At 45.2% G+C, this 72,089-nt stretch overlaps 2 protein-coding genes across 2 annotated transcripts; one reads left to right on the forward strand and one right to left on the reverse strand.

Annotated features, from left to right (window-relative positions):
* Positions 1 to 24,268: 24,268 nt before the first annotated feature.
* LOC124370807 (histone H3-like) lies at positions 24,269 to 55,046 on the reverse strand. The gene is made up of 3 exons (XM_046829103.1): positions 54,706 to 55,046; positions 43,138 to 43,149; positions 24,269 to 24,509 (listed from the first exon to the last, which is right to left on the reverse strand). Exons 1-3 carry the CDS (start codon positions 55,032 to 55,034, stop codon positions 24,269 to 24,271), a joined length of 582 nt encoding a protein of 193 aa, XP_046685059.1. The 5' UTR covers positions 55,035 to 55,046.
* Positions 55,047 to 70,298: 15,252 nt separating this feature from the next.
* Positions 70,299 to 70,977, forward strand: LOC124370808 (histone H1-like). Its single transcript, XM_046829104.1, has one exon. The coding sequence runs from the start codon at positions 70,299 to 70,301 to the stop codon at positions 70,917 to 70,919; it is 621 nt and encodes a 206-aa protein (XP_046685060.1). The 3' UTR covers positions 70,920 to 70,977.
* Positions 70,978 to 72,089: the final 1,112 nt, after the last annotated feature.

Below are 72,089 nucleotides of genomic sequence, written 5' to 3' on the forward strand. Positions count from 1 at the left end.
GGGTTTCAGCTACGGCTACGACCGGCCCTGGAACGGTCACCATCACTGCCGCTCTGTCAGAGCCTGCACGGACGCGCACCGCCCCTGGACGCCCCGCGCTCTGCCACGGCCACCTGACCGAACACAGGGCTACCACGAGCCTCCCTACCGTGGACTGCCACTGCATTGTTGCGGGATCGACCACGCATTCCTCGACCGATAAGTCTGACACTCTATGAATAATTTTGTTTGGGACAATTCTGTAGCGTTTAATTAAACATTGGCTAACCAATAAAATTATAGACCTTTCAGTGTACTACCCGTGGAACGAGAAGGCACATGCCTACGGACAATTCGCGCCGCGCTTCCATTAGGAGATATCCAATTGGACATCTGGGATGATTAGTACTTAAGTTGTACCGTATTTTCAATGTGTTGTGTGTTCTTGTTAAATATAATATGTTAATATTTCAGCATGGTGGCCACCTGCAATTATTCTTTTGATGTATTTGGGTATTAATCTATCATTCTCTTGTAGTGTAATCTTAAGCAAAATTTCTTGGTAAATTCTAGTTTTGTATTACGATAGTAAATTGCCAAATATTGGTATCACTTTGACAAATTTTGAAATATTTTGTGTCTCAATCAATTGAATAATAGGTTCTTAGAATTTGTCATCATTTTGAAGGTGCTAGTATACCTTGCGATATAATAAAACTGCCTTCACTTAATTACATTGTTTGGCTTTCTGAATTACCTTTTTTTAAATTAATTTCACTGAACCAGTAAAACTGAATTAGCATATTAGAATGCGAATTTCAATTGGATTGCTAAGTATAAAGTATGTATTGATGTAAGTAAGTATTTTAATTGCTATGTTTAAATACACATAACAAGGAAGGTCAGATAACCCTGACTCTTATCATAATTCTGGTATCACATGATCAATACTTACAGTTAACAGTATCATATTGGGTATTATGTATTGAATGGCAATCACTAGGCTTTCAGTCATTAAGTAGGCTATGTGTGTCTATATCTATTAATAATCGGATAAGCATGAATAGTCAATAGTGTACTTTCCTTGGGCTTGATCTGCCTTACTGTTGAGTCACTGTCCACCTGGGCCGTAGGATTGATTCCCCATTGTCGTCCTACAGATTCATCTACATAACTACAAATGGGGTGGCGTCCTTAAAAATATTATTAAATACCCTTGCATTCCACCAGAGTTTAGCTAGTGACATTACAGTAGGAGTAGATCTCAATGAACTTAACCCACACACCCTTCTCCACTGAACAAGTCGGGACCTATAAATTTAGGAGGTGGGGTGTTACAAATGGCGCCCAACGAACGTGGAGCCGTGCTCTGAATAAGTAGTTTATTTTGGAGGTAGTTTACTTTTAGCTGTGAAAATTATTTCTTATGAATATTTCTATGTCTTTGTGGAATTTAGTTTCTTTTGTCAACGTCATCTGCGTAAAGATGAAGTTCAATATGAATTAAAAATAAGAGGTTTACCGTCTGAAGGCACAGCGGGCGAATTGCGGAAACGGTTATCTCAAGGTTTTTATAATAATACGGCCGTGAATGAGAAGGTCATTAACAATTTAAACACTTATGAAGAACTTGATAGTTGTGAACGAAAATTTGGTGATTTATCAGCTTTGGTGGAGGAGTATGTTGGTGATTATATTATAACGATAATGAGTACCAACGTATTGTTGCTAGACTTTGGCATTTATATCTGCGCATTCAACGTATTCCAACACCTGCGTCCTTGGATACCGCGCCGGAAGATAGAAAGACAACACTAGAAGAGAAATCAAAGGCACTTTTACATTCGTTTACAGCTGCACAGAGAATTCCACGTGAACCACAAGCAGAATTGTTATCTGATCGGGGGACAGAAAATAAGCCTACTAGAACAACAGAGGATGTTGATAATGTACCGCTAGCTCAAAACAAAATTTTCTTGACATCTCCGCAAAAAGCAGAGGCTATGTTAAATCCACCTGTGCCGTCTGGCCATGTCATTCCGGATCATGGGCTTCACCAGGGAAATCTCCAAGCTCAGTATTCTACTAATATGAATAATCAACTAAGAATGTATAGTCCTTTAGGAAGTCACCCAAAAAGTAGTACGGCTATACCTGTGTATAAATGGAATGTGAAATTTGATTATGAATCTGGCCAGAGTGTCGGCGCCTTTCTTCAGCGAGTTGAGGAACTCAGAAGAGCACGGGGTATAAGTCAACAAGAGCTTTTTGAGTCGGCCGTTGACCTATTCGAAGGAAAGTATCTTACTTGGTATAGGTCTGCGATTAACAGAGTGCGGTCATGGGAAGAACTCTGCAATGAGATGAGAATAGTTTTTCAGACGCCAGATTATAACTTTCGTCTACAGCAAGAGATATTTAATAGATTTCAAGGAGAACACGAGCCCATCGATTTGTACATCGCGGCGATGGAAGGTCTCTATGGACGCTTATCAGTCGACATACCTGAATCCGCCCGTCTTTCTCAGATATTGAATAATTTGAATCCCCTCTTACAGGATCAGTTGGCCTTATGCGAGATACATTCACTAAACGATCTACGCATTGTAGGGAGGAAAGCTGAAGCAGGTCAGCTTCGGGATACAATACCAAGACCAACACCAAGGAGTAGAAGGGGACTGGAACCTGATTTAGCCTATTCAGAACCTTTAAGAAGGAAGGGATTGTCTTATGTAAAGGTAGCAAGCATTGCAAAAATTTCTACCAAGGGGAGAAAACTGATTCATTAAAGCATTTTATTTTTAAATTAATTCAGTGAAATTGTGTTGTGTCTGTGCTGCCCATTGTGTAACAATGGCGGACACTGCCGTGGACTCACTTCAGCCCCCAACCCCCGACGTCAAGACGCTCCCGTCCAGCCGGAATCTCGCCCAAACAGCGCTGCCTCGGCCCACTCCTCCATCATGGACACACAGACTGCCCCTAGTCCACGCATCCCACCGCAGTACATCGACAGCTTCCAAGAATGGCACGGCCACGCCGCCGAGATCCACAAAATTACTGGCGGAGACTTCCACGCCATCTGTAAACAAAGTGAGTACGTAGTTAAAAAGAGTACTGTGGATAATTTTAGGCTAGTACAAAAATACCTAACTGATAATAATATATCGTTTTTTACACGTTCGCTGCCAGGCACTAGGCCTATTAAAATAGTCATAGCGGGCTTGCCGCTAGATGTAACAGATATACACATTTTTGATGAACTGACAGACCAAAATTTCGCAGTAGGCGAAGTTTTTAAATTAAAACCAAGACGAGGAGAGACTAGACTTTGGGTAGTGTCTCTACTTCCGGACTCAGCAAGTGATGGAGAAACACGACTAATTAGTGAAGTGTACAACATAGACAAACTATTTTATGTTAGTGTACATATAAGACCTTATAAAAACCGGCCCAATTCAGTGCCACAACTGCCAACAGTTTGGCCATGGCTTCGGCAATTGTGGAAGGCCAGTTAAGTGTGTTAGGTGTAGTGGGCCTCACCAGGCCAGAGAGTATGGGAAGCCCCAGGGAGAACGTGGCCATGAAAGTCAGCGCAGACCACCCACCCAGCGGACACCAACGCCCCGCCAGCAGCTAGGCCACAGCGGCCCCGGACTAAAAGTGAAGAGCAGCAAAACGGCCAATTTCAAAGCCACCAAAACCCTTGACCAAGAGGAAATATCCGCACTGCTTAGAGTAATCATCGAGCAACTAACAACTGTAACTCGGAATCTGCAGTCGCTGGCCTCTCTCCTTGGCTCCCGCAATGGCTAGATGCCCGCGGCTGGTATCTGGGAACTGCGACGGACTCAGACACAAGCGTGCCGAGCTCATCCAGTTCCTTATAGAGTACGATGTCGATGTTGCCCTCCTTCAAGAAACTCATCTTTCCCCCAGAATTACCTTCACCGCTCCGAACTTCGCGGTTTACAGAACGGACCGCCCACAGCAGCATCGAGGCCGCCCCTCGGGTGGCACGGCGGTACTAGTGCACCGCTGTGTTCCACACCGAGCTGTAAACTGCGCAGATGCTGCAACGGAGGTCACTACCGTTGCCGTATCATTCGGAGGGCATGAAATTACCATATCCTCAGTGTACTGCAAAAGAGCTGCTACAATTGACCAGGCTGAACTAAACCGACTATTAAGTCCCAACGGTACAGCACTCATAGCCGGCGATTTTAATGCAAAAACACGGCATGGGGCTGCACGGCCACCAACACCGCAGGGAGTCGACTTCAGCAGCAGCTCAGAAGAATGCCACATGTGATGTTGAGCGTGCCAGAAGACCCGACCCGCTACCCCAAGGTGGAGAACCACAGGCCGGACATCCTGGATATCGCCATGCACTGTAGCATACCAGCGCATGAAGTGGTAGAGAGGACTTTATAGTCCTAACTTCGCCTCTAATAAAGTCATTTTTCATTTCATTTTTTTTCAACAGTGACGGTAGGAGTCGTCACGGATCTGAGCTCGGACCACCTGCCAGTCATAATAAACCTAAACCGACCTGGAACTTCGTAAACAGTATGTACGGTCGTGATTAAACGTAAAATCCGTTTTTTTCCGATGGCCGAGACGGCTGAACAACGATGAGCGAGTAGAATGCCGTTTTAAAAACTACTTTTAACGTCACCGGACAGTATTTAGTGGAGGTCGAACCCCGTCTGTACGCGTTACACAGCCGAAAAACTGTCTATAAAAACTATAAACGCGGTCTAATATCGAATTTCACTCGTTTATATTGTACACTGAACGTGTCCGGAGTAAAAACAATTTACACGCAGTGAGTGTTACGAAACGCCTAGTTTTTATAACGCTTAGCTGTGCAAGAGATCACAACATGCCGTAATGATAAACACGTGAGTTACGATTATTGTCTATAAGGTTTCTTTTTCTAGACAGGAGTGAAATTAAATATTATTTGCATTATGGCGTCACGACCGAAGGTTAGCCTAATAATAATAGCTAATTAACTCAGCCAATTACATAAAAATTGTAGGATTTGTTGATATATAAGTATTTCTAGTATTTCGGTAATTAAGTGAAAAGAAACGCGTCAATATTGAAGATATTCGCTGTTAAATACTGTTGAAGCAAAATATCTATGTAAGTGCGAAAATGTGAATTGTATTCAGTTTCAACCAGTACTCGGTATTGAAAAAACTAATATGATAAGTTTCAATGTTGAAAAAAAAATATATATATGTATTAATGAAATTGTTAATGTCACTTTTAAAACTTTATAACATTGAGAACAAACAGCGGTATGCATTGTCTACCGTCAAGAGAAACGATAGAGTTTTTGGTAGCCTTTAAAAAGGCCTTTTGTGGGGCGATGTTGCGCGCGTCCATGTTGCGGGCAGGCGGCAGCTTACCTCCGAAACCGTACAGTGTGCGGCCCTGGCGTTTGAGCGCGTACACGAAGTCCATGGCAGCAAGGGCGTATATAAGGGGGGGGCTCAGGGGGCTCGAGCCCCCCCGAAATTTGAAACACAAAAAAAATATTATAACTTATATACGATAATTTATTTTTATTTTCAATAAGCTGTGCTTCTATACTTTCGACTACATTAGTATTATAGTTTATAGTGGAATTTTAAGAATACATTATGATACCTAACAATATTCAATATTTATTTTTTTCAGAGGTTGAAATTACTAATATTTTGTAAACATGCAAATAAGCGTTGCAACTGTAAAGAGTGCGAGGTAGCCTGACGCTCCTGACTGTCGCGTCGGCCGCTCGTGTAGTGCCAGCGCCAGGCATGCGTATATGACGATGACGTGTCGCCGCGGCCCCGCTGCCTAGCAACCCTCCTCCTCCTACAACCCCCCACCCACTCCCACCACACCTGACCTCATTCCGCACTACCACGCCATTGTCTGCTGTTGTCTAGTGCGTATCACCCGTGGTGACATTTTAAGTGCTGTATGCATATGTGCTGTGATTGTAGTGACTGTTATCAAGTGATATGTTTTGTTGTCGCGTTATTTAAACATGATCTGATTACTTTATAGTTGACAGTTTACGTGTGAAGTACATAGGCTACATTAAACATTTAAAATGAAGAGACAGAGTTCGATTCAAGCTTTTTTCGTGAAGAAAAAACGTGTTTCGTCTGAGATCGACGAGCAGACATCGTTTGAAATAACACCGAGTCCCTCCACTTGTGCTACATCAACTGGCAGCGTTGTTGAGATCAAGGATCACACAGGTGAAATTGAACATAACCTTAACGAGAGTAATCACACTTTGTTAGTTCACAATATCAATGATATTGGTCATTACTGCTCCTCAACTTCCTTTTCACTTCAAAATGAAGAGAAAATTTCAATTATTGAGAACTGTTGGAAGCCTCAACGTAGTTACGAATTTCCTAAAGTTGAAAATAACAGAAGTTTTCAATATAAGTGGTTGGAAGACTTCAAATGGTTAGCTTATTCGGAAGCAAAGGAAGGGGCCCTGTGTAAATATTGTGTTTTTTTCTCACACAACACAGGTGGGAAAGGAAACCATCAGAGTTTAGGAGTATTAGTATCAAAACCACTTACTACAAAGCTTAAGAAAGCTAGGGAGGTTTTCATGCAACATGAAAAATAAACAATATCATAAAACTGCAATGTTAATGGCTGAAGACGTAAAATCCTTAGTACATGGAAAAACAGAAAGTGTGATAAACAGTATCAACATGCAGAGAAAAATGAATGTTCAGGAAAACAAAAATAGAATTATACCGATAATCCAGACAATTAGATTTTGTGGAAGGCAACAAATTGCTCTTAGAGGGCATCGTGATGGAAGAGTGGATCTTGACGAGCCTATACAAAATGATGGTAATTTTCGCTCTTTATTAAGGTACAGGGCTAATTACGGGGACAATAATCTTAAAAACACAGCTAGAAACTGGTGGTGGCAAAACTATGTATACTAGTTCTGTTATCCAAAATGAAATTATAGGTATTTTTGGTTCCCAAATACAGTCAAAAATTGTATCCAACGTGAGAAAATCTGTATTTTATTCAGTATTAGCAGATGAGACAACAGACATTAGCCAAATTGAACAATTTTCCCTCTGTGTCCGATATGTTGACGAGGAATTGTTTAAAATTAGGGAAGATTTTCTGGCTTTTGTACCCGTGTATGATGTAACAGGTCAAGGTTTAGCCAATACATTAATGTCAAGTCTAACCAGTCTTGGACTTGATTTAAACAATTTACGTGGTCAAGGATATGATGGGGCTTCTGTCATGAGTGGCCAGTTCAGAGGGGTACAAGCATACATAAGTGAAAAAGTACCCTCAGCCATATACACACATTGTTCCTCTCACTCTCTTAACTTATGTCTATCTGATGCATCAAAAATCCCTATGATAAGGAATTGTATGGGTGTCATCAGTGAGGTGTGTAGTTTCTTTCACAAGTCAGCTAAGAGAACTGCGATACTTAAGTCAAGTATTTCTGAATGCTGCCCTGAGATGAAAAGAAAAAAACTTATATGTCTGTGTGAGACTCGCTGGGTGCAACGCCACGATTCAGTTATAATGTTTAAAGAAGCTTTGGAGCCTATAATTACCGCTCTATCAACTATTGAAGAAGAATCGACTGCAGAAGCTTCTGTAAAAGCACACACACTAATTGCCTCCGTGACCAGTTTTCAGTTTGTTGCATGTCTTTTTATTTTGAACAACTTGCTTTCTTTGACTATCCGCCTTTCAGAGATGCTCCAAAAGAAAGATATAGATCTTGCTCAAGCCAACAAACAGATTTCCAATGTATTGGAACTAGTAAAGGAAAGGCGAAGCAAAGCAGAAGAGACATTCCAGGCTTTGTTCAGTGAGCTAAAAGTAAGCACTGACAAATTAGGTATCAAAGAGGAAACCCCCCGTACATGTCGCAAGCAAACTAATCGCTGCAATACTCCTTATACAAACGTAGAAGAATACTACCGGCGTGTAGTGTATATACCATACCTTGACGATTTCTGCTGTTCACTTCAGGAGCGTTTTAAAAACCACAGGGAAGTAATCGACTCACTACAGAATGTTTCTTCCTGAGCACTGCATTAAAACGGAATTTTCATCCCTGGAACCTGCCCTGACGTTTTTATGAAAAAGATCTATCTTTCAGAGATGAGGTACGAAGTGAATTTCTACTGTGGAAACAAAAGTGGAATCGTGAAGAAAAAGAAAGTTTGCCAAAAACTGCAATTTCTGCTCTTGAAAAATGTGATAAAGACTATTTCCCAAACATGTTTAATATTTTGAAATTGTTAGCGGTTTTACCCGTTTCAGTGGCTTCTGCAGAAAGGAGCTTTTCATCTCTCCGAAGACTTAAAACGTATCTGAGAAACACAACTTCGGAAAACAGGTTGAATGGTCTTGCACTTTTATCTATTCATAGAGACATTACCATAACTGATGAGGAAGTTTTAAAACAATTTTCACTGAAGTCTAGAAATTTGGATTTTGTTTTGTAAAATGACAATAAACAGTGTTTCATGAATACTTTTAGCTATATTTAATTTTCTTCCCTTGTAACAGTTTCATAAAGTAGGCCTACAATAACTGGTTATTGTAGCTTGGAAGGCTGTTTGAGATTTTAGTTTTTTAACGATATAAATATTTGAATTGTGTGCATACTGAAATTACTATTTCTGATTTCATTAAGGTAAAATTAAAAAAAAACTAAAATAACAATTCAATTGCTAAAATAAATATAGTATATAGTCAACATTTATTAGTTTCAAACTTATAATATTGTGGTGTGTTTGTGTTTTAGATACGTAGGACAATATATTTCTTTGTATAACAACTACTCGCCTTCGGCTCGCTGGGGGCTACGCCCCCAGGCCCCCAAAGTAAACGCTTGCAAATTCGGGGATAAGCGGAATTCGGTGACTGGTTAAGTCCGGACATTAAGTAAATGACAAGGGATTTAAAAATTGACCTTTTTCATAGATTTTTTTCCGGATTCGTAAAAACTTTTGACTTTGAGGGCATTTTGCGGTTAAACCGTTAGAGATACGACAAAAAGTGACTGGACCTTTCTTGTTGGAAATTTAATTTTGTCTTTCGATTGTGCCCTCAGATCTGATCTACGACCTATGGTTTAGCCAGAAATGAGCTCGGGAGAAAAGTCTGCACGGGTCAGCTATCTTGAATTGTTTAGTATAAACATAATAAAAACCGACCTCAAGGCAGTATTTTAAGTCGAACAGGGGGTTTAATATCACCAGGAGACTATCTAGTCAAGGCGAGAAATTCCCTGGGTGGGTGATTAATGTTAAGGAGGTTAAGACAAGAGGGGGTTTAATTTCGTCAGGATATTGTCTGGTCATATGAACAAATTCCCAGGGGGGTTAACGTTACCGGGGGATAAGTCTCCAGGGGGTTATCTGGTCATACCAGGATCTTCCCAGGGGGGGGGGTTAAGAGATTTGGTGACTGGTAAAATTCGGACATGAGGTCATGGCAGGAAATTCCCTGGGGGGGGTATAATGTTACCAGGGGGGTTAACACATCAGGGGGTTGAATGTACAGGAGGTTATCAGGTCATACCAGGAAATCCCCGGGGGGGGGGTTAATATTACCGGGGGTTAATGACACACTTGGGCCTTTTTTAGAGGGTATTGTGTCTGTGAACATAATAAATATTCCTCTGTCCCTATCTACTATTGACGCTTAGCTAACGCTCAGCCAACTCCCGAAGTCACTGAACCTTTTCTGTAGATCACGTGATTTCCTAAATCCCGTTTAAAATTTGTTTTGAGTTACGACCAACCGTTTAGCCGCTATCAAGCCCGGAATGTAAATTTTTAGGCGAAAATGTCCAATATTTTCACTTAATCGCGTTTTGCGGTCAAACTAAGGGAAATATAGTAAAAAGTCACTGGACCTTTTTTGTAGGTCATCTTATTTCCTAAATAAAACGTTAGTCTTATTTTGACCTCCGACCAATGGTTTCGCCGCTATCGACCCCAAAAACAAAAGTTTTCGCGTAAAAGTTACAACAAAATTGTACATAATCACGTTTTTCGGCCAAACCAATCGAGATAGGGCAAAAAAAAGATTACTGGACCTTTTCTGTAGATCGCGCAATTTGCTAATTTGATGGGTCAATCAGATTTGAGCTACGACCAACGGTTCGGCCGCTATCGGGCTTGAAACATTATTTTCATCGAAAAAATCTCTGGAATTTCAAATGTTCGAGCGTTTTGTCGCTTAACCATGGAAGATAGAGCAAAAAGTCATTAGACCTTTTTTGTAGTTCACTTCATTCCTGACCATGAATTTTCCGTCAGATCCGAGCTAGCTCCAACGGTTCGCCCGCTATCGGGCTTACAAAAAATGCCTGCAGGGGTGAAGAATGCGCGATTTTTTGGGAATTTTTTTGAGGGGTTGAAAATGAAAAATTCTCACTTTTCGGGATTTTCCTGGTGGTTACACGTGGAAAGCTATCTGTGTACCAAATTTCAAGTCTCTAACTCATCTGGAAGTAGGTTAGAATTAGTATACGTGAGTGAGTGAGTCAGTCAGTCAGTCAGTTACACATGCGGTTGTATATATATTAGACTCGCCTTCGGCTCGCTGGGGGCTACGCCCCCAGGCCCCCATGATGTACGCTTGCAAATTCGGGGATGAGCGTTTAAATTTACGCTTGCAAAGTCGTGGATAAGAGAGATTTGGTGATTGTAAAAATTCGGACATGAGGTCATGCCAGGAAATTCCCAGGGGGGGGGGGTTAACGTTACCTGGGGATAAGACTTCAGGGGGTTATCTGGTCTTACCAGGAACTTCCCAGGGGGGGTTAAGAGATTTGGTTATTGGTAAAATTCGGACATGAAGTCATGTCAGGAAATTCCGGGGGGGTTAATGTTACCCGGGGGGTTAACAATTCAGGGGGTTTAATGTACTCAGGAGGTTATCTGGTCATACTAGGAAATCCCGGGGGGGGGGTTAATGTTAGCGGGGGTTAATGACACACCCCAGGCCCCCTTTTGGGGTGTTGGTCAAATTCGGGGATAAGCGGAATTCAAAATAGTATTAGACCTATTTTTTTGAATTTTCCAGTTTTTATCAAAGTTTTGAATCTAAGGCCATTTTGTGGCTTAACCGTTAGAGATACGACAAAAAGTGTCTGTACCTTTCTTGTCGGAAATTTAATTTTGTATTTCGATTGTGCCCTCAGATTTGATCTACGACCTATGGTTTAGTCGGTACAACGCTTGGAATAAATGTCTGCACTGGTGGGAAAAAAGAGCGATTTGGTGATTGGTTTAATTCGGACATGAGGTCTTGCCAGGAAATTCCCTGGGGGGGTTTAATGTTACCGGGGGGGGTTAAAATTTCAGGAGGTTTAATGTAATAGCTACTTACAAAAAGTTTTACATTTAAGCTAAGACCAACACTTCGGCCACTATCGAGCACGAAAAGTAAGTTTTTAAGTGAAATTTACAATATAATTACGTTTTACGGCTAAATCATGGAAGATAGAGTAAAAGATCACTAGGCCTTTTATGTAGATCGCATTATTTTGTATTAAAATCAAATTTTTACTCTGGGCTACAACTAAGGTTTTGTCTGAAATAGAGCCCAGAAAACAAAATCTCACGTAAAACTCAAAAAATCAAAACTTTAAAACGCGTTATGCGGCCAAACCGTTGAGGATAGGGCAAAATGTTACTGAACGTTTTTTGTAGATCACGTGATTTTCTAAATCCACATGAAAATCTGATTTGAGCTACGACCAACCGTTTAGCCGCTATCAAGCCCGGAATGTAAATTTGTAGGCGAAAATTTTAAGTGCCTTAAATTCGGGGATAAGGTTGATTTTGTGATAGGTAAAATTCGGACATGAGGTCATGCCAGGAAATTCCCTGTGGGGGGGGTTTAATGCTACCGGGGGTTAAGACATCAGGGGGTTAAATTTACTCAGGATGTTATCTGGTTATGCAAGACAATTCCAGAGGGGGTTGATGTTACCTGGGATTAAGACATCAGGGGGTTTAATTTACTCAGGAGGTTATCTGGTCATACGAGATACTTCCCGGGGGGGTATCATGTTACCGGGGGGGTTAACACATCAGGGGGTTTATGTACTCAGGAGGTTACCTCGTCATACCAGGAAATCCCGGGGGGGGGGGTAATTTTACCGGGGGTTAATGACACACCCCAGGCCCCCTTTTGGGGTGTTGGCCAAGTTCGGGGATAAGCGGAATTCGGAATAGTATTAGACCTATTTTATTGAATTTTTCAGTTTTAATCAAAGTTTTGACTCTAAGGCCATTTTGTGGCTTAACCGTTGGAGATACGAGAAAAAGTGACTGGAGCTTTCTTGTCGGAAATTTAATTTTATCTTTCGATTCCGGTGTCCGATTTTAGCTACGACGTCTGGTTTAGCCAGTACGGAGCTGTGGAGAAAGGACTGCACTGGTGGGCTATTGTGAATTGTTTAGTGTAAATATAACAAAAACCCAACCCTGAGTCATTACTTTTATGTTGTTTAGGGGGTTTAATTTGCTCAGAGGTTTATCTTGTCATGCCAGGAAATTCCCGGGGGGGGGGAGATTAATGTTAAAGGGGGTTAAGAAATCAGGGGGTTTAATTTCGTCAGGATATTATCTGGAAATATGAACAAATTCCGGGGGGGGTTAATGTTACAAGGAGTTAATGACACACGTGGGCCTATTTTAGAGGGTGTTGTGTCTGTGAACATAATTTAAAAACACTCTGTCCCTATCTACTATTGAGGCTTTACTAACGCTCAGCCAACTCCCGACGTGGAGGGGGGTTTTAGTCACTCGTTAACGTAGTAATACAAGGTCAATCTGGAACCAGCATAAATCGCACTAATTATAGTTGCAAGATTTAAAACCCCAAAAATTGACGACAAAGAATTTGCCTTTTAGAGCATTTATCAGGCTTAGGGGAAAGATAAACGACAGAAAGCTGCTGGACTTTTTTTGTAGATCCTATGAATAGGTAGTTACAAAAAATTTTACATTTAAGCTAGGGCTAACGGTTCGGCCAATATCGAGCCCAGAATGTAAGTTTTTAAGTGAAATTTTCTACTAATCACGTTTTACGGCTAAAAAATGGAAGATAGAGTAAAAAGTCACTGAAACTTTTGTGTACATCGCTTTATTTTGTATTAAAATCAAATTTTTATTCTGGCCTAGAACTAAGATTTTGTCTGAAATAGAGCCCAGAAAACAAAATCTCACGTAAAACTTAAAAAATCAAAAACTTTAAAACGCGTAATGCGGCCAAACCGTTGAGGATAGGGCAAAATGTTACTTAACCTTTTTTGTAGATCACGCGATTTGCTAAATTCCATTGAAAATTTGTTTTGAGCTACGACCAACTGTTTAGCCGCTATCGAGCCCGAAATGTAAATTTTTAGGCGAAAATTTCAAAATATTTTAATGTAATCGCGTTTTGCGGCCAAACCGATGAAGTTAGAGCAAAAAGTCACTGGACCTTTTTTGTAGTTCACTTCATTCCTGATTATGAATTTTTCGTCAGATCGAAGCTAGCTCCAACGGTTCGCCCGCTATGGGGCTTCAAAGAAAATCTTGCATAAGTTATGCAAGGGCAAAAAGGGGTCAGTTCGCGAATTTTTTTGAGGGGTTTCAAAAGTAAAAAATTCCGGTTTTCAGACTTTTCCCGGTGGTTTGAAGACTCCAGCTACGTGTATGCAAAATTTGGTGTTTCCAGCACTTCTAGAAGTGGGTTAGAATTTGTATACCCTATCAGTGAGTGAGTCAGTCAGTTACACATGCGGCTGTATATATATAGGACTCGCCTTCGGCTCGCTGGGGGCTACGCCCCCAGGCCCCCATTTGGGTGTTGGCCAATTTCGGGGATAAGAGGGATTTGATGATTGGTAAAATTCGTACATGAGGTAATGCCAGGAAATTCCATGGAGGGGGTTTTAATGTTACCAGGGGTTAAGACATCAGGGGGTTTAATTTACTCAGAAGGTTATCTGGTCATACCAGATACTTCCGGGGAGGGGTTAATGTTACCAGGGGTTAAGACATCAGTTAGTTTAATTTACTCAGGATGTTATCTGGTCATGCAAGAAAATTCCAGGGGGGTTAATGTTACCGGGGGTTAAGACATTAGTTTGTTTAATTTACTCAGGATGTTATCTGGTCATGCAAGAAAATTCCAGGGGGGTTAATGTTACTGGGGGTTAAAACATCAGGGGGTTTAATTTACTCAGGATGTTATCTGGTCATACCAGATACTTCCCGGGGGGGGGTTAATGTTACCAGGGGTTAAGACATCAGGGGGTTTAATTCACTCAGGCTGTTATCTGGGCACGCAAGAAAATTCCAGGGGGGGTTAATGTTACCGGGGGTTAAGACATCAGGGGGTTTAATGTACTTAGGAGGTTATCTGGTCATACTAGGAAATCCAGGGGGGGTTAATGTTAGCGGGGTTAATGACACACCCCAGGCCCCCTTTTGGGGTGTTGGTCAAATTCGGGGATAAGCGGAATTCGGAATAGTATTAGACCTATTTTTTTGAATTTTCCAGTTGTTATCAAAGTTTTGAATCTAAGGCCATTTTGTGGCTTAACCGTTAGAGATACGAGAAAAAGTGACTGAATCTTTCTTGTCGGAAATTTAATTTTGTCTCTCGATTGTGCCGTCAGATTTGATCTACGACCTATGGTTTAGTCGGTACAACGCTTGGCATAAAAGTCTGCACTGGTCAGCTATGGTGTAAACAGATTTAGTGTAAATAAATTAATAACTACCTTTATCAGATTATTAAGTTAAACAGGGGGTTTAATTTAATCAGGAGTTCATCAACCAGGAAATTCCCGGGAGGGGGATTAATGTTCTCGGGGGTTATAAGAACGCGTGGTACTTTTCTTGGAAATGTGTGTCTAGGCCACGAGGATATGTGTACAGTAATTTTGATCAAAATAAAACGTTGATCAGGGGGTTTAAATTACTTTAGAAATCATAATTCCATACCTGAATGTTGATAAGGAATCACTATTTCATTAAATTAATTAAAAAGCACTCTGTCCCTATCTACTATTGAAGCTTCACTAACGCTCAGCTAACTCCAGATGTGGAGGGAGGGGATATAGTCACTCGTTAACGTAGTAATACAAGGTCAATCTGGAACCAGCATGAATCGCACTAATTATAGTTGCAAAATTTAAAACACCTAAAATTGACGACAAAGAATTAGCCATTTATAGCATTTATGAGGCTTACGGAAAGATAAACGACAGAAAGCTGCTGAACCTTTTCTTTAGATCCTATGAATAGCTAATTATAAAACATTATACATTTAAGCTAGGGCCAACGGTTCGCCCAATATCGAGCCCGAAATGTAAGTTTTTAAGAGAAATTTTTAACATAATCACGTTTTACGGCTACACCATGGAAGATAGAGTAAAAAAGTCACTGGACCTTTTTTGTAGACCGCATTATTTAGTATTAAAATAAAATTTTTAATTTGGCCTACAACATAGGTTTTGTCTGTAATGTAGCCCAGAAAACAAAATCTCACGGAAAACTTAAAAAATCAATACTTTAAAACACGTGTTGCGGCCAAACCATTGGGTATAGGGCAAAATGTCACTGGAATTTTTTGGAGACCGCGCTGTTTTCTAAATCCAATTGAAAATTTGTTTTGAGCTACGACCAACCGTTTAGCCGCTATTGAGCCCGAAAGGTAAATTTTTAGGCGAAAATTTCCAAATATTTTAACTTAGTCGCATTTTGCGGCCAAACTAATGGATATAGAGTAAAAAGTTACTACAGGTTTTTTGTAGATCACTTCATTTCCTATATCTACCTTTTGATTTATTTTGCCCTCCGACCAATGGTTTCGCCGCTATCGATCTCAAAAACAAACTTTTCACGTAAATATTACAAAAAAATTGCACATAATCACGTTTTTCTGCCAAACCAATGGAGATAGGGCAAAAAGTCACTGGACCTTTTCTGTAGATCGCGCGATTTGATAATTTGATGGGTCACTCAGATTTGAGCTTCGACCAACGGTTCGGCCGCTATCAGGCTCGAAACATTATTTTTATCGAAAAAATCTCTGGAATGTCAAATATTCGAGCGTTTTGGCGCTTAACCATGGAAGATACAGCAAAAAGTCATTGGACCTTTTTTGTAGTTCATTTCATTCCTGACCATGAATTTTTCGTCAGATCCGAGCTAGCTTCAACGGTTCGCCCGCTATCGGGCCTACAAAAAAAACCTGCAAGGGTAAAAAATGCGTGTTTTTTTGGGAATTTTTTTGAGGGGCTTAAAACTAAAAATTCCCGGTTTTCAGACTTTTCCTGTTGGTTACACGGCAAAAGGTACCTGCGTCCAAAATTTCAAGTTTCCAGCCCTTCTAGAAGTAGGTTAGAATTTGTATACATATATCAGTCAGTCAGTCAGTTTCACATGCGGCTGTATAGTATATTAGATAACCGTTAGAGATACAAGAAAAAGTGAATGGACCTTTCTTGTCGAAATTTTGATTTTTTCTTTCGATTATGCCATCAGATTTAAGCTACGACCTATAATTTAGGCAGTACAGAGCTTAGGACAAAAGGCTGCACTGGGCAGTTTAAAAATATCACGTAAAACTTAAAAAATCAATACTTTAAAACGCGTTATGCAGCCAAACCGTTGAGGATAGGGCAAAATGTTACTGAACATTTTTTGTAGATCACGCAATTTCTTAAATCCTTTTAAAAATTTGTTTTGACCTACGACCAACCGTTTAGCCGCTATCGAGCCCGAAAGGTAAATTTTTAGGTGAAAATTTCCAAATATTTTCACTTAATCACGTTTTGCGGCCAAACCAATGGAGATAGAGTAAAGAGTTACTGGCACATTTTTGTAGATTACCTCATTTCCTAACTCCAACGTCTGTCTTATTTCGACCTCAGTCCAATGGTTTCGCCGCTATCGAGCCCGAAAACAAAAGTTTCACGTAAAAATTACAAAACAATTGCACATAATCACGTTTTTCGGCCGAACCACTGGAGATACAGCAAAAAGTTACTGGACCTTTTCTGTAGATCGCGCAATTTGCTAATTTGATGGGTCAATCAGATTTGAGCTACGACCTACCGTTCGGCCACTATCAGGCTCGAAACTTTATTTTAAGCAAAAAAATCTCTGGAATGTCAAACATTCCCGCGTTTTGTCGCTTAAGGGGAGCACTTCGCCCTATCTTCGTAATGTTAACATAGGTACACTTATCTCAAGAACTACTTGAGGTATCTTCATAATTCTTTTTTTCATTTAAAGAGGGCTTCTAGGGGAACACGTGGAACCAAAAAAAAAATTTTTTTTGGCATATACCCTAAAAGTTATATATTTTTGTTTTAACGCTTGTCAAAAACCTATATAAATATGTGTATATGTATGTATATAAATATTGAACTCAGTGAAATGTGATGTTTTTAGTGGTTTCCACATATGTAAAACAGTGCTACAAACATACAAAAAAAATTTCATATTCCTACCATTTGTAGTTTTTGAGAAAAATGTACTTTTGTATTGAAAAACCGCAACTTTCGGAAAAACACAAAAAACGGAAAAAAATACTGCTTTATTACCTTTTTCAGTACATTCCAGGTGCATAGGCTGGCTGATCTCCTTCCTGCTCCTCATATTCATCCTCCAGACTTCTTTTTAGTAAGTTTTTCTTCTGTCTAATTTTTTTCTCTATATCTTCTTGAGCTTTCTCTGCCTTCCAAATTCGCCGCCGGTCAAGCTTTTTCATTGCTGTAATAAAATGCTGCCCTGGTGACACTCCTATTTCTTGAAATACTTTGCATTTGCCAATGTAGCCATCATTAAAAGCTGTAACAGCTTCATATATGCCAAATTTCAAAGTTTTAATCTCCACAAATGTTCTTTTAGGTATGTAGGTCCAAATGACATTGTTGAGGGACTCATTGGGATTTTGAGTTTTTCCCTTAGTACATTTGCCCAGTAGAGTTGGATTGGCTAGATCTTGAAAAATAGGTTTAATAAATGTCATTAGGTTTTCAGGCAAGTGAAAATGGCTGCCATGATCATAGTTTTCATTGGATTTTACGGCTTTGCGGTACTTACACCTACATCCTGAGAAACTAGGCCTAGGACTAGTTGGAGGGTTATGTTGATTTCCTTTGAAAACGCGTTTCTTGAAAGCAGGCTTTGAACGTGGCATTATAAAATTCACTACACTTATAACAAAAAATACTCAGAACTCTCCACTAAACTCACAAAAAACCATAATCATTTACGTAATTTTCACTCTCTAAAACAGAAATGTCAGTAACCAAAACATGTATGCTACCTAGGTTATAAGCAATGGTTATAAAACAGATGTTTTGTTGGTTAGTGTAAGTTGTTGACATAACAAACTGTCACTGCCAACCAAATCATGAACATGACTGCAACGAAGTAGTACTATAACAGCACCATTCAAAGTGTGACTGCTACAGGCCCGAAACTGCCTGCAGGCCTATTTAAAAAAAAATATTTCGGACACTTCTAGTCATCATAAAAAAAATTTAATACCACCATTGTTATCGGGAAATTCCAAACTTTAATAAAAAAAAAAAAAAAAAAATTTGTAATTTTTGAGATTTTTTACGAAGTGCTCCCCTTAACCACACGAGATAGCACAAAAAGTCACTGGACCTTTTTTGTAGTTCACTTCATTCCTGACTAACGATTTTTCGTCAGATTGAAGCTAGCTCCAACGGTTCACCCGCTATCAGGGTTACAAGAAATGCCTGCAGGGGTAAAGAATGCGCGATTTTTGAGGAATTTTTTTGAGGGGTTTAAAAATAAAAAAAGTCCGGTTTTCAGACTTTTCCTCCGGGTCATATTGTGAAAGGTACCTGCGTGCCAAATTTCAAGTTTCCAGCACTTCTAGAACTATGTTAGAATTTGTATCTATATATCAGTCAGTCAGTTACACATGCGGCTGTATAAGTATTTAGACTCGCCTTCGGCTCGCTGGGGGCTACGCCCCCAGGCCCCCAAAGTAAACGCTTGCAAATTCGGGGATAAGCGGAATTCGGTGACTGGTTAAGTCCGGACATAAAGTAAATGACAAGGGATTTAAAAATTGACCTTTTTCATAGATTTTTTTCCGGATTCGTAAAAACTTTTGACTTTGAGGGCATTTTGCGGTTAAACCGTTAGAGATACGACAAAAAGTGACTGGACCTTTCTTGTTGGAAATTTAATTTTGTCTTTCGATTGTGCCCTCAGATCTGATCTACGACCTATGGTTTAGCCAGAAATGAGCTCGGGAGAAAAGTCTGCACGGGTCAGCTATCTTGAATTGTTTAGTATAAACATAATAAAAACCGACCTCAAGGCAGTATTTTAAGTCGAACAGGGGGTTTAATATCACCAGGAGACTATCTAGTCAAGGCGAGAAATTCCCGGGGGGGGGGTGATTAATGTTAAGGGGGTTAGACATCAGGGGGTTTAAATTCGTCAGGATATTGTCTGGTCATATGAACAAATTCCCAGGGGGGGTTAACGTTACCGGGGGATAAGACTCCGGGGGGTTATCTGGTCATACCAGGATCTTCCCAGGGGGGGGTTAAGAGATTTGGTGACTGGTAAAATTCGGACATGAGGTCATGGCAGGAAATTCCCTGGGGGGGTTTAATGTTACCAGGGGGGTTAACACATCAGGGGGTTGAATGTACAGGAGGTTATCAGGTCATACCAGGAAATCCCCGGGGGGGGGTTAATATTACCGGGGGTTAATGACACACTTGGGCCTTTTTTAGAGGGTATTGTGTCTGTGAACATAATAAATATTCCTCTGTCCCTATCTACTATTGACGCTTAGCTAACGCTCAGCCAACTCCCGAAGTCACTGAACCTTTTCTGTAGATCACGTGATTTCCTAAATCCCGTTTAAAATTTGTTTTGAGTTACGACCAACCGTTTAGCCGCTATCAAGCCCGGAATGTAAATTTTTAGGCGAAAATGTCCAATATTTTCACTTAATCGCGTTTTGCGGTCAAACTAAGGGAAATATAGTAAAAAGTCACTGGACCTTTTTTGTAGGTCATCTTATTTCCTAAATAAAACGTTAGTCTTATTTTGACCTCCGACCAATGGTTTCGCCGCTATCGACCCCAAAAACAAAAGTTTCGCGTAAAAGTTACAACAAAATTGTACATAATCACGTTTTTCGGCCAAACCAATCGAGATAGGGCAAAAGATTACTGGACCTTTTCTGTAGATCGCGCAATTTGCTAATTTGATGGGTCAATCAGATTTGAGCTACGACCAACGGTTCGGCCGCTATCGGGCTTGAAACATTATTTTTATCGAAAAAATCTCTGGAATTTCAAATGTTCGAGCGTTTTGTCGCTTAACCATGGAAGATAGAGCAAAAAGTCATTAGACCTTTTTTGTAGTTCACTTCATTCCTGACCATGAATTTTCCGTCAGATCCGAGCTAGCTCCAACGGTTCGCCCGCTATCGGGCTTACAAAAAATGCCTGCAGGGGTGAAGAATGCGCGATTTTTTGGGAATTTTTTTGAGGGGTTGAAAATGAAAAATTCTCACTTTTTCGGGATTTTCCTGGTGGTTACACGTGGAAAGCTATCTGTGTACCAAATTTCAAGTCTCTAACTCATCTGGAAGTAGGTTAGAATTAGTATACGTGAGTCAGTCAGTCAGTCAGTTACACATGCGGTTGTATATATATTAGACTCGCCTTCGGCTCGCTGGGGGCTACGCCCCCAGGCCCCCATGATGTACGCTTGCAAATTCGGGGATGAGCGTTTAAATTTACGCTTGCAAAGTCGTGGATAAGAGAGATTTGATGATTGTAAAAATTCGGACATGAGGTCATGCCAGGAAATTCCCAGGGGGGGGGGGTTAACGTTACCTGGGGATAAGACTTCAGGGGGTTATCTGGTCTTACCAGGAACTTCCCAGGGGGGGTTAAGAGATTTGGTTATTGGTAAAATTCGGACATGAAGTCATGTCAGGAAATTCCGGGGGGGTTAATGTTACCCGGGGGTTAACAATTCAGGGGGTTTAATGTACTCAGGAGGTTATCTGGTCATACTAGGAAATCCCGGGGGGGGGGTTAATGTTAGCGGGGGTTAATGACACACCCCAGGCCCCCTTTTGGGGTGTTGGTCAAATTCGGGGATAAGCGGAATTCAAAATAGTATTAGACCTATTTTTTTGAATTTTCCAGTTTTTATCAAAGTTTTGAATCTAAGGCCATTTTGTGGCTTAACCGTTAGAGATACGACAAAAAGTGTCTGTACCTTTCTTGTCGGAAATTTAATTTTGTATTTCGATTGTGCCCTCAGATTTGATCTACGACCTATGGTTTAGTCGGTACAACGCTTGGAATAAATGTCTGCACTGGTGGGAAAAAGAGCGATTTGGTGATTGGTTTAATTCGGACATGAGGTCTTGCCAGGAAATTCCCTGGGGGGGTTTAATGTTACCGGGGGGGGTTAAAATTTCAGGAGGTTTAATGTAATAGCTACTTACAAAAAGTTTTACATTTAAGCTAAGACCAACACTTCGGCCACTATCGAGCACGAAAAGTAAGTTTTTAAGTGAAATTTACAATATAATTACGTTTTACGGCTAAATCATGGAAGATAGAGTAAAAGATCACTAGGCCTTTTATGTAGATCGCATTATTTTGTATTAAAATCAAATTTTTACTCTGGGCTACAACTAAGGTTTTGTCTGAAATAGAGCCCAGAAAACAAAATCTCACGTAAAACTCAAAAAATCAAAACTTTAAAACGCGTTATGCGGCCAAACCGTTGAGGATAGGGCAAAATGTTACTGAAACGTTTTTTGTAGATCACGTGATTTTCTAAATCCACATGAAAATCTGATTTGAGCTACGACCAACCGTTTAGCCGCTATCAAGCCCGGAATGTAAATTTGTAGGCGAAAATTTTAAGTGCCTTAAATTCGGGGATAAGGTTGATTTTGTGATAGGTAAAATTCGGACATGAGGTCATGCCAGGAAATTCCCTGTGGGGGGGGTTTAATGCTACCGGGGGTTAAGACATCAGGGGGTTAAATTTACTCAGGATGTTATCTGGTTATGCAAGACAATTCCAGAGGGGGTTGATGTTACCTGGGATTAAGACATCAGGGGGTTTAATTTACTCAGGAGGTTATCTGGTCATACGAGATACTTCCCGGGGGGGGTATCATGTTACCGGGGGGGTTAACACATCAGGGGGTTTATGTACTCAGGAGGTTACCTCGTCATACCAGGAAATCCCGGGGGGGGGGTAATTTTACCGGGGGTTAATGACACACCCCAGGCCCCCTTTTGGGGTGTTGGCCAAGTTCGGGGATAAGCGGAATTCGGAATAGTATTAGACCTATTTTATTGAATTTTTCAGTTTTAATCAAAGTTTTGACTCTAAGGCCATTTTGTGGCTTAACCGTTGGAGATACGAGAAAAAGTGACTGGAGCTTTCTTGTCGGAAATTTAATTTTATCTTTCGATTCCGGTGTCCGATTTTAGCTACGACGTCTGGTTTAGCCAGTACGGAGCTGTGGAGAAAGGACTGCACTGGTGGGCTATTGTGAATTGTTTAGTGTAAATATAACAAAAACCCAACCCTGAGTCATTACTTTTATGTTGTTTAGGGGGTTTAATTTGCTCAGAGGTTTATCTTGTCATGCCAGGAAATTCCCGGGGGGGGGGAGATTAATGTTAAAGGGGGTTAAGAAATCAGGGGGTTTAATTTCGTCAGGATATTATCTGGAAATATGAACAAATTCCGGGGGGGGTTAATGTTACAAGGAGTTAATGACACACGTGGGCCTATTTTAGAGGGTGTTGTGTCTGTGAACATAATTTAAAAACACTCTGTCCCTATCTACTATTGAGGCTTTACTAACGCTCAGCCAACTCCCGACGTGGAGGGGGGTTTTAGTCACTCGTTAACGTAGTAATACAAGGTCAATCTGGAACCAGCATAAATCGCACTAATTATAGTTGCAAGATTTAAAACCCCAAAAATTGACGACAAAGAATTTGCCTTTTAGAGCATTTATCAGGCTTAGGGAAAGATAAACGACAGAAAGCTGCTGGACTTTTTTTGTAGATCCTATGAATAGGTAGTTACAAAAAATTTTACATTTAAGCTAGGGCTAACGGTTTCGGCCAATATCGAGCCCAGAATGTAAGTTTTTAAGTGAAATTTTCTACTAATCACGTTTTACGGCTAAAAAATGGAAGATAGAGTAAAAAGTCACTGAAACTTTTGTGTACATCGCTTTATTTTGTATTAAAATCAAATTTTTATTCTGGCCTAGAACTAAGATTTTGTCTGAAATAGAGCCCAGAAAACAAAATCTCACGTAAAACTTAAAAAATCAAAACTTTAAAACGCGTAATGCGGCCAAACCGTTGAGGATAGGGCAAAATGTTACTTAACCTTTTTTGTAGATCACGCGATTTGCTAAATTCCATTGAAAATTTGTTTTGAGCTACGACCAACTGTTTAGCCGCTATCGAGCCCGAAATGTAAATTTTTAGGCGAAAATTTCAAAATATTTTAATGTAATCGCGTTTTGCGGCCAAACCGATGAAGTTAGAGCAAAAAGTCACTGGACCTTTTTTGTAGTTCACTTCATTCCTGATTATGAATTTTTCGTCAGATCGAAGCTAGCTCCAACGGTTCGCCCGCTATGGGGCTTCAAAGAAAATCTTGCATAAGTTTATGCAAGGGCAAAAAGGGGTCAGTTCGCGAATTTTTTTGAGGGGTTCAAAAGTAAAAAATTCCGGTTTTCAGACTTTTCCCGGTGGTTTGAAGACTCCAGCTACGTGTATGCAAAATTTGGTGTTTCCAGCACTTCTAGAAGTGGGTTAGAATTTGTATACCCTATCAGTGAGTGAGTCAGTCAGTTACACATGCGGCTGTATATATATAGGATTTTAAACCAAAGATTTTAAAAATAGGACTTTATAGCCTCTATTATTTTCTATTTTAACAACTGAAAACTACCAAACTAGCAGACACTTAAGTTTTGAATTTTAATTTTATACAAAAATAATATACAAAGGATACAGGTCCTTCTATATAAACATAATAACGCTAAAATGGAAAAGTGAAACCTGCTCGAAAAGAAGGAAACTCGCCATGAAAAACTTAAAAATCTCTCCGAAAGAGTGATTTTCATTCTTTCCATTTTAGCGTTTATACATGCCAAAAACCTTAAACCTGTGTTTTTAAGACTTAAATTGGCAAAATTTTCCCGGGGGAGGATCACGTTCTCCAGAAAACACCTTGAGCACTCCGCGGGTCTCCTCGTAGATGAGGCCCGAGATACGCTTGACACCGCCGCGGCGAGCCAGACGACGGATTGCGGGCTCGGTGATGCCCTGGATGTTGTCACGGAGCACCTTCATGTGACGCTTGGCGCCTCGCTTTCCCAGCCCCTTACCACCTTTGCCTCGGCCGGTCATGTTGCTATTGCAGTGGCGTTAGAAACAGATGATAAACACGGCTGTAGTCGGTAGTTTTGTCAACTCTGGCTGCTCTCTAATTGGCCGATAACGCGGCGACCAATCACAGTCGTTCTGAGCTCATGCCGGCCCGTATATAGTCAATATTTTTACCGTACGAAAACACAAAACACTCAACACTCAGTGTTCTTTGAGAGTTGCTAGGGAAACCTGCGACAGTTGTTTATCTGGTGATTTAGCCATTTTGGATTTTTAGCGTGGCCCTTTGTGTGGTACAGTGACTATGTAAAAATGTGATTTCTTACGTGCTAGTGTTATAATATGTGTTTTATTTTAATTAACTATTATGTACAGTGATATTTATACAGTTCTTATTTTGTTTTAATTGTAAATTAATCGTTTTTCTTTGTGAAACGTGTGCGAACAATTGTTACAATGGAGGACAATGTGGCAGACTCTCTTCCAACGACCCCCAACCGACCACGTGGCAGCAAGCGGAGACGCGACAATACCGCTACTCCTCCCGACACCAGGCCCTGCATTGCCGCATCAATGGTAAACATGGAAACGCAGCCTACGCAGAAACCACGCATCCCGCCGCTGACCATCGATGCCTTTCAAGGTTGGCACAGCCACGCAGCGGAGCTGTACAAAATAACCAACGGAGACTTCCACGCAGTCTGCAGAGCGTGTAAGTACATTGTGAATACAAGTACAGTGGACAATTTTAGAAGTATACAGAATTACTTGTGTACAAATGAAATCCCGTTTTACACAAGGTCCTTGCCAGGCACTAGGCCTACAAAAATAGTAATAGCCGGACTCCCACTAGACATTACAGATATTGAATTGTATGATGCCCTCACCGACCTACAATTTGCGGTCGGTGAAGTGTTTAAACTTAAAACTAGGAGAGGAGAAACAAGACTGTGGGTTGTTAACATTCTCCCAGACTCTAGTAGACCAATTTCAGAATTGTATAATATAGTTAAGTTATTCTATGTAGTGGTAAATATAAGGCCATACAAAAAGCCCGCCGGCCCAATTCAGTGCCACAATTGCCAGCAGTTTGGCCACGGGTCTGGAAACTGCGGGAGACCGGCCACATGTGTGCGTTGTGGAGGCCCCCACAAAGTTATAGTATGTGACAAGCCACGTGGCGAGCGTGGCTTTTGCTGCAATTGCGGAGGGCCACACAACGCCAATTACCGGGGCTGCCAAAAATACTTGGCCGAAAAGAAGGGGCCAGTCTCGGGCATCGCCGCACGCCGGCAGCCGGTGAAAGGACAGCCTTTGTCCCAAGCCGCGCGCGGCGCCCTCCCACTGGCCGGCCGCGCAGCCCAGTCACAGCGCACCGCTCGCCCAGCCGCCACGCGCCCTGCCGCTACGAGTTCAGCCGCCACGTGGCCAGCCGCCACGTGCTCAGCCCCCCCGCCATTGAACGAGAGCGGCGACCAACCAGCGCCACCCATCCCCCCCACCGCTAACGCCCAGCTTAGCGACCCTGCGCCCCTGAAGCCATCACTTGACGGCGAGCAGCGGACCGACGAACACGGCGAGGATGAAGACTCGGAGACAGAGAAGGAGAACAGGAGGAGGCGGCGTCCACCGAGGAATCCCGCCAACAGGACGACCGGGCCGAGGACAAGGGCAGAAGCCGTCAGAGCCCCGGCTTATTCCCAGCGGACCGCACAGCAGCCGAGGAACGAAGAGGAGCCGCGCAAACCAGCGCAGCCCAACCGCCCAGCGGACACCAACGCCCCGCCAGCAGCTAGGCCACACAGACCCCGGAGCGGCAAAACGTCCATTTTCAAGGCCACCACCACTTTGACCAGGAGGAAATGTCGGCACTGCCCAGAGTAATCCTCGAGCAGCTGACGACCGTAACACGAACTTTACAGTCGCTGGCCTCTCTTCTTGGCTCCCGACATGGCTAGATGCCCGCGACTGGTATCTTGGAACTGCGATGGACTTAGACACAAGCGTGCCGAGCTCATCCAGTTCCTTACAGAGTACGACATCGATGTTGCCCTCCTTCAAGAAACACATCTTTCCCCCAGAATTAATTTCACCGCTCCGAACTACGTGGTTTACAGAACGGACCGCCCACAGCAGCAACGAGGCCGCCCCTCGGGAGGCACTGCGGTACTAATGCACCGCCGTGTTCCACACCGAGCTGTAAACTGCGCAGAAGCTACAACGGAAGTCACTACCGTTGCCGTATCATTCGGAGGGCCTGAAATTACCATATCTTCAGTCTACTGCAAAAGAGCTGCTACAATTGAACAGGCTGAACTAAACCGACTACTAAGTCCCAACGGTACAGCACTCATAGCCGGCGATTTTAATGCAAAAAACACGGCATGGGGCTGCACGGCCACCAACACTGCAGGGATTCGACTTCAGCAGCAGCTCAGAAGAATGCCACGTGTGATGTTGAGCGTGCCAGAAGAGCCGACCCGCTACCCCAGGGTGGAGAACCATCGGCCAGACATCCTGGATATCGCCATGCACTGTGGCATACCAGCAACAGTGACGGTAGGAGTCGTCACGGATCTGAGCTCGGACCACTTGCCAGTCATAATAAACCTATACCAACCTGGAACATACCGGTACCCTCCAGGCAAGAGGTCAAAGGTCAACTGGGCCAGATACCAAACTTTCCTGGCAGACCGCCCACGTCCAGTAGCCGTCCCAGACTCCACGGCTGAACTTGACAGACAAGTAGGAGAACTGCAATCCTGCCTACAGGACGCCATGACCAAGTGCCTCAAGCCAACCTCACCCGTGGCTGACCACCGCCGCCGACTTCCTCAACACCTACAAGAAGAAGTCCAACTGCGAAGACGGTTGCGGAAGACCTGGCAGAGGACACGTTTTCCTGGGGACAAAGCCGCCTTCAACAGGCAGGCGGAAAGAGTTAAGCAACTCCTGCAGGACCACAGCGCACAAAATTGGAAAACTTATCTTGAGACAATAAGTCCGGAGGATGGGTCTGCATGGCGGCTGGCCAAAGCCCTGAAAACGGCAAAAAAGCTCGAGCAGCCCATCCTAGGAAGGCAAGGACTAGTATACTCCATACAAGATAAGGCCGAAGCCTTTGCCGACTGCATGGAGTTGCAATTCTCCCCCCACCCAAACACCAGTGACCCCGGGCACACCGACATGGTCGATGCCTACCTGGAAGCAGAAGCCCGTGAAGAAGAAGAGAACAGCGACGAAGAGGAAGTGGAACCCATTTCAAAGCAGGAAGTCTCCCGGGCCCTGGCCAAGCTGAAACCGAGGAAGGCACCAGGACCAGATGACCTGGGCCCACCTGCTTTGAAAAAGCTACCACCATGGGTGATCACGTGGCTTACTGTCCTCTTCAACAGCTGCCTTCGATTTCGCCACTTCCCGTCCCAGTGGAAGCAGGCGAAAATAATCATGCTCCCAAAAGCCCAAAAGAAATTAACGCTCCCAGGTAGCTATCGACCAATATCCCTACTCCCAGCCCTCTCTAAACTCCTAGAGCGACTCGTGCTGGCGTGGTTTCCGGAGGACTTCTTCCTAGCTCTGAGGGAGGAGCAGTATGGATTCCGCCGAGGCCACTCGACAACCCTCCAGTTAACAAGAGTCACTACGGAGATAGCAGACAGTGCCAACCTCGGTCGAGTGACCACTGCTGTCTCAATAGACATCAGCAAGGCATTCGACAGGGTTTGGCACGCAGGTCTGAACTTCAAGCTGGCTCAGAGTCCTCTCCCTAGGAAACTAAGACAACTTTTAAAATCTTATCTGCAAGACAGGCACTTCACAGTAGCGGTCGGACCGTCAACATCCAGCAGCAGGCAGATCACCGCTGGTGTGCCACAGGGCTCAGTCCTAGGACCAATCCTGTACCTGTGGTACACCAACGATATCCCCGTCACCCCAGGGGTCTCAGTCGCTCTCTACGCAGACGACGCACTCTTCTATACTAAATCGAAGATTGTCCAAGCCTCCTGCAGACGCATCCAGAGCCAACTGGATCTCCTAGCGCCCTGAATGCGAAAATGGAGGATGAAGGCCAACACCGACAAATGTGCGGCAATTTGTTTCACCAGGAAGAGGTGGGGCCATGTCACACAGAACAGTCTACTTCTAGAAGGCCAACGTCTCGCGTGGACAAAGAGGCTGAGATACCTGGGGATGACCTTAAGCAGGACACCAACCACTACTCCAGCTCCAGAAGACCGACTGCGGAAAGCCAAGGCCGCACGCAGAAGTCTTCTCCCACTATTGCGACCAGCCGCCGCCCTCCCACTCACCACCAAGCTGCTGCTGTACAGGGCCATCATTCGACCGGTCCTGACATACGCCGGGCCCGCATGGTACGCCGGGACGCCAAAAACAACAAAGAAGAAACTGGAAGCATTTCAGCACAAGACGGTCCGGCTCCTGACGGACTCACCGTGGTTCGTCAGGAACACTGTCATCATGCGGTCCACAGGGCTTCCTACTGTGGAGGAGTGTGTCAGGAACGCAGCAGCCCGCCTGTACGCAGCAGCCGCAGAATCGCAGTGGCCACACATTAGAGAATGGTCGACCAGAGAAGGGCCGCGGGCCAGGAAAATTCCAAAACCGAGGATGTTGCTACAGGATCCTCCGTAGCAGCAATCAACAAAATTATAGAAATACATACCAATAATAATATAAATCACAGACCTGTTTGTAAATACAAATAATTATATAAAACACTGAGCAGACTGTAACCTGATTGTAAATAATACATAATAAATGACCTGATTGTAAATAATAAATGACCTGATTGTAAAAAAAACCTGATTGTAAATAATATTAGTATATTATAATAGTTTTAAGATTAGCTTTAAGTTGTATATATACACTTGTATATTCTGACCATTAACACTAAAGCTCCTGAACATCCAGGAGCAAAGTTGTTACAGCTGTCCAGCAGTCATTGTGTTTGTAAACACAGATACTGCCAGAGAGGGGATACAACAATCCCCGCCATCCCGCCTGCCTGCCCCAGGAGCCCTCATTCGACGGCGAGCAGCAGAACGGGGAACACGGAGAAGAGGAGAAGGAAGAGAGGAGAAGGCGCCGACCACCAAGAAACCCCGCCAACAGGGGGACTGGACCGAGAACCTGGGCCGAAGCGGCCAAAACCCCAGCCCGCCCGGCGAAGACTGCCGAGCAGCCCGCTCGCCCAACTGCCACCGAGTATTCCCGGACCAGGCAACCCGCCCGCTCAGCCGACACCGAGGAAGCCCGTACAGAGCAGCCCGCCCGCCCAGGAGACAACGCCGACCCGCCGACCGCCAAACCACGGAGGCCCAGGCTACCGGAGGAGTGCCAAAATCAAGGCCACTTTTCTACAGACCACCGAGGCCGACAAGAGGAAATTACCGCTCTGCTCGCTGTCATCCTGCAGCAGCTGACCACTGTCACACAAACACTACAGTCGCTGGCCGCCATACTTAGCCCACGACATGGCTAAACGCCCGCGACTGGTCACCTGGAACTACGATGGACTCAGACACAAGCGCGCTGAACTCATCCAGTTCCTGGACGAGTGTGACATCGACGTGGCCCTACTGCAGGAGACACACCTGTCACCGAGGATACCATTTTCGGCCCCAAATTACGCGGTCTATAGGTCTGACCACCCTCAACGGCAACCAGGCCGCTCATCGGGAGGCACCGCGGTGCTTGTACACCGCCGAGTGCCACACAGACTAATAGAAAATCGTGGCTTGTCGACAGAACATACAACAGCGCCGTATCCTTTGGTGGCCCAGAAATACAACTTTCCTCAATATACTGCAGTGCCACAGCGCCCATAGACCCAGATGAACTGTCCCAATTATTACGCCCCAACTACCCAGCCCTAATAGCAGGTGACTTCAACGCAAAACACACGGCATGGGGCTGTGCGGCTACCAACTCAGCTGGCAGACAACTCAGGCAACACCTGAGGTGGATGCCACATGTTGAACTTAGTGTGCCCGGTGAACCGACCCGCTACCCCAGGATAGAGAACCACCGGCCCGACATATTAGACATAGCCCTTCACAGCGCCATAACTGTCCCAGTGACGGCTGGGGTCGCCTGCGACCTCACCTCTGACCACCTGCCGGTCATCATAACTCTCGACCGGCCTACAACACACCGCTACCCTCCAGGAAAAAAGCCAACAGTAAACTGGAGCAAGTACTTCACATACCTGGCAGACCGCCCACACCAAGTCACTGCTCCAGACTCTGCGGCTGAACTCGACCATCAAGGGGAGGAACTACGCGCTTGCCTCCAGGATGCCATGTTCAATTCTCTGAGACCCGAACTACAGGAATCGGAATACCGCCACCGACTTCCGCAGCACCTGCAGGAGGAAGTCAACACAAGGAGGTGGCTAAGGAAAATCTGGCAGAGGACACGGCATTCTGGAGACAAGACAGCTTTCAACAGGCAGGCCGAGAAGGTTAAGAGGCTCCTGCAGAACCACAGCAACAAGAGTTGGAGTGACTATCTCGCAACCATAAACCCCGAGGATGGCTCAGTGTGGCGCCTGGCCAAAGCCCTCAAAGCTGACAAACGGCTGGAGAGGCCGATTCTCGGTCAGCACGGGATGGTCTACTCCACACTCGAAAAAGCTGAAGTTTTTGCGGACTGCATGGAGTCTCAGTTTTTCCCCCACCCCGACATCAGTGACCCTGATCACACATTTACCGTGGAAATCTACCTGGAGGAGGACGCACGTGTGGAGATGGAGACGGAGGACAGTGACGAGGAGGAGGTGCCACCCATCACAGAGCAGGAGGTATCCAGAGCCCTGGCTGGACTAAAGCCCAGGAAAGCCCCGGGTTTGGACACATTGGGACCACCAGCACTGCGAAGATAACCACCATGGGTGGTCACATGGCTCACCTTACTTCTAAACAGCTGCCTGCAACTTCATCACTTCCCATCACCGTGGAGGATAGCCAAAATAATAATGCTACCAAAATCAGGGAAAAATCTGACTCTTCCAGGTAGCTACACACCAATCTCCCTACTTCCAGCCCTCTCAAAGTTACTCGAGAGACTCATACTGGCACGATTCCCGAGGATGTTTATCTGGCACTGAGGGAGGACCAGTACGGTTTCCGCCGTGGCCACTCCACTACACTCCAATTAACCAGGGTGATGACAGATATTGCCAACAATGCTAACCTGGGCCGAGTGACTACAGCTGTTTCGGTGGATGTCAGCAAGGCATTCGACCGAGTGTGGCACGCCGGCCTCAACTACAAGCTGGCCCACAGCCCTCTCCCCCGACTCATCCGACAAATAATAAAGTCTTACCTGATGGATCGGAAATTCAGGGTTTCTGTTGGCGGGATAATGTCTACTACCAGAAACATCGCCGCTGGTGTACCACAAGGCTCTGTACTAGGGCCAATCCTCTCTCTGTGGTACACCAACGACATTCCACTCGACCCCGGAGTCTCAAGCGCTCTCTACGCAGACGATGCACTATTCTACTCGACACCAAAGAATGCACTGTATTCTACCAGACCCATCCAGAGACAGCTAGACCTACTAGCACCCTGGATGAAAAAATGGAGAATCAAAGCCAATGCGGATAAGTGCGAGGCTATTTGCTTTTCAAAGAAGAAGAGGCTTGGCAACGTCCTCCATAACAGTCTGAAAATGGAAGATGAACGTCTTGCGTGGACATCGTCAATGAGATATCTGGGGATGAAATGACCAGAACACTAACAACTACACCGGCAGCCGAAGACCGACTCCAAAAAGCCAAGGGCGCCAGAAGAGCCATAATGCCACTACTGCGACCGTCTGCTGCCATCTCCACAACCACCAAGCTTATGTTGTACAGGACGATCATCCGACCAGTCCTGACATACGCCGCCCCCGCATGGTACGCTGGAGCGTCAATGACATCGAGGAGAAAGCTGGAATCCTTCCAGCACAAGTCGCTCAGACTCCTGACGGACACACCATGGTTCGTCAGGAACTCAGTCATTATGCGGACCACAGGTCTCCCTACTGTGGAGGAATATGTCAGGAATGATGCTCACCGTCTGTACACGGCAGCCGAGGAATCGGAGTGGCCCCACATCAGGGAGTGGGCAACCAGGGAAAAAGCCCACCCAAATAAAGTGCGAAACCCGAGGATGGTACTGCTACACGATCCACCATAGAACAATAGCAGCACACTACAGACCACCACACCGACTAAAACTAACCACCGACCGATTGTAAATACTAATAATTATAGAAATTACTGACCTGATTGTAAATACTAATAATTATAGAAATCACTGACCTGATTGTAAATACTAATAATTATAGAAATTACTGACCTGATTGTAGATACTAATAATTATAGAAATTATTGACCTGATTGTAAATAATAATAGTAGGGCCTATAGTATAGTATAATAGTATTAAGAATTAGTTTTAAGATGCATATACCATGTATATAATAGCCCACAGGCGCAAAATTTTTTCTAAGTTGCAGAACATAAGACGCCACCGCTGACCAGCAGCCATTGTGCAATCAGCACAGAAGCTGCCTATTGAGGGGACAAGGACTCCCCGTCATCCCGTCGCCTCGCCTCGCCTCGCAGGAAAACACATACACACACAGTGTTCTTTCAGAGTTGCTAGGGGAACCTGCGACAGTTGTTTTTCTGGTGATTTAGCCATTTTGGATTTTTAGCGTGGTCCTTTGAGTGCTACAGTGTTTATGGAAAAATGTGATTTTTTTACGTGCTAGTGTAATAATATGTGTTTAATGTTATTAACTATTATGTACAGTGATATTTTATACAGTTCTTATTTTGATTTATTTGTAAATTAAGTGTTATTCTTTGTGAATCGTGTGCGAACCATTGTTACAATGGAGGACGCTGTGACAGACTCTCTTCCCCCGACCCCCGACCGACCACGTGGTAACAAGCGGAGACGCGACAATACCGCTACTCCTCCCGACACCAGGCCATGCAGTGCCGCATCAATGGAAAATATGGAAACGCAGCCTACGCAGCGACCACGCATCCCGCCGCTGACCATTGATGCCTTCCAGGGATGGCACAGCCACGCAGCGGAGCTGTACAAAATTACAAATGGCGAATTTTACGCAGTCTGCAGAGCGTGTAAGTGCGTTGTAAATACAAGTACTGTGGACAATTTTAGGAATATACAAAATTACTTATGTACTAACGAAATTCCATTTTATACAAGATCCTTGCCAGGCACTAGGCCTACAAAAATAGTGATTGCCGGACTCCCATTAGAAATTAGTGATATAGAGTTGTACGATGCACTCACCGACCTACAATTTGCGGTCGGTGAAGTTTTTAAACTAAAAACTAGGAGAGGAGAGTCTAGACTTTGGGTTGTTAGTATTCTCCCCGACTCCAGCAGACCAATATCAGAAGTGTACAATATAAATAAATTATTCTATGTAGTAGTAAATATAAGGCCATATAAAAAGACCGCCGGCCCAATACAATGCCACAATAGTCAGCAGTTTGGCCATGGATCCGGAAACTGCTGAAGACCGGCCAAATGTGTGCGTTGTGGAGGCCCCCACAAAGTTAACCCCGAAAAATAAAAACAAGTCTCTGAGTGTTATTAGAGTTGAGGATAGGTTGGTTGATGTAAGTGGTAATGAATTTGAAGTTGCTAACGAATTTAATAAATACTATACATCTGTAATTTCGAAATTAAAATCTGAATCCTTTGGAAGTGATCTGTTTTTGGAGAGTTTTAATGAATGTAATGTTTTGATTGATAGTTTTGATAGTTTTAGATTTTTACTAAATACAAGCTGGAAAGGGTATTTAGACTTCAGAAAAGAGCTGTCAGAACCATCTTGAAATTGAAAACAAGAGAGTCGTGTAGAGAAGCATTTAGGGAGCTTAGATTATTGACTTTACCCTCCCTCTATATCTTGGAGGTCGCTCTGTACTGCAGGTCAAGGTACACTTTGACTCAAGGCAGAGATGTTCACTCATATGATACTAGAGGTAGGGACAACTACAGAATTCAACCACACAGAAGTACAGCCTTTGAACGGCTGCCATCTCAAGTTGGTGTCAAAGTAATCAATTGCCTTCCTGAATGCATCAAAAATCAAAACCTGAATCTTTTCCAGACTCGTTTAAAGCATCTTTTGGTGTCTAGTGCCTTTTACACGATTGATGAGTTTTTTCAATACCGCTGGGACAATTAGTAACCCCCCTACCCGATATTCTGGTGTTGAGAGTGTGATTGTTTGCATGATTGTTGAGAGATATGTATGTATGTTTGAGTGAGCTTCAATGTGTATGAATGGCTAGGAAGAATATGACGCTTGCAACACAATTGTAAAATTGTAACAAATGCAATAAAGAATTTATTTATTTATTTATTGTACATATGAAGATGTCCTAAATGTTATTAATTCAATTAAAAACAAGCGTAGCACTGGTATTGATGGTACCAATATAATGACTATCAAGCAAAACCTAGATATGTTTGCACCCCTTTTGTACTGTATGTTTAAAAGATCATTAGAACAGGGAAGGGTGCCTGACGAGTTTAAGATAGCCTCAGTAGTCCCAGTTTTTAAATCAGGCGTCCCTTCAGATGTATCGTCATATAGGCCAATTTCTGTAATTAGTGTGATAGCTAAAATTTTTGAAACTTTAATTAAAAACAAAATTGTAGATTATTTTTGCCAAAAGTCGCTTTTTTCTCGTAACCAGTATGGGTTCCTTCATGGAAGAGGAACCGATTTAGCTGTTGAAAGACATATTAGCTCGATTGTCAATGCGTCAGATAAATATAAATATACAGTGGCTGTTTACCTTGACTTTCAAAAAGCATTAGATGTACTAGACATAGACAGATACTATGGTTTTGGTGGTTTGGCTCTCACATGATCGAAATCCTTTTATAAAGGAAGGAAGCAGGTTGTTAAGATTGATAATGTTATGAATGATCCCTTAGAATTGTACTTTTGCACAGCCCAGGGTGGAGTTTTAAGGCCGATTATTTGTTTAGTTCATATAAATGACCTGTTAGACACTGCTGACGACACTGCACTTGTGTGCTCTGCCTATAATAGGCGATCACTGCAGATAAAAATTAGAAGTGATCTGCATAAGGTTTCACAATGGTTGTCATCTAATCGACTTTTGATAAATTCTTCTAAATCTAAATGTATAGCTTTTTTTGACTATCACCTCACCAATGGGCAACATAGGCATGAGTTTAATTTATTTTGTCATAAGCATCAGTGTATTTATAATTGTACTTGTAGTAATATTGAGGTAGTAGATTATGTTAAATATTTAGGGCTGTACATAGATAAGCGCCTTAGATGGGACCATCACATAGACTTTCTGTCCAAAAAGTTGAGAAAGGATAATTATGTACTCTACCACTTAAAAAATTTTGTAAGAAGCGACCAGTTAAAAAAATGTTTACCTTTCATGGTTTGAGAGTCTCATTAGGTTCGGATTGATTCACTATGGTGGAACTTATATTACCTATCTAAATAGTGTAATTATGAATCAAAGACATGTCTTAAGATTAATATACAATGTAAGACGCATGGACAGGATGAGCTACATTTTTTCCGAAAATAATATTTTAACCTTTAAACAACTATACCAATACTCTGTAATACTGTTTGTTCAAAAGTTTATTGTCAATTTGAATTTTGTGAAAATAATAGAGTGACAAGATCTAGTCAGAATTTACTACTAAAAATTCCGTTTGTAACCAAGGAATCAAGTCGGCATCAATTTTGTTATATAGGTCCTAAAATATACAACAAATTTCTTGCTGCATTGTGAGCAGAGCATTATTTTTGAAAAGAAACCTAAGGTAAAATTAAAAGCTCTGGAATATGTCAAGAACTTGCCTCTTGATTGATAAAATAATTGTTTTTGTTATATAGTATATAGTTGTGAATGTTATATTATTGTAATGTGTATATATGTATATTTATTTATTATATAGCTATTTATTGCACTCGTATTGTCGCTAAGTCTGGCCTGGTTGACGCTCTGTATCTGTATTATAGTTTGTTTTTGTTGATTTATTGTTATGTCATGCACTGTTTGTTTGCTCTGTAAATGTATAAATTTATTTATTTATATGGATATGTATATATTTATTTAAATTGTTAATATGTTTTTGACTATATTAGGCCTAATTGTTATTATATTTATTTATTTAAGTTGTTAATATAATTTCTGCTTATATGAATTGTTATAATATTTATTTATCAAAGTTATTAATATATTAATTAGTATGCATTTCATTTTTACAAATATAGTGATTTGTAAAATTATGAATTCGGATAATTATGCATGAAATGTAATATGTGTTCTTTCGCTCAAAATTGTACGGTATATAGTGTGATGATTAGCAATTTAATAATAATAATTTAGCAATAATGATTAATAAGGATTTAGGCACCAACTGCTCCCCCGCACGCGCAGTTCTGCGCCTTGGGGGATAAGAGTGTATGTATGAAATTGTATTGTATTTTTCCTGAATAAAGTGATTTTGAACTTGAACTTGAACTTAGGGAATGTAACAAACCACGTGGCGAGCGTGGCTTGTGCTGTAATTGCGGAGGGCCGCATAACGCTAATTACCGGGACTACCAAAAATATCTGGCCGAGAAGAAGGGGCCAGTCTCGGGCATTGCCCAGCGCCAGCGGCCTGTAAAAGGGCAGCCTTTGTCATACGCTGCGCGCGCCGCGCTCCCATTGGCCGAGCGAGCGGCCCAACCACAGAAGCGCGCAATCAGCACAGAAGCTGCCTAAGAGGGGACAAGGACTTCCCGTCATCCCGAAAACATTCTTCTTCTGGACGTGGACTCGACAACACCTAAAAATCGACCACTCCGGAACTCAATGGCGAATATCGAGGGAAGTGCTCCGGCACCCCCTGATGGAGAAACAAGCCTTCCGGGGCCACTGGCTGCTCTCCTGGATGCCTGCGCGGCTTCCAAAGTTAGTTCCAGTTTTGGCGCCCCAAAAGGCCTTTTTAAAGGCCACATTGGACTTTCCGCGGAATGTCTTCCTGATGCCCGGACTGCGGTTCCTGCTGCCCCAGCGACCTCCCACGGCCTGTTGGAGACCAGGAGCAGCCCACCAGAGTCCGCTGCCCAGCCTGCGGTGATGTTAGAAAACATCGCTCAAAAAGGCCTTCTTAACGGCCACATCAACCGATCCTCAGAGACCGGCTCAGTGACCCGCCCGGCGGTTCCTGCCCCCTGTGGGAGCTTCCCTGGACACGAGGAGGCCGCCCAGACCGCGCCAGAGTCAACTGCTCAGCAAGCGGTGATGTTCAGCGACATCGCCAAAAAAGGCCTTATTAAAAGCCACTTTAGCCCATCGGCGGATTCCGGCACTGCGGCCCGCCTGACGGCTCCAGCTCCTTCAGGAGCCTTCCCTGGACTACAGGAGACAGTCCAGACCCCTCCAACGGCCACTGCCCTGACTTCCACGGACTATCCAGTTGAAGGTAAATATAGCCTTTCACAAGGCAACCACCCACCTGGGACAGGAGATCAGGGCCCAGGTGTAGTCCGGAATGACCCGGAGACCAGCCATGGTGCGGTCAGGAGGTGCCAGGGAAACCTGCGCCTCCCAATTAGCCTTGCAAAAGGCAACCACCCACCTGGGACAGGAGATCAGGGCCCAGGTGTAGTCCGGAATATCCCGGAGACCAGCCATGGTGCGGTCAAAAACGGCCAGGGTGCCCTGAGCCGGCCGGACGTCTGCTCCGCAAACTCCATGCGGAAGAGGCAGGCGACGACCAACTCAGCCCTACCCTCCAAGTGCCATAGAACTACGGGCGCTGAGATGGAGGTTGTGAGGGAGCCTCGCATCCCGCCCGTTATTCTTGACGTCCCGAAAGGGTGAGCCAGTCATGCCGTCACCTTGAGGCAGCTCCTGAGTGGCGACCTGGAGGCGGTATGTACCGCCAGAACACTGCGTCTAAAGACATTGACGGTGGCCCACTTCCGCTCTCTCTAGCGGTATCTCCATGGCGAGGGGATACTGTTCCATACCTTCTCGCTCGCCATGACTTCTCCAGCTCTCCTCTCCAGCACTGCCCTACTCCTTCCTCCTACCAGCACCAAACAATCATCTGCATAGGCCAAGGCCTCTGCACCTGGTCCTATGTTCAATCCGAGGATGCCCTCAAACAGAACATTCCACAACAGGGGCCCCAGAACAGAACCCTGGGGACACCCCATTGTCACCAGCTTCCCTCTCTTTGCTCCGCCGATGTCCATCTCCACACTCCTTTCCCTAAAATAGTCTCGAACCACCTTCCACAGATTCCTCGGGCATCTCCAACTCCTCAAAACCTCCATAATCTCTGGCCACCATGCTCCATCGAAGGCTCCAGCGATGTCCATAAAAATGCCCATGACATATCGTTCCTCCATGTTGTTCGTCACCTCCTCCATTCTCTACAGCGCATCCACCGTGCCTCGTCCTTCCGTAAAACCATATTGTCTCTCCCCTATCCTTCCTCCTTCTCTCAGGAATTCTCCAAGCCGCCTCACGATCAATCTCTCCATGAGCTTTCTCATAGCCGGCAGAAGAGTGACCGGTCGGTAGCTCTTCACCTTTCTGGGATCTTTATCCTCACTCTTGAGGAACACCTTAATTCGGCCCCTCTTCCATCTCCTTGGGAACCTCCCATCTCTTAGGATTTGGTTGGCGCCCCTCAGAATCTCACTTCCAATGATCCTCTTTGCCTCCTTGATGAGTTCGCCATTGAGGCCATCAATCCCCGGCGCCTTCCTCACCTTGATCTTCTCAATGGCACATTGTACTTCTTCGAGGGTAAAGTCCGCCACACTCTCTCCTTCGCTGGGATCTTCCATCCTTGCCCGTTTCTCATGATGTCGTTCGTCGTCGCCCTCCATGATGTCATCTGGTACCAAAATCCTCAGAAACTCGTCCAAAGTCTCCTCGACCACCGTAGTGATCCGGCCATCCTCCTTCATCACTCCTCCAATCTCCGCATCCTTCTTCGCCTTTCCCGAGATCAACTTGTAGGCGTATCCCCAAGGATCCTCCTCACCTTCCGCCATCTTCCTTTCCCAGTGATCTCTCTTGGCCTTCTTTATTGCTTGGACGTATCTCCTTCTTTCTTCTACGTATTGCTCTCTTCTTTCTTCAGTTCTTCTTTTTCGCCATCTCTGTAGGGTCGCACGCAGCCTCACCTTCTTCTCCTCCAACACGACGCTCCACCACGGACATCTCACATCGCGTCTTGTGAGATAAGGGATTGCCTCATCCGCAGCTCTCCCCAAGCTCTCCTCTATCCGTCGGAAGATTTCCTCTCCTTCCTCTCCTTCTCTCCTACTCTCTTCCCATCCGGCCTTCTCCTCTTCCATCACCTGCCTAAACCTGTTCCAATTTGCCTTCCGCAGGTTCCAACGCTTGGGAATCTCAAACTCTCTTCCTAATCCTTCCCATCCGGCTCTCACCTCGCTCACCACCATCCGATGATCGCTGATCAGCTCTGGTAGGACCTGCCATCCGGTGAAGATTCTTCTGATGTCCACTGTCGCCATCGTGATGGACTCTCTCCCCCTACTATCTTCAAACGTCGACCATTCACTCGCCTCATTCATGACTTCCAAACCTTCTGTCACCACGAACTCTTCCACACGCTCTCCCCTTTCATTCAAATCCCTGGCAAACCACACCTCTGACTTGGCGTTGAAGTCTCCAGCAATGAAGACCCTCCTACCTCTTTTTTTCCGTAAAACTCTCCGCAGCTTCTCCAGGCTCGTCCGGATATCTTCCTGACCCTTGCAGTACACGCTCACAACTGTCACCTCCCATTCACACATCCTCACATCCACAACCATACAACAATCGTCCGACTCTTCATCCCTACCAAATGGTTCCACTCTGTCATCCAGGACTGCTACAGCGGCCCATACCTGCTCCTCGCCCAGCTTCCTATCCCGCAGGATTCTTGCTCCCGGCACCGACGTTCTCCCTCCTTTTGAATACGGCTCCTGCAAACACACAATCACACACTCATTCTCTCTCGCACTCTTGACCAACTCACTCGTTGCAATCGCTCCTCTTCCACAGTTCACTTGGCCGATCCTAATCCTCATATTGAATGGACTCAAGGTATCTTCTTTCCGCTCTTCTGTAGACGGGGCACTCCTTCCATCTGACATCATGATTGGCCTCCATTCTTCCATCTCTATGGCAGTTCACACATTTCCATGTGGCGTCCTCACTCTTCTTGCATTCTCGGATGTCGTGTTCCTCCGAGCACCTCGGACACGCCTTCCTACCATTGCAGAATTTGGCCACATGGCCAAATCTCTGACACTTGTAGCATCTTGAGAGGTCAATGTAGTCTTTCACCCTGCTGGATGTCCATCCTACATATACTCGCTCTCTCTTCCGCTCTCTCATGTCTCCTGCACTTGTGGCAGGAGACATGAACGCCAAGCACCAGGACTGGGGATGCCGAGTCACCAACGCCGTCGGAAGTGGCCTCAAACGTTTCCTGGAGGGCCGCCAACACATAGAACTACTGGCTCCGGAGGATCCCACCCACTACCACTACGACACTCAACACCAACCTAACATCCTTGACGTTGGTCTAGCTGGATCACTTCACGTACACTTCGAGGTTTTTGCCGTGTCTGACCTCTCGTCGGACTATGTGCCGGTGATATTCAACCTGCCAGACGACGGAGCGCCGGTCTACCCCCCGGCACTTCCCAACAAAGTCAACTGGCAGAAGTACGGCAACTACCTCGCTGACAGACCTCGGCCTCCACCAACTCCTGCCGAATCACCAGACCAGCTAGAGCAACAAGTACTAGATCTGACCACTACTCTCCAGGAAGCAGTGACCATCTCCTCGTCCCCTCTCTCACGGAAGGAACTTCATCCACCACTCCCTGAGCACCTGAGAGAGGAGATAAGACTTCGCCGTAGGCTGCGTCGGGAGTACCAGCGGACACGATGTCCTTACGCCAAGCGAGACTTCAACGGCCAGGCCAGGAGGTGCTTTCGTCTCCTGGCAGAACACCGAGCGGCCGCGTGGGACGACTTCGTGGAGCTCCAAGCTGACGGTGGTGTCGGCAGCATCTGGAAGGTCTCCAAGGCTCTCCGAGGGGAGAAGAAGACAATAAGACCACTCCACGGTCAACGAGGCATCGTCTACTCCCCCGGCGACAAAGCCGAGGCCTTCGACGACACCATGGAAGATCAGTTCCCCCCGCACCCAGATGTCTACGACCTGGACACCTGCGAGATGGTTGAAAACTTCCTGGACGACTACTCACCAGATGAAGACGACCCACTGTCCCCCGTGACAACACTCGAGGTACGAGAGCATCTTCGTCACCTCCGCCCGAAGAAGGCTCCTGGCCCGGACTCCTTGGGAACTCCTGCACTCCAGAAACTGCCGGCTTGGGTGGTCGTCACGATCACCTGCATCCTAAACTCCTGACTACGACTGGCGCACTTCCCGACCACCTGGAAGGGTGCAAAGGTGATTATGATACTCAAGCCTGGCAAGGATCCGCTCTTCCCAGAGAACCAAAGGTCGATTTCACTGCTGCCTGTGCTCTCCAAGATCCTCGAGCGGATCATTCTGGCGAGGTTTTCCTGAGGACTTCTTCACCTCTATCAGGACCGAACAATATGGATTTAGGAGAGGACACTCCACCACTCTTCAACTCCGCAGAGTGCTCAACCTCCTCACCAGCACGGCGGTGAAGAAGCACCACTCCACTTCGGTCCTGATAGATGTCAGCAAGGCCTTCGACAGAGTGTGGCACGGGGGGCTACTCTATAAACTGACTGACTCCCCACGGCCCGATCCTGTACCTGTGGTACACAAACGACTTTCCTGTAGCTCCGAGAGTTCAGCTGTCGCTCTACGCTGATGACGCCCTCCTCACGGCCACCTCCGTCAACCTGAGGATGGCCGGTGTCTACATGCAGCGGCAGCTGAATCTACTGGAGCCCTGGCTGCGGAGAAGGAGGATAAAGGTCAACGCTGACAAGTGTGAGGCCATCAACTTCACGAGAAGTCCGAGGCAAGCGGACAGCCGACATCTGTCTCTCAACGGTGACAACATCCCTTGGAGGACAACTGTCAAGTACCTGGGGGTACTCCTGGATAGACGACTTTCACTGACTCCCCACGACAAGAGTGACAAGAGTGTGCAGCCTAGCGAGGAAGGGCTTTGCCAGTATCGGCCCCCTGCTCTACTCTAAGAAGCTTCCCATCAAGACAAAGGTCCTGCTCTACACGGCCCTGATGCGACCGGTGATCACCTACGCGGCTCCTGTATGGTACCATCTCACCTGCAAGACTGCCAGAAGACAGCTGCTCGCAGTCCAGAGCATCTGTCTTCGGAGAGCCACTGAGTCGCCCTGGTTCATCAGGAACTCCGTGGTCAGAGCATCGTCCAACATCCCTACGATTAGGACCTTTGTGGATGGCCTGACTTCGTCCTTCGAAGAAGCTGCAGAGTCCTCGCCCTGGGAGCACATCAGACTACTACAGGCCCAGGAAGTCCCCCGTCTATGTCCTCCAATGGATGACTATTCTTTACTACTGACTACACTACTACTCTACTGAAATGACAGGTAGCACTAGCTACTAGGTCTCCGACCCGCACCGACATAAGGCAAGTGCCTAATCGGCAGACGCCTTACCAGAAGTGGGGGATCCACCCCCCACAGTCACAATCTGCCTGCCTGCCTGCCGTCATCCCGTCGTCATCGCCATCGCCACGAAAACACATCATTCGTTTGTTAGTTGCCAGGAGAAGCCACGCTTGTTGTTTTCCTGGCAATTTAGCAATCTTGTTTCTCTTTGTGCTATAGAGTGACTGTTATTTTCAAATATGTGTGTATTTTTAAGTGTTTATGTGACTGTTTAGACTATATTATTTGTGACTTTTTATATTTTTAAGATATTAGACTTTAATAATTTAATTAAGAACTTTGGCTATTGTTAACGGCAAAATTATGGCGAGAATCAGCCTGCCACCCTCCCCCCCCTCGCCATCACCGCTCCGGCCGCCTAAGCGCATGAGGCCAACAATTTGCAATTCCCCCGCGGCTTCTAGGCCTGAGAGCAGCATGTCTAACGCCTCTTTGGCTTCAGACATGGAAATTCCACCCGTACACTTTCCCCACATTCCCCCTATTTATATTGATTTCACCCCAAGTTGGTACACACACGCGGCTGCCATTCACTAACTTGTGAAAGGTGACTTAAACGCCCGTAGTACAAAAGGCGAAATAATTGTTAAAACAAAAACCATCGATAATTTCCGTGCCATTCAGAAATATCTCCTAGAAAATAAAGTGAACTTTTTTACGCGGTCCCTACCTGGTACTCGCCCCCTGAAAGTGACAATATCAGGCCTACCGCCATTTACTACACTGGAGCTCATCGCCGATGCTCTGGTTGAGAGGAACTTTGCCGTGGGCGATGTGTTTAAACTAAAAACCAGCAGAGGTGGAACTAGGCTGTGAATAGTCACACTCCAGCCAGACAGTGACCGGGACATTGAAACATCAAATACCCCCGCGGACATATACAAACTTTCATCACTGCTTTACGTGAGTTGAAGTAAAGCCGTACAGAAAACCACCCGGGCCGATGCAGTGTCACCGCTGCCAGCATTTCGGCCACGGCAGTGACACCTGCGGTAGGGAGCAACGCTGCATGCGATGCGGCGGGCCACACAATGCGACAATGTGCTAAAAGACCGGCTGGCGAAAAGGGGACTTGTTGCAATTGTGGCAAGTCCCACAACGCAAATTACAAGGGTTGTGAGGCATTAAAACGCCTAAAAGCCCAAAATAGCCCGAGAAAGTATCAAAATATACAGCGTATATTTCTAAAGGCCACTCGAGCGCGCGCCTCTCATTGGTGCAGCGCGGCAGCCAACCAGTGCCACGCTCACCCACCCCCGCGCGAGCCGAGGGAGGTGACTGCTGCCGAGCCGCCCAGTCACTGCAACGCCTACATGCTCACCTACCTGCCCACCAGCCGAGGAAGAGTTCACCGGAGTCCACCCAAGCGGCCTAGAGTCGACCATCCCGACACATAAAAAACTGCCCTTCCATAATGGAGTTTTATTGATTTAAGAAACCAATAGAATTGAGCGAGGGCGGGGCCTGCGTTTTCTACGTTTCAGTTATACCTGAGTATCAGGAGGGCAGAGAAAGATAGAGGTTCTGTTAGCAGAACTTTGGAGATCACATTTTGGCGATCAACATTGTCCCTATATCTGCCATACCGAACTCTTGCGTTTGTAAATGAGACTAGTATCAGGAGTGCAGGAAACTGTATTAGCAATGTCTCTTGTTATACTTACCGGGATTGCACTGGTTGAAGACTTTAGACTTCTAGCCACGTAACAGGATGCGTAAAAATTAAATTCCCTTCGTTGTTTATTTTATAGCCATTAGCCTATTTTAATGAACCGTAGGTAATAATATTTTTAACGATTATTGATATAAATATGGTAATATTTCAACTGCCATTTAAGAAAAATAAAGTACGGAAAGTAATACAGAATTATTGGGCCTCTTCTTTTGTGGATGCAAAGCTATCTCAGTGGCAGAACCCTTCAAGTCAAATTTGCGTCATCACTCTCCAAGAATGTTGTGAGCGTAACATCGGGTGTGCCTCAAGGGTCCCTCCTCGGTCCTTTTCTATTTGGCCTGTTCATAAACGATATCGGGGAGTCACTAGCCGGTAACTTTCTTCTATTTGCCGATGATGTTAAAATCTACAAGGAGGTGATTTCAATCCATCAACAACATGAGCTCCAGGAGGATCTGCTTAGGATGGAACAGTGGTGTGATAGGAATGCTATGCAACTGAATGCTCATAAATGTCAAGTAATGTCATTTGGAAGATCAAAAACTTTGCTGCACTTTGACTTCTCTTTGTATGGCTTGTTACTGGATAGAGTGACGGTTATAAAGGACTTGGGGTTGTACATGACACCATCCTGCAACATTGAAGACCCTCTACGTGACTCTTGTTCGTCCCATTGTTGAATATGGTTCTACTGTCTGGGCCCCCCACCAGATTGGACATTGCGACCATCTAAATAAAGTTCAGAGACGTTTTCTGCGATTGGTAGGAGTTAGAAGTGGCATCCGTTATCCTGATGTTGATATACAGGTTATTGCAAGCCGGCATCAGATCCTTTCGCTTTCATCTAGAAGAGTGGCTCCTTATATTTCAATATATATACCTTATATTTCTATTCAAGATTGTCAATGGTTTGGTTGATTGCCCTGAGCTCCTGCGTCACATAGACCTCCATGTACCTGCCGCAACCCGCCTTCTGCAGCCTTTCTCCAGGCACTCACACCGGACTGTCTACGCCTACCAGAGTGTAATTCCACGTCTGCTGCGTTTGGGAAATGCTGCCCACCAGTTGGAATTCTTTGGCGTATCCATGCTGGTGTTTCGGAGGGGGGGTCTTCTCTTGGGTGTCTGAGCATGGTGAACATTGAAAGCAAGAGTCTACCTTTGGTTGCTCATCCCTGCTAGTATTTTGTTATATTGTTTATTTTTGTTCTATATTGTTTTGTCATTTCATTGTTAAATCTTCATAGTTTATACCGTCAGCACACACCTATAGCATGTAATTATAGCACTTATAGTATTAGTATTAGCATGTGGTTGTTTTGTTGATTTTTGTCTTGTTGTATATTGCTTGACCCATGCACTACAGTTAGCACACGCTTAGCATGAAGCATGTAGTTATTATCTTGTTACCTTGTTTTCAATTTGTCTTTGATGCACAAGTTGCATATACTTAGCATGTACATTATTATGTAATCATCTTGTTGACCATTGTTATCTCTTTTTGTATCTTGTCTTTGATGTTCTACTTTATTAACTTTAAATGTATACCATATTCAATTGTTCTGTAGCCATGGCTAGTCCAGCAGTACTAATATCGCATGTAAGTGGCTATGCATGAAAAGTGTATTATCAATATTTCGAACACTAGGTTGTAAACATGTTTGTAAAATGGCGATTGCCGTATGTATTAATAAATAAATAAATAAATAAATGAAATTAAAACTTTATACTTGTTTTCACTACGTACTGGTAACATTAAATTGTACCTCGGTTATAATAGCATCCTATGACCTGTAACAAATAAATGACAAAGGTTTATAATTATATTGTCTTTTATACATAATAAGATACATAAACAATAATTATAAAAAAGGTGTTTTAAAGTAGGCATACATATAACATCAGTGGAGAATATTTTATTTTCAAAACGCACAAACAGATCAGCCATGCACAAGGGATAGGTCGTATCTTCCGTTGTCCAATATACATCGGTATTATTTTAACATACGTGACGGTTTAGCAACTATTGCAAAAATACTTATAGTGTACTCTGTATTAATATAGTTGTTATCATACGTGCATGCATTTTATCCTTTGTTTCACGTTTAATTTTATTTTTTGAAGAAGTACGCTCTAAGAAAAAAACGTCATCTTTTAGAGCAACAGTCACGTAAAAATATGCATAGGATTAAAATTTAACTATTAGTTACTAGAAAGGCCAAATATCATTTGCAGTTATCGGTAGATAAATAAAACTATAAATGTAAATTTTTAAATGGATGTACCTCAACAATGGGGAGTTCCCTTCATGTTATGTACAGCATTTTTAGTGTCCTTAAAGGGAAAAATGTATAAACGAAACATTCTTTCCTAGACTATATTCCTATATATAACAAGACAAAGAGCTTTTTAGTCCTATGTGTGTATGTATTTATTTTCTTTTTTGGGACAAGCCAAATTCTAAAAGTAACTCTAGAGATATCTTAGACCGGACGTAGATAATAATTGCCGAAGGTAAAACGTTTTTGACTAGAGTAGGATTCCGAAACCGTTAGTCTATATGTGTATTATTTTCTTGATCGAGGAATTGATACAGGTAAACTCTACTGTGGTGTCAGATATTCAATTGATTATAACCTAAAATTAATGCTCCTCTCTCGCGAACAACTATAAAGCAGTAAAAATTTTATTTAAGCTGTGAATCACTCAAACATGGTCACTTAAATACAAAGTGACGGATATTTACCAACTTCTACTTGAAAACTTTTAGGGCACTATCAAGTAGGCCTACTGTCATATATGTTTTTACAAAGAAGGCGTCCTTCTTCGGTTTTGAAAAGTACGTGCGAAGTCGCATGTAACTGGTAGTATATATAATTTTATGCTTTATTACCACTATACTTTAATAAAGCATAAGTAACTGATATTACACAAATATCAGTTGAATTCATCATTGACCCCTTTATTTCTATGATACGTCAAGGAGTCGTAGTAAATTCGTGTTGGAACTCTTCTTTCATGAAATAACATGCAGATTTCAAAAATTATAAAAATAATAACCTAACTATCAATGATTGGCATACATCAGTTTTGCAGACTAAGATCCGCTATGTGAGTCATCAGCACAGTGATGACAGGTAGGCCGGGCTGCACGTGTGAGGGTGTGCAAGGATCGTCTTTTCAAGTGCCGAAGTTTGTTTTGTTATCTCTGGGGCTTTTAAGGCAGCGGAAACACCAATGGACCTAGTAAATGAATTGTATCCAATTCAGATCGGAACAGCCATGAAAAGATCACTCGCCGGCCGCGTTAAAATTGTATAAGCAAAAATAAGCTTCGAAAGCCAATTATACGTGTAAGTAATTTGCTAATAGCCTTATAAAGTTTTAGCTTTGTACATCAATGCGATAGATGGTCTAGTTTTACTAATTAGTAAGCTAAACAGTTAGTAAATTATATGCTAGGCGTATTGTACATGGACAGTTCAATAAATTTGTTAATAATTGTTAACTTAAAGAATGTTTAAAAATATTAAAAATTTTTATTTTTTTGTTTCAGGAAAGAACAATTCGTAGACAAAAGATATTACCAGAACAGTTTAACAATGTTATTTTTAACGAGTAGGTTTTACGTATAGCCATTAAAAAACTTTATGTTAGGAAAAATAAAAATAATATAATATAACATATTTATTCATGCAGGGAACTCCCTTTCATTTTTCCTGACTGTTCCAACGTACGTCAAGCCATGTAACTTGAGCTGATCAACAAGTTCCACAGACGAAAACCAATTATCACCGGTTATATTTCTGTTGAAGTTGAACATTGGTTTTGTTAGTGATAAGACAGTAATTGTTGGTACTAATAGCTTATTTAGATTTGGGGTGTTTAGAGGGCCACAGTACACAAAACCATTATAAAAATAATGGGTTCTTAAATCTGCAAGTGCCATTATTTTTATGCCATATTTTGCTGGCTTGTTCTTTATATAGACGCGATGGCTGAATCTAACCCTGAAACTTACAAGCATCTCATCTACTGTCATATTCTGGCTGCAAGTGTAGTTTTCTTGCGAGTTCAAATATTGCAGCAACGAGGTCGGTTTCCTTTCGTTGTTCTCGTGTAGATTTATCATCAAATCTTATACACTCCAACAAGAATAGGAATCGATTTTTGCTCATTTTAGCTCTAAAAATATCCCTGCCTGTGCCGTCATTTGCAAACAATGAACGTACATCTTCGTGATTTGACTTATATACTCCTGATAGATAAAATAAGCCAAGGAATGCAGTAATTTCTTCATAGCCTACGTGTTGTGTGTATTGGCAGTTCAAATTAGCCTCACGATAGTTGGATGCTTTTTCAGTGATTTTTTTCATTGGTAAAATTTACTATTTGATTTATCATATTATTAATCAATAGGCGCCATGCCTCATAAGGTGTCGTAGGTTTGTTTTGTAAGGCTGGTCCACAAAGGCCTGGAAGTTTTGTCACTATATTGTGAGCTAGTGTTCTGCTGGTTGGTGGAGGATCTTTCTGTCACAATGTTTTTTTATCACGACCTACAATTAAGTTGCTTCTAACTCGGGATAATGAGGTTGTGTTGTCTGGTTCTTCCGTGTCTGTAGGTTCCCAGTCAGGTTCCATATCCGTAACATCGGCACTATCATAATTGATAATAGACGATTCATCTTCATCTAAAACACTTTCAATTACAGGATCTTCTGCATCTGAGCCCTCAGTTGGCAAGTCACTTATTATTGATGTATTCAATAAATCGTTAAGAATGTCCTCTTGACCATAAAAGTTATTACCATCCATCATGGAAAATCAGTTCTATCTATTTATGTCAGTCACAAAATTAGACCTAAAAAAACCAAAACACAAAATTAGCACTTCAAAAAAAACACCAACACTTATACCATGGAGAGGTCTTTTGGGACCCCAAGGCCTAATAACTTCTGAACTAAAATACAAGTTATGGTATTCATTTATGACTGTACGAACCCAAGTGAGAATAACTAGAACTAGGATGCGCTACCTCAGTGCTAAAGTTGTGAAAAATTAAATTAAAAAGTGTTGTGGTCTAAAAAAAAGTTTTGTTACATTTTGTATTACATTTGCATACCTCTTATACTCAGAACTTAAAACTAATTACTTTAACGTTATTGTACATATTTAACAAGATATTCTTTCTATTCTAAATTTTAACGTGATATCAATGGAATTTCGGATAGCCTATGCGAACGTTTTTTGTCCTAACCGTATCAGATAGGACAAGAAGGTACAGGACAATTTGAAGGCTCAGCATATACAAGCGCTTCAGACTTATAAGACAACAAATTTGTCCCGTAGCACTTAATAACGTTGGTGTTCAATCGATATTTCAATAGCACTTATCATACAAGAGTCTGAAGGTCTCTAATACTTCAGCCTCCAGAATCAATATTAAATGAGTAAAAATACCATTTACACATTGAAACCATAAATCATTACAAGATCATATTTTGTGAAGGGGTTTAATTCGAAAACATATTTAAATTTAATTTATTAAATATACGTAGAAAATTGAGTCTTCTACCAATATAAAATACATAATAAAACTCAATAAAACAGTGATGTTTTGAAGAAAACGTTACTTTGAACATGGGATAAGAAATTTACGGAAAAATAAGATTATTTCACGATAGACCGCGACAATTATCTAGTTATTCTTGTTGGATGTCCACCAGTCACGCGAATCCCGGAATAGTCACGGATTTAAATAAGACATTACGGATACCGCCAAAAGTAACGGGTCATGATTTTTGTTACAGATACTTTCTGATAAAACGATCGACAAGCGATATAAAAAGAATATGACGAGCCTCCACAATTGCTACAACTCTGATAATAGCAACTCCATCAGTTTTTGGTGTTTTATAACGTCTTGCATGTTGGCCCACGGTAGTTTTACCAGCTATGATTACAATTCTTTCTATCGGATGGCATGATATGTAGTGTTGGTTTGAATAATGTAACCAAGTTATTGCGTAGGTGAAGGAAAGCGTGTAGTTGTTCTATAATGGATCTCTTTACTGATCTATTATTTGCACAACTGAGATCAATGTCTTGGGTTGAACTGTCCATTAAATAAATTTGCATCTAACATTAGCAACAATGTACCTGCTCGGTGATATATTTGGTCCTGTACCTGCAACTTAAATAAAATTAATTGTTACTCTTCCAAATACAATAAAATGTAATAAACCTATCTATTGATGAGAAGTCTGATTTCTATATTATCTGTTGTTACCTAGAAAGTTGGCATGAAATTATACCGAACTACAATTATTGTCCCAAATACAGTCGTAAGGAAGAAGTAGTTACATTTTAAGATATTTTTTTAGAAATATATAGAATCTGTTCATGTGCCTGAAATAAATGAGTTTAATGACTCTGGTGGCGGATCAATGGTATTAATTTCGATTTCGAGATCCAATACCAACGCAATGATAGTCACTGTATACAACTGAAACATTGAATCTGGAAGCGGGTCGATTCAAACTGAATTGTTATCAGAGTGGCTCGCTACACAGTTCTGTGATTTTCGATTCATTTCAAGTTCATTTCCATTCTGACATTGCTGGACATTCCGAAGACGGACAATTTGCCGGATTTGAAGCATTTCTAATTCCTCAATGCAAATTAATCCTTCTGCGTCTTATTGGCTTCATAGTCTTGAAATGATATATAAAAAAACTCACATGGAATAAAGAAACCGAGGAGCGTGTTTGTCCATTGAGAAGCAACAATATATTATTGTTATTACAATCAACCAAATTACACAAAAATCTGATTTTTAATACTCGTGCTTTGCTATAGGCAGGCAGCCATGTTGCCTAATCAAGAAATGTAGTGGAGCTTATTCAATGTTTAAAACAGATAGTTATGTGAGTCAAACCAAACTAAGCTATATAAGGCCCATCGGAATTAGGATTATTATAAAACTCCTTATATGAGTGACATATTTTTGGTCTTATGTCTGTGAACGTTTTATGTGGGCAAAATAAACTCTAGTATTTATGTAGACTGGAACACATATTTGTTTCGTATTGACGCGTTTAACTTTAATATTAAACTAACAAGTTTCTTAACGGTCAGCTATCACCTGTTTGGCTAAGAAGAATTATTTTTAGTTTTATTGATACTTCCGGACAATTTTCTCTTCATAAGAATTTTATTCTTAAATATTTTGTATTGTTGATTTGGTTCGCGTGCTGTGTAGTGTTGCTCTCAGCATTTTCCGTCTTTTATTTTTGCCGGTGGTTTGACATAAAATTTCCTGCTGAATAACAGAGACACCATTGACATACATATTTAAACGCGTACCAGACACTCCTGCGATGGTTACTGGAAAATATTCTAATGTGATCCAAGAGGTGGGTGAAACAGCTTTTATTTTGCCTTCTAGAAAATATATTAAATTAATATTTCATTTTATTTAAAAGTAAACCGATGTGTCAGCCTAATTGTAGAACTTCATATGAAAATGATAATAACTGTCAAGAGGTCGGTGAAACAGCTTTTATTTTGCCTTCTAGAAAATATATTAAATTAATATTTCATTTTATTTAAAAGTAAACCGATGTGTCAGCCTAATTGTAGAACTTCATATGAAAATGATAATAACTGTCAAGTGTCATTTTACTTCAGATTTCGTTTCGTAAATATTTTAATTATTTTCATGAATTCTTCAATATTTTGGGCAATGTTTTTAGCTTCTCTTTTGTTGTAAACCATCCTCGGACTGCGACGAATATTAAAACAACATGATTAGCCAAATTGTGTTCTTCCGTTGTCGAGATTAACGCTTACCTAGACATTTAGTTATCCATTTTTATATAGCAGTACATATATACCTAGTAAAATCTAAAAAGCAACATAGAACTTGCTTCACAAAAAGGATGTATGTAATATATCGATATCTACACACTTCATCACAGTCGTGTAAATCTTGCAAGGCCAAATCCTGCTAAGGCCAGAGCAGGCCGACGCGACGTGCCGCTGGACAAAGGCCAATTGGAGGGGTTTATGGTCTTATTAGGTGTTCTTCTGTTGCTCCCGATCTACAAAAATTGGTCTTTCGCTTCATTTCCAGAATTTTTGAAACGTTATAATTATTAAAAATACAACCACTCCTTACTGTCTTAGTTAGTAGGGTTTTCCTATCAACCAATTCCTAAGTTCAAACCTACACTAAAGTACTCATTCCAAAATAAGAAGTAAGGCAGGCAGATTGTGACTGTGGGGGGTGGATCCCCCACTTCTGTTACGGCGTCTGCCGATAGGCACTTGCCTTATGTCGGTGCGGGTCAGAGCCCTAGTAGCTAGTGCTACCTGTCAGTTCAGTATAGTAGTATAGTAAGTAAAGTAAGTGTAGTAAAGTTTAGTCATCCGTTGGAGGACGTAGACGGGGGACCTCCTGGGCCTGTAGTAGTCGAATGTGCTCCCAGAGCGAGGACTCAGCTTCTTCAAAGGACGAAGTCAGGCCATCCACAAAGGTCCTGATCGTAGGGATGTTGGACGATGCTCTGACCACGGAGTTCCTGATGAACCAGGGCGACTCAGTGGCTCACCGAAGACAGACGCTCTGGACTGCGAGCAGCTGTCTTCTGGCAGTCTTGCAGGTGAGATGGTACCATGCAGGAGCCGCGTAGGTGATCACCGGTCGCACCAGGGCCGTGTAGAGCAGGACCTTTGTCTTGATGGAAAGCTTCTTGGAGTAGAGCAGAGGGCCTATACTGGCAAAGCCCTTCCTCGCTAGGCTGCACACTCTTGTCACGTGGGGAGTCAGTGAAAGTCGTCTATCCAGGAGTACCCCCAGGTACTTGACAGTTGTCCTCCAAGGGATGTTGTCACCGTTGAGGGACAGATGTCGGTTGTTCGCTTGCCTCGGACTTCTCGTGAAGTTGATGGCCTCACACTTGTCAGCGTTGACTTTTTATCCTCCATCTCCGCAGCCAGGGCTCCAGTAGATTCAGCTGCCGCTGCATGTAGACACCAGCCATCCTCAGGTTGATGGAGGTGGCCGTGAGGAGGGCGTCATCAGCATATATATATATATATATATATATATATATATATATATATATATATATACGTTGGTAATTTTTAAAATTGTTAATTGATATGAAACTTATTACATGGCACGTGAATTGTAAATATTACAGTATCTATAGTGAATTTACAATTGTTTAAAAATAAATAAGTAATAGAGTTACAAGTTTCGTTTAGATATTGAAGTTGGTGTACTTAATTAATATAGAAAGAAAAACTGTAAAGTAGCCACGATAGGTAATAAAATACGAATTAGACACAGTAGTTGTTTGAAAATATGTGAATATGATTGGAACTGTGATAATTCGATGAAACTAGTAAATACATAATAAAATAGAAATGTCAGTAGATGGTGCTTTACATAAATTAATCTAGTCGCAATTTATAAAGTGAACAAGTTTAGAAATGAGATTAAAATAAAATAATCCGAATCTGAGTGATCACTTGTGTGTGAGATAGTAATTGTCGTCTTATATAATAGGATGTTTATGTATTATAGATAAAGTGTGTTGTGGCAGCAGACGACGTGTATTACGAATTGAATATATTTTGTAGCCTTTAGAAAGGCCGTTTGTCGTAGCTACCGGCAGCGGCAGTGCACGCTTGTGTGACAGGCTCGTTCTCCGCGGATGCGGCGCGCCAGCTGGATGTCCTTGGGCATGATGGTGACTCGCTTGGCGTGGATGGCGCACAAGTTGGTGTCTTCGAAGAGTCCGACCAGGTATGCCTCGCTGGCCTCCTGCAGTGCCATGACGGCGGAGCTCTGGAAACGCAGGTCGGTCTTAAAGTCCTGGGCGATCTCGCGGACGAGACGCTGGAACGGCAACTTGCGGATCAGCAGTTCGGTGCTCTTCTGGTAACGCCTGATCTCACGCAGGGCGACGGTGCCGGGCCTGTAACGGTGAGGCTTCTTCACGCCTCCTGTGGCCGGCGCGCTCTTACGGGCGGCCTTTGTGGCCAACTGCTTCCTGGGCGCCTTGCCTCCGGTGGACTTACGAGCGGTCTGCTTGGTACGTGCCATATCGTCAGCTAGTCTAGCCAAAATGAGTGATTTCAAATTTCAAGTCCAATTTACTATATACGGGCCGGCACGAGCTGAGAACGACTGTGATTGGTCGCCGCGCTACCGGCCAATCACAGAGCGGCCAGAGTTGATAAAACTACCGACAACAGACGATTTTATCAGTGTATCGATCGTGTTGCCAGGGGAAGTCACGCCAGTCGCTTCTCTGGCAATATCGCCATTTTGTTTAGTTAGCGTGGGTACGCTGTTGTCCAATATCGCGAAAATGTGCTTGTTAATAGTAAATGTATATAGTGTTTTAGTGTTAAATGTTATTTTAAATTAATCAAGTATCACGTGTACAAGTTTTATTTGCAGTGTTTTATTAATTTTATATTTTTATAACTTCAATGTCATTGTTCAATGTTTGTGCTGCCCTTTGTATAACAATGGAGGACACTGCCGTGGACCTAAGATTAGCTTGAAGAGTTAACTATTAATTTATATCTTCAAGCAGTTTATTTATAAATTCAAGTGAAATTGTGTATTGAGTTGTGTTTGTGCTGCCCATTGTATAACAATGGAGGACACTGCCGCGGACTCGCTTCAGTCCCCGACCCCCGACCGACCACGTGCCAACAAGAGGCGACGCCAAGATGGCCCCGTCCAGCCGGAAGCCCGCCCAAACAGCGCTTCCTCGGCCCACTCCTCCATCATCATGGACACGCAGACTGCAAATAATCTCCGCATCCCACCGCTGTACATCGACAGCTTTCAAGGATGGCACGGCCACGCCGCCGAGATACACAAAATTACCGGCGGAGACTTCCACGCTGTCTGCAAAAATAGTGAGTACATAGTCAAGACTAGTACTGTGGACAATTTCAGATTAGTTCAAAAATACTTAACCGAAAACAATATTTCGTTTTTTACGCGCTCACTGCCAGGCACTAGGCCTACTAAAATAATTATAGCGGGCTTGCCGCTAGACGTAAAAGACATAGAAATATTTGACGAACTAACTGACTTAAACTTCGCAGTAGGTGAAGTATTCAAATTAAGGACAAGCCGGGGAGAGACTAGACTCTGGGTAGTGTCGCTACTCCCGGAATCTGTTACCGACGGTGAAACTAGTAAGATAAGTGAAGTTTATAACATAGACAAATTATTTTACGTCAGTGTAAAAATTAGACCCTACAAAAAACCAGCCGGCCCAATTCAGTGCGACAACTGTCAGCAGTTTGGCCACGGCTCCGGTAATTGTGGAAGGCCAGCCAAATGTGTACGATGTGGTGGGGCTCACCAGGCCAAAGAATGTGGAAAGCGCCAGGGAGAGCGTGGCATGTGCTGCAACTGTGGCGGGCAGCACAACGCTAACTACCGGGGCTGCCAAAAATACTTGGCCGAGAAGAAGAGGCCAGTCTCGGGCATCGCCGCACGCCGGCAGCCGGTGAAAGGACAGCCTTTGTCCCAAGCCGCGCGCGGCGCGCTCCCACTGGCCGGCCGCGCAGCCCAGTCACAGCGCACCGCTCGCCCAGCCGCCACGCGCCCTGCCGCTACGAGTTCAGCCGCCACGTGGTCGGCCGCCACGTGGCCAGCCGCCACGTGCTCAGCCCCCCCGCCATTGGACGAGAGCGGCGACTAACCAGCGCCAGCCATCCCCCCCACCGCTAACGCCCAGCTTAGCGACCCTGCGCCCCAGAAGCCATCACTTGACGGCGAGCAGCGGACCGACGACCCGTGTTGTTTGTTAGTTGCCAGGGGAAGCCACGCTAGTTGTTTTCCTGGCAATTTAGTTATCTTGTTTTCCTTTGTGGTATAAAGTGACCGTTATTTTCAAATGTGTTCAAATGTGTTGTGTATTGTTTAAGTGTTTTGTGAACTGTGAATGTGCTATGTGAGTATATGTGACTGTTTAGACTATATTATTGTGACTTTATATTATTAGACATTAGACTTTATTATTATTAAGAACTTTGGCCATTGTTAACGGCGAAATTATGGCGGGAATCGCCCTGCCACCCTCCCCCTCTCACCATCACCGCTCCGGCCGCCTAAGCGCATGAGGCCAACAATCTGTAATTCCCCCACGGCTTCTAGGCCTGAGAGCAGCATGTCAAATGCCTCTTCAGTTTCAGATATGGATATTCCTCCTGTACAAATGCCCCACATTCCCCTTATTTACATCGATTTCACCCCAAGTTGGTACTCACACGCGGCTGCAATTCACCAACTTGTTAAAGGAGACCTAAACGCGAAAAGGGAGACTGTACAAAGGGCGAAATTATTGTTAAGACAACATCAATTGACAATTTTCGTGCCATCCAAAATTATCTGCTAAATAACAAAGTAAATTTTTTCACGCGGTCTCTACCAGGCACTCGACCCCTGAAAGTTACAATATCAGGCCTACCGCCATTCACTACCCCAGAACTAATTTCCGATGCTCTTGTTGAGAAAAATTTTGCCGTGGGCGATGTTTTCAAGCTCAAAACAAGCAGAGGCAAAACTAGGCTGTGGGTAGTCACACTCCAGCCAGACAGTGACCGCGACATTGAATCGTCAAACAACCCAACTTACATTTATAAAATTGCATCACTCCTGTACGTGAAGGTCGAAATAAAGCCGTACAGGAAACCACCCGGGCCGATACAGTGTCACCGCTGCCAGCATTTCGGCCACGGCAGTGACAACTGCGGTAGAGAACTACGCTGCATGCGATGCGGTGGGCCACATAATGCGGCAATGTGCCAAAAACCGGCCGGTGAAAAGGGGACCTGTTGTAATTGTGGCAAGTCCCATAATGCTAACTACAAGGGTTGTGAGGCATTTAAACGCCTCAAAGCCCAAAATAGCCCGATGTCCCGCCCGAGGCCTTTCTAAAGGCCACCCAAGCGCGCGCCTCTCATTGGCGCAGCGCGGCAGCCAACCAGCGCAGCGCTCCGCCACCCCCGCCCGAGCCGAGGGAGGTGACTGCCGCCGAGCCGCCCAGTCACTCCAACGCCAGCCGCCCCAGGAGCCGGAGCCCACCTGCCTACCTGCCTGCCTGCCTACCTGCCCAGCTGACTGCCCACCCGCCGAGGAAGAGTTCCCCGAGTCGGCGCCTAGGCGGTCCTGGGCTGACGTCACTAGGGACGGAGCCGAACAGGCGACTGCCGATGACTTCGACCAGCCCGGACCGGTGAACACTCCACGGCCGACACTACCAGCCCGCGAGCCTGACATCAGGAAACGGCCCCCGCCTGTCTACAATTTTGAGTACAGGGAAAAAAGGCCAATTTCAAGGCCACCCTGGAATCTCCACTCGGATCCACCAAGTAAGCCCCGCTGTCCCAGACCCCCAACGCCCAGACGTGAACACCTTGCTCGTCAAGGTTATCGACCAGCTAACTGCGGTGGTGCAGATGCTCCAATCCCTGACGGGCATGCTGACCTCCCAGGCCGTCTCCAACAACGCAGTCTCCCATGGATAGGAAGCCCAGGATTGTCTCCTGGAACTGCAACGGCCTCCGAGGGAAGCGGCACGAGCTTCTGCAGTTCCTAGGCGAATTCGACACTGACATCGCCTTGCTGCAGGAGACTCACCTCACACCGCAGACGCCATTCACAATCCCCAACTACTTCGTCTACAGAACAAACCGACCACCCCACCCCCTACACCACTGCCCGGCTGGTGGAACAGCCATATTAGTTCACCGCCGGGTCCCTCACCGACTTGTCCCACGCCTCGGATTGTCCACGGAGGTTACTTCGATCGCGGCCTGCTTCGGAGGACCAGAGATGGAGCTGTCTTCCGTGTACAGCCCGCCGAGAACACGGCTCGACCTACTTCTCCGACCGGGCTGCCCAGCAGTTGTGGCCGGCGACGTCAACGCCAAGCACACATCCTGGGGTTGTGTTGCCAACAACTGTGCTGGCCGCGAACTACTAAACTTCCTGGACACTCGCCCCCACGTCTCCCTGACTGCACCGGTGGAAGCCACTCATTTCCCCGGCCCACAACAACACCGCTCAGACATACTAGACTTTGCACTTCACTGTAATCTTCCCGCCCCACTCGACGTCTCTGCTGTTCAGGACCTGTCATCTGACCACCTCCCAATCACTATTCACCTGACCTACTACTTTGACCGACTTCTACCCCCAAGGAAGAGACAGACCGTGGACTGGACCAGATACTACAACTATCTGGCCGACAGACCACTCTCTCCCCGACCTCCCACAACTGACACTGAACTGGACGCTGGAGTCTCCAGACTACACTCCTGCCTACAAGAAGCCATGGATCGCTCAGCAAGACCAGCCACCGACCGACCGGACTACCGCCGCAACCTCCCGAGTCACCTCATGGACGAGATCCGACTGAGACGGCAACTCAGACGGAGATGGCAGAGGACAAGGTACACTGGAGACAGGGCTGCCTTTAATCGCCAATCACAGAGGGTCTCCAACTTGCTTCAACAACATGGAGAGAGCCGCTGGAGGGAGTTTGTTGACACTCTCAACACAGACGACGGCTCCATCTGGCGGATCGCCCGAACCCTCAGAGGCGATAAGAGGACTGTCTGTCCCATCCAGGGACAGAGCGGTCTGGTCTACTCAGCCGAGGAGAAGGCTGAAGTCTTCGCCGACACCATGGAGGCTCAGTTCTCTCCCAATCACGACATTGACGACCCTGAACACTCTCGTACAGTGGAGGGCTTCCTGGAAGCCACCGACCTAGTAGATGACTCGCTAGAACCGGACAAACTTCCCACCATCGCCGAGGCTGAAGTTGCCGGCGCCCTCGCTAGACTTCGCCCGAAGAAGGCCCCGGGAGCAGACCGACTGGGCACCCCAGCCCTCAGAAGACTGCCGGAATGGGTCGTAAAATGGATAACCTCCCTCTTCAACTCCTGCCTCCGACTCAAACACTTTCCCAAACCCTGGAAGCTGGCAAAGCTTATCCTACTCCCAAAGCCTCTTAAAAACCTCACCCTACCTGACAGCTACCGCCCAATCTCTCTCCTACCTTCCTTGTCGAAGATCCTAGAGCGACTCATTCTCTCCCGCTTCCCCGTGGACTTCCACTCGGAAATCCGGAAGGAGCAGTACGGCTTCCGACGGGGTCACTCCACCACCCTCCAACTGACTAGAGTGTTCTCAGACCTCACTGACTCGCACAATCAAGGACTGGTCACCACCGCAGTCTCCCTGGATGTCAGCAAGGCCTTCGACCGTGTCTGGCATCAAGGGCTCCTGTACAAGTTGGCCCACAGTCCACTTCCTCGAAGTCTGTTCCGACTTCTCCAGTCCTACCTGGCCGACAGAACCTTCTCTGTCTCAGTGGAACAGGCCGCGTCGTCATCTCGGCCCATCACCGCAGGCGTGCCACAGGGATCTGTACTGGGTCCAGTGCTGTACCTGTGGTACACTAATGACATCCCAGTCATTCCCAGGATGTCTCTCGCCCTCTACGCTGACGACGCACTGTTCTACAGTAAGTCGGCCACCATCCGCCAATCATGTGCTTACATGAGAAGGCAAATGGAACATCTTGACCCCTGGCTGAGGAAGTGGAAGGTCAGGATAAACACCCAGAAGACTGAGGCAATCTGCTTCACCAAACACCCGCAGTATCCGGCCCAGCGAGAGAAAATTCACCTGCAGGGGGACCAACTAAGGTGGACCAAGTCCATTAAGTACTTAGGAGTCGCCCTCAACAGGACTCTCACGACTGGGCTTGCCGCAAAAGGGACGATCCGCCTTGGAATGGCCGCCCGTCATGGGCTGTCGGCCCTACTGAGACCTCACTCCGGACTTCCCATCAACACGAAGCTGCTGCTCTACAAAACAATAGTCCGCCCCATCGTGACATACGCGGCTCCCGCCTGGTATCCACACACCTCCAAGACGACCAGGAAGGCAATAGAAGCCTTCCAGAACAGGACAATCTGACAACTGACGAACACACCATGGTTCGTCAGAAACACGGTCGTCCTACGGTCTGCAGGACTACTCAGCCTGCACGACTTCATCACTGGCCAGGCGAGAGCCATGTACGCAGCAGCAGCCGAATCTGAGTGGGATCACATCCGTGAGTGGGCAACCAGGGAAGCCGTCCATCCGTGGAAAATCCCACAGCTAAAAGTAATTTTAGACGACCCACCATAGAAGAATAAATAGACTACACCACAACGACTCTCCGCTTAACTCCACGACCTATACTACTACACCACTCCTCTCCTACATAATTAAAAAATCCACACACCTAACAATTCCCCACGACCCAACGCAAAAATAGCCCCTCTTGGGGCTGGACGTACTACGACCAGTAGCCATTCTGCTTGTTGCAGAGAAGCTACTAGAGAAGGGACAACAGTCCCGGCCTACCCGCTGCCTGCCTGCCTACCGACGACCACGGCGAGGAAGAAGACTCGGAGACCGAGAAGGAGAGCAGGAGGAGGCGGCGTCCACCGAGCACCGAGGAATCCCGCCAACAGGATGACCGGGCCGAGGACATGGGCAGAAGCCGTCAGAGCCCCGGCTTATCCCCAGCGGACCGTATAGCAGCCGAGGAACGAAGAGGAGCCGCGCAAGCCAGCGCAGCCCACCCGCCCAGCGGACACCAACGCCCCGCCAGCAGCTAGGCCACACAGGCCCCGGACTACAAGCGAGGAGCGGCAAAACGGCCATTTTCAAGGCCACCACCACTTTGACCAGGAGGAAATGTCGGCACTGCTCAGAGTAATCCTCGAGCAGTTGACGACCGTAACACGGACTCTACAGTCGCTGGCCTCTCTTCTTGGCTCCCGACATGGCTAGATGCCTGCGACTGGTATCTTAGAACTGCGATGGACTTAGACACAAGCGTGCCGAGCTCATCCAGTTCCTTACAGAGTACGACATCGATGTTACCCTCCTTCAAGAAACACATCTTTCCCCCAGAATTAATTTTACCGCTCCGAACTACGCGGTTTACAGAATGGACCGCCCACAGCAGCAACGAGGCCGCCCCTCGTGTGGCACGGCGGTACTAGTGCACCGCCGTGTTCCACACCGAGCTGTAAACTGCGCAGAGGCTACAACGGAAGTCACTACCGTTGCCGTATCATTCGGAGGGCCTGAAATTACCATATCTTCAGTCTACTGCAAAAGAGCTACTCCAATTGAACAGGCTGAACTAAACCGACTACTAAGTCCCAACGGTACAGCACTCACAGCCGGCGATTTTAATGCAAAAAACACGGCATGGGGCTGCACGGCCACCAACACTGCAGGGATTCGACTTCAGCAGCAGCTCAGAAGAATGCCACATGTGATGTTGAGCGTCGAGGTCAGTGCCCTGTGGACTCGAGGTCAGTAGTGGCGACGGTGATTGGTCTGTGGACAACTCTCCGGTGGACCAGGATGGCAGTGCCTCCACCAGAGTTTCTTCTTCCACGCGGTGGCCTGTCCGTCCGGTATGTTTGGTAGCCTGGAACGTTGAACACAGAGCCGGGCTGAAGGTGCGTTTCAGTCAGGAGCAGCACATCCACGTCGTGGTCGGTGGCAAACAAGTGGAGTTCATTTTTTCGGGACATCACTCCATTCGCATTCCAAACAACCAGTCTTAAGTGTCTATCCATAGACCAGGAGTTCCTGGAATGAGACAAGAATGGCTGCAAACAGCTCATTCGGTGTTTTGCTGGTGTCGGTCACGATTGTCACTAATGACGATATCCACTTGAGAACTGCCGCGTGGGACAAGTATCCTGGCTGATTAGGTGTCTCATCAGCAGTGCTGCTCCGTTGAGTAGGTTGGTCTGTGGTGTGGTGTCTATCCGCAGGTGCAGGCTGGGTTTCCCTTGTCCGCTCTTCTGCCTCTTCGGACTTCTCCTCTTCATCGCGGTTTACACGGCTGCTTGATGGCTTACGGCGGCCGGAACGACCTCTATTTCTCCTCCTCTGCGGTTTGGGATTTTGGGGGATAGCCATATCCAGGGGTGCTGCAGGTGCAGCTGGGGCTGCAGGAGCTGCAGTAGCTTGGGGGGGATTGGCGGCAGTTGAGCTCTGTGCGGCGGGGATTGATGGCTCTGCCCTAGATTTGGGTGCTGCATTTCCGCGGTTTTGAGGTGCCGGTGTGTGTCAGGGCGGAGCCGCGGGCTGGCTAGCACATCCGCGTCCCTACGGCCTGAGATGTAGTTTGTAGGACGGGTCTGTTGTTTTCCTGTGGTCGGGCGTGAAGCTGGACCTCTCTGTTGGCGTTGTGGTGCCTCTCTTCGGTGTAACGCGCCCAGGGCGCGTTTGTGCGCCGCGCAGCCCCTGTAGCTCGCAGGGTGGTCGCCTCCACAGTTGGCGCATTTGCACCGGTTCTCTTTAGGCAGTGTGCAGGACTTGACCTCATGGCCTCCCCCACACCCGACGCAGCGTGCTGGTAGGTGGCAGTTCCTGGAACTGTGGTTAAATTGTTGGCAGTTGAAGCACTGCAGCAGTCCTTGTCTTGGCGCGAATTGACTTACAGTAATTCTGACGCCCAACAGTTGAGTCAGCTGCCAGATCTGTGTCCAGCTGCCAGTCTTCTTAAAACGAATGTAAAAACTATTCGTTTGGTGGCGACCAGCCCGGTCACGGCGCTGGAGTGGAGCGACATGGGTTGGGGTGAAGCCTAGATCGCGGAGCTCATCCGCAATGTCCTCAGTGGCGGTCCAGGCAGGCAACTGTCTTCAGTTCCTGCTCCTCTCGTAGACTAAAGGTGTGGAAGGACAGTTTGGAGTCCAGCAGTTCCTCTGCGCGGTCCTGAAGCATAGCTCGCTGGAGCACAGGATATGTAGGCGGGTGCCTACATATTTAGCTTCAAATTGGCAGCCAGCGTCCCTTAGCCGGCGAAATAGCGGCGTCCACGCGGTTACGCCTTGGACAACTAAAGGAGGAATCCTTTGTTTACGGCGCTCGCCGACATCAGGATCGCGTGTCTGTGGTAATGTGCAGGCGTTTGATGAGCTGGAGGCGTTTGAGGCGCGTCTCCCTCTCTTCCTGGTGTGCACGGCCTGCCATTGCTCGTCTTCACCGTTGTGCGGATCGGAGGTGGCGCGTCTTCGCTGGGGTGGGGTTCCACTTCCATCTCGGAGTAGTGCAGTTAGTCCCGCCAGGCAGGGCAGCGGTGTGGGTAGGCGTTGATTATTGATCGGTGGGTGGGTGGGCGGGAGCCCCGCCACAAGTTCCGTTAGCTTCCGCTGGCTACGGACCACGTGGCGACCAAGAATGCTTACACGCTAACAATTGATATAACACCTAACAGTTGATATAATGGTTGATCTTACAAACTATTGTATATACACAAAACTTAACATCACTGTTAACAATTCTTAAGCGGAATAAATTTACAAGATTACAATAGTAAGATATGTTGAGTATTAAGAGTAATAAAATAAATAAAGAATATCAATAAGTAAACACGAGGCGCTTCGCCAAAGGACAAGCCTATGTTATTACACTATAATAATATAATAATAATAATAATTACAATTCTATATTAACAATTATATTATGATAATAGAGTTTCTTGCTGCATTAGGAAATTATTTAGTTCATGATTAATTTCGGCCAATGTATCGGATGCAGGCAAACTGTTTCACTGGGTTAAGATATTTGTAAAACAAGTGTTCTAAATTAACACACAGGCAGGGCAGCGGCGCGTGTAGGCGCCGAGTATTGATCGGTTGTTGGGCGGGCGAGCGGGAGTACCGTTACAAGTACCGTTAGCTTCCGTTGGCTCCGGACCACGTGGCGACCAGGAATGTTTTGCACACTTACAGTTGGTATATTGGTTATCTTACAAACTACTACACTGTACACAAAACTTAGCTAACATTGTTAACAATTCATATGTGTATTAATAACAAGACTACAATAATAAATATGTTGATTAATGAGAATGATAAATAAACACGAGGCGTTCCGCCAAAAAAGCAAGTCTGATGTTATTACACTACGTAAAAAACAAGTTTAGAAACACTATTTGGTAGTTGTCTATGGTGTGCAAATAGGATTTAGTTCCGACAGAGTTCCATGTGGGACAAACACTAAACTTCTCCTTATAAAAGGGAATAGTTAAGGGCAAAACACAAGTCTAAAATAAATATATAATAATTGGGAAAGAAGTGTTAGTTTCTAAATGTACTAATGCTAGATCTCACAAATAGCAGGGCAGCGATGAAGGGTTAATCCAAAAACAGCACAGCGCCACACTAACACATGGTGTCACTAGGAAGTAGTCACAATTTAAGACAACACTGTGAGTAAACCACAAACAAAGCACAAACTGAGCGGAGCGACAGCGCGGCACGTCCGAGCAGTACGGCTGGTGAATCGGCACTGATGGAAGCCGTGTACAAGTACAAGTCGTTGTGACTGTGGGGGGTGTATCCCCCCCTTCCTTCAAGGCCTCTGCCTGTTTGGGTTTTGCCTTGTGTCTCTAGGGTCAAAGCCCTGTCAGTGTTGTAGTGAAATGTGGAGTGTAGTCTTGTAGTCTAGTCGTCCATTGGAAGACGCAGTTGGGGGACCTCCTGGTCACGTAGATGACGGATGTGTTCCCACGGCGAGGATTCTGCTGCTTCTTCAAGAGTTGAAGTAAGTCCTTCCACGAAGCCTTTGATCGTAGGGACGTTGGCCGATGCTCTGATCACGGCGTTCCTTACAAACCAGGGCGACCCAGTGGCCCGCCGGAGGCACTTACTCTGGACTGCGAGTAGTTTTCTCCGGGCGGACTTGCAGGTGAGGTGATACCACGCTGGAGCCGCGTAGGTTATCACTGGTCGGGTCAGAGCCGTGTAGAGCAGGACCTTCGTCCTGGCTGGCAGCTTCGTGGAGCGGAGGAGTGGGCCGATGCTAGCAAAGCCCTTCCTTGCCAGTCCACAGATCTTCGTGACGTGGGGAGTGAAGGTCAGTCTGCTGTCCAGGAGTACCCGCAGGTACTTGACCGTCGTCTTCCAAGGAATGTTGTCCCCGTTGAGAGTCAGTTGTCGGCCGTCCGCTTGCCTCCTTGACCTTGTGAAGTTGATCGCTTCACATTTGTCAACGTTGACCTTGATCCTCCACTTGGTCAACCAGGGCTCCAGTAGGTGCAGCTGCCGCTGGATGTAGAACCCAGCCATCCTCAGGTTGGCAGACGTGGCCGTGAGGAGCGCATCGTCCGCGTACAGGGAGAGCTGAATTCTCGGAGCGACCGGAAAGTCATTTGTGTACCACAGGTACAGGATCGGGCCGAGGACCGATCCCTGTGGCACACCAGATGTCACTGAGCGGGTCGTGGAGGTAGATCGGGCAACGCTGACGGAGAAGGCCCGGAGGTGGAGATAGCTGCGGAGCAGCCTGAAGATCCTGCCAGGAAACGGTGACGATGTCAACTTGAAGAGCAGTCCCTCGTGCCACACCTTGTCGAAGGCTTTGCTCACGTCTATCAGGACCGAAGAGGAGTGGTGCTTCCTTCCTACAGCTCCGGTAATGTTGTTCAGGACTCTGCGGAGCTGAAGGGTGGTGGAATGGCCGGTGCGGAAGCCGAATTGTTCTGTCCTGATAGACGTGAAGACCTCCTCAGGAAATCTCGCTAGGACGATCTTCTCCAGGATTTTGGAGAGCACAGGCAGGAGGGAGATCGGCCTGTGGTTCTCCGGGAAGAGAGGGTCCTGGCCGGGCTTGGGTATCATGATCACCTTGGCATCCTTCCAGATGGTCGGGAAGTGGGCCAGGCGTAGGCATGAGTTGAAGATGCAGGTGATCATGACGATCACCCAAGCCGGCAGGTTCTTCAATGCAGGGGTTCCCAAGGAGTCCGGGCCAGGGGCCTTATTCGGGCGAAGGCGGCGAATGTGGTCTTGCACTTCAAGTGTAGTCACAGTGGGCAGTGTCGTCTTCGTCAGGTTGGTATCCCTCCAGGAAGTCTTCGATGGTCTCACAGGTGTCCTCGTCGTAGACATCCGCGTGTGGGGAGAATTGGTCTTCCATGGTGTCGGCGAAGGCCTCCGCTCGATCTCCAGGGGAGTAGACAATGCCACGCTGGCCATGGAGTGGCCGGTTTGTCTTCTTCTCCCCTCGGAGAGCACTGGAGATTTTCCAGATGCCGCCGACACCACCGTCAGCTTGATGTTCCACGAAGTCATCCCACGCAGCCGCTCTGTGTTCCGCCAGGAGACGAGAGCACTTCCTGGCCTTGCGGTTGAAGGTCTGCGTAGCGTGGGGACATCGGGACTGCTGATACTCCCTTCGTAGTCTGCGACGTAGGCGAATCTCCTCTCTCAGCTCCTCAGGTAGAGGTGGAGTGAAGTCGGTCCGGGAGAGAGGGGATGACGAGGCCGTCATAGCTTCCTGAAGGGTGGTGGTCAAGTCGAGTACCTGTCGGTCTAGCTGGTCCGGTGACTCGGCAGGAGTTGTTGGTGGCCGATGTCGGTCAGCGAGGTGGTTTGCAAAGTGGTGCCAGTTGATCTTGGTGGGACGAGTAGGAGGATAGGATGGAGCTCCGTCGTCCGGGAGGTCAAAAACAACTGGCACGTGGTCTGACGAGAGATCAGACACTGCAAACACCTCGATGTGTCCGTCCAGCGAGCCAGCTAGACCGATATCCAGTATGTCCGGGAGGTGCCGCCTATTGTAGTTGTAGTGGTTGGGCTCCTCGGGTGTCAGTAGTCGGATGTGGAGTCGGTTTTCCAGGAGACGGTGGAGACTTCTGCCGTTGGAGTTTGTGTTCCGGGATCCCCAGTCCAGGTGCTTTGTGTTGAAGTCCCCAGCAACAAGTGCAGGGGAACCAGGCCGCAGCAGGGCATCGAGGCAGCTAGTCTGCAGAATGTTTCTCGGCGGATTGTAGACGGAGGCAATCTCTAGCTCGGCTCCGCTGTAGTGGATGGCAATCCGGGTGTTCTCGGCACCTGGGTCAGGGACTGCTGCCAGGAGACGATGGGTCACCCGCCGATGCACCATGATTGCCGAGCCTCCACCAGGTCGGTTGTTCTGCAGCTGTCTATCGGTGCGGTACACCTGGTAGTTGGGGATGCTGAAGCGGTCTGTCGTCCTGAAGTGGGTCTCCTGAAGAATAGCGACGTCCACATCCATTTTCCGTCAGTAGTTGGCTGAGTTCCAGCCGCTTATCTGCCAGCCCGTCGGCGTTCCAGCTGACAACTCTCAGCTTACCCATGCATGGTGGCGGACAAACATGTCCATGAGGCGTGACATCATCGCCACCATGCTGGTCAGCTGGGAGAGGAACTGTGATATTCCTGCCTTGAGGTCCTCGGGAAATGCGGCAGCAGGCTGAGGGGTCGGCGAGTTGTTCTGTGTGGGCGGCTGGGGCTGTGGTTTAGTACTGGAGGCAGGCTTAGGAGGCTCATCACGAGGTTTCGGTGTAGGCCTGGGTAGTGCTGGTGCTGATCTGGCAGGTCTTGCAGGGGCTGGTGTGTCCTCGACCGTTGAGTGATTTAGTTGTTGAGAGACAGGGGGTTGACGTGTCTCAGTTGAGGTCTTCGGAAGACGAGCTCCTCGATTTTCTGGTCTTCGAGCTGGGCGATGACGGCGACGTCTTACCACCTCGAAGTCGTCTTCCTCCTGGTTCTCTGTGGGGGGCTCCGCGGTGTTGTCCACAGTGGCAGAAGGGGCAGGGGCAGGAGCTTCCTGAGGCTTTGGAGGCTCAATCCTGGAAGTTGCCGGCCTCTGAATCTTTTTGGCAGCGGCAGCATACGAGAGCTGCTTCTCGTTTTTGTAGCTGGCACACCCGCGTTAGTTGGCAGAGTGGGCCTCTCCGCAGTTACAACATCTGGCCGGGGTTGCAGCTTCCTTCGGGCAGAGGCCTGGACGGGTGGTTGTCGCCGCATCTGACGCAGCGGAGCTCGCGGTGGCAATGGCTGGAGCCATGGCCAAACCCCTGGCAGCGGTGGCACTGCACTGGTCCACTAGGCCTGGTATATTTCCGGACCTCCAGTCTACAGAAAAACAGAGCCCTCACATTGTAAACATCAGTTGGAGGCCGGAGCCCAACGCCTCCACGGAGCGTGATGAGCCACAGGCTGGTCGGTTGACCACGCCTTGACTTCAGGATCTTCGCCTCCATAATGCCATAGCCTTCTCCTTGGAAGGCTTCGAAGACCTCTTCCGGCGATAGGGTGGTTGGGAGGCCTTTGACCACCACATATATAGGGTGAACTGTTAAGACGCTTATATAGGTTAGGAGGTGGCCAAACTCGTGATTCGTCGGTTAAAAGTGACCAACCAGAGTCGAGAAGATTTCCCGCCTTTCAATTGACAATGAATTTTGACCGTTTTAATGACGATCTTTGTTCGAAATGTAACTTTTACTTATTTCACGTCGAGTATTGATAACGAGTTGAAGAATTATTTGAAAATACAGACTAATACCGATATATTCAGTACACATTCGGGCCAATTATTTTAATAATTTTTGGAACGTAGTGATTAAACAATGAAATCGTTTAGAGTAAATAAAATAAACGTGTTGACAATCGTACTACAGACGAAATCGAGTATATTCATAACCGAGTATGTGTTCTAAATCCGATCTATACATTATGTTTATAGTTTCGTAATATCATAATATGTGTTAATCAATGTTTGGCGATTTACGGCTAGTACTGTTATTGTTATTTTGGCCTCTATGGATATCGCCCGGTATTAGCAATTTATAGAAAAGACCTTCATTTTTGAATAGTTACTCCGATTACTCTGTACTGCCTTTTTTTAATTTTCTATTCAAATAGAGACAATTATTTTAACATTATCAAGTGACGTAACTGCCAAATGTACAAGTATCGTATCTCAAACCAATCCACATTGTTTTATTCAGTGTAAAACACTTTTAATAATAATTTTATTTTAATCCTTTTTTTTATAATACTATTTAGATTCAATATGAAACAGGGTTGGAAAAGTATGTTCATTCAGTACAGACGACTATTTCCGTATTGTTTGAAATTTAAAGTAATTGAAACGAAATTGCAACGTGAATAATTTAAATCGTAATAAGAATAAACGACCTCCACTAAATACTGTCCGGTGACGTTAAAATTCGTTTTAAAACGGCATTCTACTCGCTTATCGTTGGTAAGACGTCTCGGCCATCGGAAAAACGGATTTTTACGTTTAATCAGGACCGTACGTACTGTTTACGAGAGGTTTTTAGTGTCGAGAAAACGACTAAAATCCGGCAGACTGGCGTGGCGATGGGACGGTGCCGCTCGGCGACCTCTGTACGGTACGTACTCAGGCCGCGAGCCGAGTCTCGGCTGGCGGCGGCGCCATCTGATATTCCCGACATACAGAATGGCAGACTCCGCTACAACAGAACCGGCACCAGCCGCTCCCACACCGAAGAAGGCGAAGGCCGCGGCCGCCAGCAAGAAGCCCCGCGTCAAGCCGGCTCACCCTCCGACGTCGGACATGGTGAACGCGGCCATCAAGAGCCTGAAAGAGCGCGGCGGTTCGTCGCTGCAGGCCATCAAAAAGTACATCGCGGCCAACTACAAGGTTGACGCCGAGAAGCTGGCCCCTTTCATCAGGAAGTACCTCAAGTCGGCCGTAGCGTCCGGCGCTCTCACCCAGCCGAAAGGCAAGGGCGCCACCGGCTCGTTCAAACTGTCAGTGAAATCTTCCGGAGAAGGAGCCAAGTCCGCCGGCAGCGAGACGGTCAAGAAGGCCGCCAAGAAAGCACCGGCCAAGCCGAAAGCCGGCGATAAGAAGCCGAAGGCGGCCAAAAAGCCAGCCGCAGCCAAGAAACCGGCCGCCGCCGCCGCCGCGACCAAGAAGGCCGCCAAGCCCAAGACTCCCAGCAAGGCAAAGAAGGTCGCCAAACCGCCGACCAAAAAGCCCAAGTCGCCCAAACCGAAGAAAGTGGCCGTGAAGAAAGCCAAAACGCCCAAGAAGACCGCCGCCAAGAAGAAGTAAACCGGCCGGCCAGTCGCTCTCCTCCCTCGACTGTGGGAAATACAAACGGCCTTTCTAAAGGCCACCCAAAATGTTATTCGTTTTCACGTGTTTTATTAGCTAACCACGTTTTTCTTTTGTTGTTGTTATTATAACAAATAGCCTACATTACGATACGGCTTGTTTTGTCTTTTTTTATTATTATAAAAGTTATAATATTGTTTGCCGTCTTGTATTTGACGAAATTTATTTAATGTTTGACTCATAATTACAAATACTCACATGCACATATTATAATCAATATTAACGGTATTTTTATTACTAATTACGATTGGTTTTTGTATTTATAAATGAACACTATATGTTATACGATTTTACGTTAATGTTATGTTTAGAAAGATATTTATGTACATTCAATATTACCTAAGTCTCTTCTATTGATAAACCTTTCATAAGATATAAATCCCAACGTTAATAAATAACCTACCGTTCGTTTATATATATGTGTGTGTGTGTATATATATATATATACACACACACACACACACACACACACACACACACACACACTAATTTCTTAGTTCTTTTCATTGGGTCATATACATATATTTATGTTAAATCATAATACCATATTGTAGTGTGATGTCAATATTTTATTTTGAGCTGGTTAATTTTGGCGTTTTAACTTCTTGTCCAATGCATTTCACATGATGGTAATAAAGAAACGATATGATATTGTAGTGTTTGAATAGTTGTTAATATGAATAAAACTGTGAAAACGGAAAAAAACGAAAAAATATAGTAAAATAAAAATGTTGGTAGATGCTGAGTTACATAAATGAATCTAGTGCTTATTGGTAAATTGATCACGTTAAGAAATGAGATTAACAATAATAAACAGTATCTGGATGATTACTTATTTAATGTCTTATATAATAGAAATATACTGTTTGTATTATAGAGAAACAGAGTGTTTGGCAGCAGATGACGTGTACTACGAATTGAATAAATGTTGTGGCCTTTTATATTGACAAGTGTTGAGATATTGGTTCAACAAATAGACATATATAATTTTAAGTCGTATGTTATTGTTTCAAGTCGGTTCAAACGGGGAATGAAAATTACAAATATCGTTTATTTATGTGGAATGGTTTAGTTACAATGTAATTAGTGTCACTAATATGTCCCCGC

This window comes from Homalodisca vitripennis, unplaced genomic scaffold, assembly GCF_021130785.1.
Source record: "Homalodisca vitripennis isolate AUS2020 unplaced genomic scaffold, UT_GWSS_2.1 ScUCBcl_519;HRSCAF=2709, whole genome shotgun sequence".
NCBI lineage: Eukaryota > Metazoa > Arthropoda > Insecta > Hemiptera > Cicadellidae > Homalodisca > Homalodisca vitripennis.

Excerpts from the sequence above, each read along its gene's own strand:
- LOC124370807 (XM_046829103.1), bottom strand. The coding sequence starts at position 55,034 with ATGGCACGTACCAAGCAGACCGCTCGTAAGTCCACCGGAGGCAAGGCG.
- LOC124370808 (XM_046829104.1), top strand. The coding sequence starts at position 70,299 with ATGGCAGACTCCGCTACAACAGAACCGGCACCAGCCGCTCCCACACCG.